At 44.5% G+C, this 72089-nt stretch overlaps 1 protein-coding gene, 3 non-coding genes and 1 pseudogene across 5 annotated transcripts; 3 read left to right on the top strand and 2 right to left on the bottom strand.

The window, feature by feature from the left end:
• Positions 1-33598: 33598 nt before the first annotated feature.
• Positions 33599-33698, top strand: LOC140208828 (U6 spliceosomal RNA; annotated as a pseudogene).
• Positions 33699-39017: 5319 nt separating this feature from the next.
• On the bottom strand, positions 39018-39090 carry trnav-cac (transfer RNA valine (anticodon CAC)). Its single transcript has one exon. It is a non-coding gene; the product is annotated as a tRNA-Val (tRNA).
• A 9830-nt stretch (positions 39091-48920) lies between these two features.
• On the top strand, positions 48921-48993 carry trnav-uac (transfer RNA valine (anticodon UAC)). Its single transcript has one exon. It is a non-coding gene; the product is annotated as a tRNA-Val (tRNA).
• A 3300-nt stretch (positions 48994-52293) lies between these two features.
• On the bottom strand, positions 52294-52375 carry trnas-gcu (transfer RNA serine (anticodon GCU)). Its single transcript has one exon. It is a non-coding gene; the product is annotated as a tRNA-Ser (tRNA).
• Positions 52376-56408: 4033 nt separating this feature from the next.
• LOC140207010 (uncharacterized) lies at positions 56409-65305 on the top strand. Of its 2 annotated transcripts, none has more exons than XM_072275331.1 (2): positions 56409-56462; positions 62817-65305. In XM_072275331.1, exon 2 carries the CDS (start codon positions 63222-63224, stop codon positions 64527-64529), a length of 1308 nt encoding a protein of 435 aa, XP_072131432.1. In that variant the 5' UTR covers positions 56409-56462; positions 62817-63221; the 3' UTR covers positions 64530-65305. The 2 variants fall into 2 exon arrangements, with proteins under 2 accessions (XP_072131432.1, XP_072131433.1); XM_072275332.1 differs by lacking the exon at positions 56409-56462 and adding an exon at positions 60887-60920.
• Positions 65306-72089: the final 6784 nt, after the last annotated feature.

Genomic DNA, 72089 nt, shown 5'->3' on the forward strand with positions numbered 1-72089 from the left:
TGGAGCGAAGAATGAATTCAATTAAATAAAAGCAAATGCTGCAAGCAAACATCACACAGTGTGTAAAAAAGAGCTGAAGATGAAAAGAGGATGGCTTCTACAACAGGATAATGATCCTAACCACACCTCAAAATCCACAATGGACTACCTCAAGGGGCGTAAACTGAAGGTTTTGTCATGGCCCTCACAGTCCCCGGACCTAAACATCATTGAAAATCTGTGGATAGACCACAAAAGAGCAGTGTATGCAAGACGGCCCAAGAATCTCACAGAACTAGAAGCCTTTTGCAAGGAAGAATGGGCGAAAATCCCCCAAACAAGAATTGAAAGACTCTTTGCTGGCTACAGAAAGCGTTTACAAGCTGTGATACTTGCCAAAGGCGGTGTTACTAAGTATTGACAACTTGACTGAGTGGTGTACTGACAACAGCCTCTCATTCAATGTTAATAAGACCAAGGAAATGATTGTAGATATCAGGTGGGGGGGCACAGAGTCCATAAGCCAGCTCTCATCGGAGGACCAGAGGTACAGGAGGCTAACAAATTTAAATTCCTGTGCGTCACTATCTCAGAGGTCCTGTCCTGGATCCATCATACAAATTTTTGCGAAGAAGGCACGACAGCGCTTTACTTCCTCAGGAGTCTGTGTAGATTCGGATATCATCGAAAACCTTGGCAAACTTCTCTGGATGTGTAATGGAAAGTGTGCTGACTGGCTGCACGCTTTCAAAGTCTTTGATAACTCTCATACAGGTAGGTGACCAGAACATATACGAAACTCCATGTTAGGCATTACCATCATCTTGTACAACTTCAAAATGACATCATAGCTCCTGTACTCGTTACATTGCTATACGAAGAGAATAAATTTTCAGTGCCTTCCAAAGGACCGTCTTTGCCGTGATTAAAAGTTTTGTTTAAATTTCCACGGGAGACAAACGCCAGAGTAAAGTTGTATGGACACGTCCCATGGCGCATCAGCTGCAATGCACTGAGCAAACACGAAAGAAAATTATCGTTGTTTGATTAAAATATGTATCTTTGAGCGAAGTATTTTACCCCTAAAGATCATTACAATCTTTCCTATTTTTATTAAAGTTTATTGGAGAAAATATTTTTTTCTGTATTTTTTCATTAGTATGGCACGAGACTTCTACTGCTTAAATTGAACAATTTTTAAAAATTGTAATCTATATAACATGAACAATCAGCTCCAAACATTTTTCAGTTCTTATATTCAGCAGACCACAATGATTCCCTGTTAAAGAAAGGGAGTTTTTTGCCAGGTGTTCTTGAAGGTGGAAGACCCACGTTTCTCTGTGCTGTAAGTAATTTACTGCTAATTCTATTTGATAATATTCATCATAATGAGTGTTTAAGATATTGATTTGACCAGTACGGGATTAACTCATTCACACCGACAATGACAGCAATTGTATTCAACACCATGACGTCATCTGAAATTTAAGGAGAGTTGGCAGAACAACACTTTCTGCCACATAAATATACCCTTCGGCCCGACGGCCTCTGAAATCTCCCATTGAAGGACTAGACAAACAATCGTCATATGCTTGAAGATCGGAAAGGTTTCCTATATTATCATTCACCACAGATAGTAATCACCATTATCTTGCAGATACCAGTGGTTTGATTTTACCCCAGAAATTTGCCTGGCCTTGCCTTGAATGAAGGAAATTATCATCTTGAATCAGTGGAGACTTTGTCGATATCCATGTCTTAAGTTCTGGAGAGTTTACCCTCATACCATCCTTCTGCGTCACAGCTGGGGAAAGGTTCAACATGTCGAACCTAACATACTTACAGCATTTGGTCTTCCGTAACTTCCCCTTTCTCAAATGGCATCTTACAACAATGCACATTTTGGACCCCGTCACCATCGCCTTCTCTGGTTTCTGCCAATATCACATTCCACTTTACACCCTTGTCCACTACCCCTCCCGACTGACCTCCTTCCTGACACCTGTCCCTGCAGGAGATGCAGGTGCCCTACCTGCATCTGCACCTCCCCCCTCAACAACTACCATTCACGGAAACCTCCCCTTTCCGTTCAGACAGTTATGTCCTGTACTCCCGGTGTGGGAGCCTCCACATTGGTGAGACCCAACTCAGATTCAATATCAAAGACTTTATAGATTCGTCAGGGCTGCGAGATACGAAAACTATCCACCAAATATATGATTTCTAGCTGTAAATTGACTCGATAAAATGTTGATTAATTTTAGCCCTTGTAGCACCATTCACAGTTCTGACATAAACGCGGTTTAGTGCTGACCCCTAAGCTGGTTTCATTTGGCTAGCACATCTGGTGGAATCTTCTATTAATACCCAGAAGTAACTTACCGGATTCCTTAATTCTTCACTTGCTCCACTATCCTTGTATTTTATGCAAAGTCGAGTATTAATAATGTAATTCGGAGGCTTTAAAGGGAAGCTCTGTGTTATGGTCTTGTGATGTGTTCACGAAGAAACACAGTCCAATCAATTTCCTTTGCTCCGCGGTACCTAGACAGTTTACTGCTCCCCGGTAGTCAGTTGCCTACAACAGCTCACTATGATCATCCGTGGGCACTTATGTCCCAATTTCCTGAGCAATGTCTTTCAGATGCTGAAGCACAAACGACGCGGTGCATGTTATATTCTTGTGTCAGTTTCCGGCCCCTGTTTCCTTCCGTTGCGACTTCTCTCTAGTTACAAATGTGGAAAGCGATGGGAGTATCGGCGCCGACAGTAATATGGAGTTCTCTCGCTTGTATGCTGGAAGGAGATGTTTGGAAGGAGGCTGCCTATCATTGTCCTAACATTACGGAGCTGCGTCAGTGCGTCCATCACTAACGTCGCCTCCTATTTCAGATCCTTATTGTTTCACTCTGAATGGGAAGCTTAGCCCTGCAGCTTTTCCATCTGCTTTAGACACTTCGTGTGATGTCTAGTGTTAGGTTTCTTTAAAAAAAAACCGTAGTAACATTTAATATCAGACAAATGTATACAATATACATCCTGAAATACTTCTGCTTCACAACCATCTACGAAAACGACATTGAAAAGTTAGAAACTCAAAGCCCGGCCCAACTCCCAACCCTCCCGCGTGTAAGCAGCAGCAAGCAACAACCGCCCCTTCCCCCACCACCACCAAAAAACGTCGGCACCCGCCACCGAGCACTGAAGCGTGAGCAAAACAACATTAAAGACACAGATTTGTTGTACTCAAAAGACTACGTTGTTCACCTGGCATTCGACATCCCGGACTTTCCCTCTCCCTCATAAGGGAGAAAGTGATGTCTCCGTTTCACAGCGAGAGGGGGAACATAATAAACATCTCAATGGTTTCCGATATTAAAAAGTAGGTTAGGTCACTTTTTTCAGAGCTCTGTGCCCAAAGATCTCGGGTCTCTGGGCACACAGCCGTAGATCTTCGGTCTCCCCCGACGGTACAAGGATCTCCTGTCGTGATACTTCGCTGCGCCCATCTCCAGACCCCAGAGATCCTAGACCTCCAAAGGCCAGCGGAACTTATAGGATTCTAATTTAGAAAGTTTCTCATATAGGTGGATATCTTCTCTTCAAGCCGGTTCTTCACATCATGCTTCGGTCTAATCAGTCCCGTTGTACCTTAGCTTGCTGTTGACAATTTATCCAGTCCTCAATTAAACATCCATCTACTCTGGTTTCGTTTAAATTCCATACATCACATCTTCCCGTGGGTAATCATCCAAATCTTTATCATAGCGTTTTTATTTTCTTTCATACTCCCATGACGAGCGTGGTCTCCACTCTGAGTAGAATTCCTCGTTTTGTACTTCTCCATCAGAATATTACAGAAATAAGTTGCTCTCAGGGTGATGTATAGTTATGGGTGACATTAATTTCCCAAATTCTGAGTGGGCGAACCTCGTGACTAATAGATTACAGGAATATGAATTTATTGCGAAGATAAATAATTTTTTGACCCATTATGTCTGTGCACCAACAAGAGGAGAGTTCGATCAAGATTTGATATTCTGTTGCAATCAGGATAGAAATTTGAGTACGAAAGTTGTTGCGCATTTAGAACAAGTGATAACAACAGGGCTAGTCTCGAAGTTTTTTTTTCGGTGAGAGTATATCAGTAAAAGCCAAAACAAGTAAATTTAATTTAAAAAAGTCAATGTTTGAAAAGATGCAGCGAAGACATTAGGAGGTGAACAGGAAGGTACTTCTTGATATTGAGTCAGTTTAGCAATAATGGGGCCATCTAAAGGGGTAATACACGTAGTGCAGGAAACGGTCTTACCCAGGGTCGGAAGAAGCAATAAAAGACTATAGATCAATGTTCGAAGTTCAGAGTAAAATTTATTACAGAGTACGTATAAAACACCATATACAGCCCTGTGATTCTATTCCTGTAGCTATACGTAGCAAATCTATAGAAGACTACGTGGATGAATAAAGATATGCTTAAAATATTGAGGAAAAGACAGCTATATAAGAAATACAGAAAAAAATGTGTCTGGCCGCCTCATCTATCTCATTGACATCTGGTCAAAAGCTTGAAAGCTTTATTCCAGCGTTTTCCTAAGAAACGATTTCGAAATTGAACATTTTTCTTGCATAAGTTCTGTCAGACATGTCTAACGTTGCAGAACTCGTTCATTATTATATTTTTTTTTTCATTTTTTAGCTGAAGCTGATAAGCCTTGTAGTACAGCCAAAGCTAAGCACGCTCATGTCTCGATTTCTAGGAAGTTCCGGATTATTCTGGTGGTGTTAGTAGTGTTGCTTTCTGAAGATTACCAGAGAGGGAGCCAAAGGATCGCCAGACTCATTATGGAACAGAGTCAAAGAGTCACCAGACTAACAGTGGTACGAACCGAGAGCCAAAGAGTTACCAAAGTAATAGTGGAATGGAAAGAGAACAAAAGTGACCAGACTAATAGTGGAACAGAGTCATTAAGCATCATGTTTTTTTTAATTGCTGTGGCAATGATGTCAAGAATGACCAGCCGATTGCAGGATAATAACTTATTGTATGTTTTTTTTTATTACCACCTTCAGTCCTCTTTGCACCTCGACGGTTTTAGGGAAAGCTGGAGTTTCCCTAGATATTTGTATTGCCAATAACGGAAAATAACCTTGTTGATAAAGTTCCCATGATCTCCCACATTCACTTCGGCTCTCTATTGTTCGACATTAAATCTGGATACTATTTCGTGGAACAGTTGATTCCAAGCCTCAAGTGTCATGTAACTGTAGCTTGGTTCCAGTGCCTTGGTCGTAGTGATGGTCGGGAAACCTCGCCATGAGGAAATATGTTCACACACAGAGCTGCTCTTTTCTGGTGTCTCATCCCGGTGTTTACACTTTGCACACTTCAAAAACTACGTTAAAAGACAACATATGCGTTTAACAGACTGAACACGTTGTGATGGATAATACGAATACTAATGCATTCTTTTATCTTTTTTTTTGAACTGTCTGAAAACAACCACAAGAAACATATATACTGGAAATCCCAGTGGAGATTACTTACAGACAAGAAGTGATGCCGTTAACCCGTTGCGTGTCGGTACTCACAGGCTGACAGACTATACCTTGTTGCTGACTTCTGCAAAATGAAAATGAAACGATGAAATACGATTCCCGATATATTTCGTAAAAGAGAATCTTTTCCAAAGTACAAACGTTCAGAGTGTTTATTATCAATGTATCAATATTTTGCCATTTACTACTATTGTTAGTTCCATTGTTTGTAGGAACTAATAGGAGAAAAGTGGGAATGCATTTGTTTAAACTACCGAAGAATGTTGTACTTGACCAAAATGGACTGCTGAACAAGGCGTGCGAAAGAAGCCAAACTGTGCAAGTAACACGTAACTCCGATAACATTGGCTGTAAAATGTTCCTGAAAGCTTCTACTTTGCAAGGAACCGAACAGAGGGAGATTTGTCGAAGGAGAAGGGCGTGAGCCACTGCCTTCTGGATATGCCCAAGCTCTCCATTCAGCACACTGACCCTCATCTATGTGATGCCCATCTGTGTTATCACCGGGATTGAGCTGTATAACAGCAAGGAACACAACGCTGGAGACTGGCAGACTTCACAGGCATATATTTGACTGACATTCAGATACTTCATACCAATAAACAGATTAGTCCGGGTCTCTACAAAGATATCAGTGAGAATATTGTTATTATCAGTGCTTTTCCACAATGATCACTGAGCAGAGATGAAAATAACGGTATTGACCATACTGAGTAATTAATTGATAATCCAGGCCCAATGTTGCTGCTTCTGCAATTCGTCACTGGCCACTATGATGATGTCACTGTACACATGGAGATTCATTCAAATGCATTCCCGAAACTCATATTTTAATTCTTTTACTCTGTAAATAATTCCGCTGGAGTTTAATATAGTCCTTGATGTGTTCACTGCAAATATATAGTAACAGTATATCGACGGTATGAAGCAAGTATATCCGCCCAACGTGTACATTCCCGTTTTAACATGTTAACTCACTCGAACACAGAGAATGCTGTTCCACGTTGTATTGGAACTAAGAATACAGATACATCATTAATGCTGTTTCCGCTGCCGAGCAGAGGCGCCTCCGACCACTAACACACACTCGCTGTCCTCTCCTTACACGATGGCCCGTAAATACTGACCGCAATTATGACTCGTTATAAAGACCAATTCAGAACACACTTGTAACATACTGAATTGTCAATACCTGATCACAGCCCAGCATAGCAGAAAAAATGTTCTTCGTCTGTAAGAAATAACATGCACCAACAACACCTCACCCGTCACAAGAATTGATGGCATTTATTGTACTCTACACACCAGCTGATTACCGCATCCAGGGGGCGAAGTCTCGTTCTTGATCATTACGGTTCGGAGGAGACAAATATTTAATGCGTTACCAATGAGTGAACAAACTAACAGGGGAAGTGACAGGAGGTAAGCATCAAATTGTTTTATAATCTTGAAACGTCATCAGTAAAAATATATGCAGTTTCCGAAACCAATTATGCTCTCTATGATTGCTATGATAGCATTGGGCTACATTACATTCTGAATAAACGGAGAGAAGTCGAGTGCTTTATGGGCACTTCTTTTTAATTGTATTTTTATTGAAGGAATGACACAATACAGAATACGTAATGCATTACATTTTCCTCCACTTTGCTTCTATATCTTATCCCTAAACAAAACTCCCCTCATCCACCCTCCCCGAACATACCATGGCGGCTAATATATTTACAATACAACACATCACAAATACAAGTATAGACATTTCACAGCCATACCCCCACACTGCTTCAAGACGAAGGCCCAGGCACTTCCACAACACGCCAGATGATCCAAAATAAACTCATATTAAAATGCATCAACCACCCTATGAAGTAAACCATATACGCGTAAAAAGGGGGCAAATCCCCAGGTACAATCAAATGCCCTCAGCTGGTAGGTAATTCCTTAAGACTCCCAAAATATGATAAGAAAGGTCCCCATTTCGAACAGAACTTTTTCACAGACCCCTCAGAGTAAATTTAATCTTTTCTAGTTTCTGAAAAAAAAAAACATTACGTCCTCTCACCAAGCAGCAGCAGATGGGGGAGTGTCAGATTTCCAGACCAGCAAGATTCTTCTGCGGGCCAAAAGCGATGTAAATACAATGATGTCCGACTGGTTTGCATTTAAGCCCAAAGCATCATCTGCCGCACCAAATACAGCTATAAGCGGGGAAGGTCTCAGTGTCACCCCCAAAACCTCACTGATAATTTTAGAAACCTGTGCCCAATAGCTAACAAGCCGAGGGCAAGACCAAAATGCATGCACTAAGCCAGCCGGAAAGAAGGAACACCTGTAACAGCCAGCGTCTGTCCCAGGGTATATGTCTGCAAACCTGGCTTTACTTAAATGTACCCCGTGTAAAACTTTAAATTATATGAGCCCCAGTCTAGCACATGATGACGAGGAATGAGCCCTATTCAATGCTTTTGCCCAATATTCCCCAGCAAGATCGGTACCAAGGTCATCCTCCCACCTAGTCTTAGTTTTGTTTAGATCTTGAAAGCCCAAAGACATCAGTTGAGAGTATTGTACCGAGATCAGCCCTTTATCATTAAAGCTAAGAGTAAGTTTTTCTCACACCATAGCAGGTGGTAGATCAGGAAAAGAGGTTTTATTTTCCCCTTGACAAACTGGCGAGTCTGCAGGTATTTAATAAAATGATTATGTGGAAGACCATATTTGCTTCAAAGGTCATCAAGACTATCAAATATATTATCAGTATACAAATCCTTAATGCGCATAAGACCGTTCAAACCCCATTTTTCTAAAAACTGAATCGAGTGTAGAGGAGGGAAACAGATGGTTTCTATGAATGGGACCTAAAACTGAAGCTGATGTGAACTTATAGTGGCAGCGAAATTGATTAAAAATTTTGAAGATGGAGAGCACAACCGGGTTAAATGTGAACTGAGAGAATTTCAATGGCAAGGAAGAATACACTAATGCTGGGAGAGACGACGAGTGGCAAGACCGCGTCTCAAGCAGGCACCAGTTTATATCTGGTCGGTGGAGGCAAAATCATACCTTTTAAATGTTCAATGCCCAATAATAATGAATAAATCTAGGTAGTCCCATGGGCTTTATTTCCGAGAGCTTTCGTATGTATGAACAATGTATTGGTTAAGTGAATAAAAAACTTAAAATATGAAAGAGTAGTACCAGCCAAAATGTAGGATGCAAATTACAAAAGAGAAAAAAAAAAGATTCGGGTTTTGACAGTCATGAGCGCTTTGAATATGCAGATAGAATGGGAAAATAAGATGGAACTGAATATCAAGAAGAAAAGTTGCAGAATGCCACTGAGGTGGCTTTTTTGAACAGGTTTTGACTGAACACAATGAGAAGGGAAATTCTGGATTGGGTGTTGTGTATTTAACCAGATTTGAATAGGGAGCTTACGGTAAAAGAAGGCTTTGCAGGAAGTGATCAAAATGTGGTAGAATTTTCGCGAAAGTTTGAGACATAGTAGAAAACGTCGGAAATACAGTGAAGTGAAGTTAATTACAGAGGCTGAAGAGGGGATTTGGCTAAGCTGTTTGGATAGGGACACTAGATGAACAGCAACGGCTGACGTTTCTGAGGGTAATTCGGAAGGCAAAGATTAGATACATCTCAAAAGTAAAGAAGTATTCTATAGTGAGGATGCTAGTCAACCTTGCCTAACAGGGGAGGTCAAAGACAACATAAAAGCAAAAGTGTAAGCATATGACATGACCACAATTAGTCGGAGGTTGGCCGAATGGGAAACTCTTAAAAACAATTGGAAAGCAATTAAAAAGGCAAATGGAGAGATAAGATGAACATATGAAGGTAAGTTAGACACCAAAATAAAAATTATACCAAATGCTGTTTTATTGCAGGTATATTAAGAGTTAAGGAGAGTTAGATGTGGATGCCGGACTGCAGGGACATAAAACCGGAGAGGTAGCAATGGTGCAATTAAATGGAGGATGAACTTAATCCGTATTTTAGTCCTCATTGTGAAAGACACTAGCAGAATGCCACGAATTCGGGAGTTTCACTATTTGGAAGTAGGTGTTGTTGCTAAGGAAAAGCAACTTGAGAAGTTGAAGGCCTAAAGGTAGATGAGGCACCTGGATCAGATGGTCTACACCACAGTGTTCTGAAAGTGGCAACTGAAGTGGTTGTGAAGACAATCACAAAGGTATCAAGAGTCACTAGATTCTAAAATAGTTGTGAAGGAATGGAAAATTGAAAATGTCTCTTCACACTTAAGAATGGAAAGAGACTGAAGAAATGAAACTATACGCCAATTAGCCTGTTTCAGGTGGTTCGGAAGATGTTGGAGTGCATTCTAAAAAATGAAATATCAGGGCACTTGGAGGCAACTGATATAATTTGTCATAATCAGTATAACTTCTTTAAGGGGAAATCTTGACTGACCTAACTTTTGGAATTCTTTGCGAAAATAACAGAAATGAAAGACAAATAGGATCACTGCATATTGTTTACTTGGATTTTCACATGGTCTTTTGTCGTTTAACAAGATAAAAGTCCATGACATTAATTTAAAGTTAGAGGCATGGATGGAAGATTCACTGACAGGTAGCAAGCAAAGTGTCAGAATAAAGCGGATTTCTTCTGGTTGGCTGGCAGTGACTAGTAATGTTACACAGGGGTCGGTATTGAACACTTCTTTTCACGTCATATGCAAACCTGGTATGGAAGCTGTCCCGTCCAAGACCGAAAGAAACTGCAGACGATCGTGAACACGGCCCAGCACATCACACAAATCAATCTTCCGTCCTTGGACTCACTTCACACCGCACGCAGTCGGAGCAGGGCTGCCAGGATATTCAAGGACACGACCCAACCAGCCAACACACTTTTCGTCTCTCTTCCCTCCGGGAGAAGGCTCAGGAGCTTGAAGACTCGGATGGCCAGATTTGGGAACAGCTTCTTTCCAACTGTGATAAGACTGCTGAACGGATCCTGACGCGGATCTGGGCTTTACCCTCCAAATATCCGGACCAGCCTCTCGGTTTTTTTGCACTATCTTACTTTCCATTTTTCTATTTTCTATTTATGATTTATAATTTAATTTTTTTAATCTTTACTAATTTTTACTATTTTTAATATTTAATTTTTGTAATCCAGGGAGTGGGAAGCGCAGAATGAAATATCGCTGTGATGATTCTACGTTCTAGTATCAATCGTTTGGCGACAATAAAGTATAAATTAAGTATAAAGTATAAATGACTGGATGATGGAAGAGTTGGGCTGGTGCACAAGTTTGCAGAAGATACTAACATAGGTGGTGGGGCAGGGGGTGTTGCGGAAGCACAGAGTTTACAGAAAGACAGATTGATATTGATGATATTGCGGCATATCCAGAGAAGGTTTGCGACAATAATTCCTGGAATGAAAAGCTTTATGTATGAGGAGGGTTTGGTTCCTGTGGGCCTGTGCTTGCTGGAGCTCAGAAGAAAGTGTGAAAATCTCATTGAAATCTACTGAATGTGGAATTTCCTAGATTGAATTGAAGTGGAGAGGATGCTTCCATTTAGATCAAGACTGAGGAGGAATTTCCTGATTGTGCTTCTATGTCTTATGCTGTTATTCCAAACTGTGGCTAAAAGTAATGGTCCGAATTTGGGGAATCTAATGGTATCGTTAATACATCACTTTCTGACTGACAAGATCTACAGCTTGTCACAACTTTCATTTTCCGATGCCTCATCCCAGGACTAACATTTTTAACATACTTTTAAAATTTCCCCTTTTAAGGTTTAACAAACTTTTGACATCTTTAAAATTCATTTTGGTGATTGCTCAGAAAAAAAAAAATGGCCGCTTCTGTTTTATCGAGGATAGCAAGAGAAATTAATGCACAATACAAGTAAGATTAAATACAGTGCAGGACAGATGCGACTAAGCTGCTGGATTTCAGCACTTTAATGCTTATAGCGTATACCTTTACCTGTTTGTGTAATATGAAAATAAGATACGTCAGTTTAAATATTTTGAAATAAATTACAAACAGAGACATTAGTAGAGAAAGAGGAATATTTCCGAGGAGAGCTATACAGATCGGGAGGGATTCACCAAAGCGTGTTTAATCTGCAGATTCTCTGTACCGAACCCACTGACCCGCACCTCTGTGATTTCGTGGAGGGCCACACCTGGAAGAGTACACAAAACAAACTATGTAGATGCAAAGCTGGAAGGGGAAAACCATGATAGGCGAGTTTTACCGTGCAAAAGGCATACTTCCGTTCAATAAGCGCAACAGTCTGCGCTTTTATAAAAACTCCAGTGAAAGCCCTGGCTTATCTTACCTTTTTTGCTAGAACCATCTGTTGATCACTCTGACAAAGCAATACCTCATACAACAGGCCAATGGCATTGACTTTGTTGATTCATTACTGGATAATTTGATATTTATCATATATCCCGAGTGATTGCTGCAATCACCTGACAACAATGAACTACTTCAACGGTATCAGCAAACTGCATCTGGCGATCCTGTACAGAACAATGTCATGTTCACTTGTTATCTGCCTGAGTAGCATTGTCATTAATAGACAAGTGAATACGTAGGAAGCATCACAGCAACATTATTAATCCCTGCGTTACTTCCCCAACAGAATCGCAGCAAGACGCAAAATGTACAATCATCGCCCACCTTAATTTGCACGTTCCCTGTGGGTGCGCAATCGCTCAGAACTTAAATGCTCCTGCTCACATAGTCTTTGTCCGGTTGGAATTTAACGCAGTTGGAAAAAGTTTAGGAAGATTTTCTTTGTTGTACTCTGTTTCGTTATACCCACAATAAATAAATAAGTAAGTACATAAATAAATAAATAAATAAATAATCAAACAAATAAATAAGTAAGAGCAGTAGTTGGTCGTTGCAGCTGTAAAAAAAAACACAAGCACAGAGCCTCATCTGATAGATTATAATTTGCAAGAAGACGTTCATCATCATTTCAATGTTGATCAGACACCAAACTGCATGTAGAAATAAAATGAATTAACAATAGATGTAACATTGTATGGAAGGTCGGATGGAGAATTGAAGATAATGTAAGGTGATGACAGAGACTTTGTCCATTTCCAGATTTATTTCTACGTGTTCCATATAAAACTATGCAATGGCTGAAATTTCGTTCCCGGTGTTTCTTTGATCATACTCGGCTGTGAGATGCACCTAAATGGGATACCTCAGACAAGATACAAGGAGGGAACATTTAACCAAAGCCAACATAGTAAATAAAGCTGTGCGTTTTTTTTCCGAAATATATTGTAATAAAGAATAAATCCAGCTATCACTCGAATAAGAGAGAAATGTCTCAGGGTTCGAATACAAAGCGCTCTGTAGTTGGGGAAAGATGTGAATCACAGTCTGCTGGATCTGTTCAAACACTCCGCTAGCATACAGACCAGGCCGGCATTGTTATTGCTGCTCCTGGTCCACCATTGGCCACACAGATAAATGTATTGCCTCTTCGGAATCATCCATGAGCAAGTCCTCCAGAAATCATACAGAACTGTTTACTTAAGTGCTTGGAACGAACAGGTGGTAGAAATAGGTTTATGAATAACTTTTGAAATGTGCTTCAGCAGGGTAAAAATTGTAGAGTCGCAAACACGAACAGTCCTGATGAAGCGTCTTCATCTGCTTAATCCGCTTAAATTTGCAAAATCTGCGGAATTGTTTCTAAACAAGTTATGGATATATACAACTTTCATGTACGAAACTATTTAACAACACATCCCGACACTATCTGCTCGGCTGGTATGCAGAAAGGGTTAACTGCATTCATCATCAGGAAAAACAGAAATAATGTATTTTCCCCGGAGGTTATCGGCGTCACGAGTGGGTTTCTCTCTCCTACTAATAAACGCCCGACTCACTGAGTTGTCCCACTATCAGCGTGAGCAGCTGCCCCTTCACTGACAGCGTTTCGCGGATCCACAAAACGGGACAGAGAAAGCACACTTTGGGGAAAGCAGATTTGTTGGCTCCGGAATGGATCAGAGTCGGCGAACAGCAGTATGGAATGTAACGGGAATTCGCCAGAATGCCTTCTGGGCTGCTGAATTTCTCTTTGCAAATTATGAGTGGATTACCTCAGAACTTCGAATTGTGTTACGCAATAAAAGTTATTCAGGTGATTTTCTACACCGTCTTCGCTATAGTTGCTCTTCCAGGTGAGTTTCTCCCCGAAGCTTAATCATTCAATAATATTGAACTGCATTACTTTCATTCTAATGTGTACCACGAATTTGTAATTATTTCTGCTGTCACACACACCAGGTATGAAATCTTCAGCGCTTTAAATTCTGCAACCGATATTGTTCACTCTGGCTCTTGGAATTGTGCTGGTGAAATGACCATTGATCTTTTCGGCACACTCTGCAAACTTCTATAAAATGCCAATATCCTTACTGATACTTGTTTTATTTTTCCTGGCGGGCACATTTGACCGTAAGCTTGGTGATTTACGGTTGTTGTCGCTGAAAACTGATTCCTATCTCCGAATGCAGTTTAAGAATGTACTGAACTGTTTGTTTTATCATCATCGGCGTGGGTATTGTACTGTGAACTCAATTATTTTTCAAAAGTGATAACATATCTGCAAACAGAAAGATTGCGAAAAGGCCAGGAGATTCTCACTGCGATGCATTGATTTGGTTATAAAAGAGGATCATCGGTGCGGGTAAATAATATTTCGTCAGGAATGGGAAAAATGCGTAAGAATGGAGGAAGATGCATTAATAAGGGCCAGTGTTTCTGAAGGGGAAAAAATACCAGGAATTATTCCAATGGAATAACTTCTGCATAGTTAACCTTCGGTCTGTGATCACGACATTTGGTGCAGCGAAGTCAGATTGTCCACTCAGCGTGTCCCGGACAGTCCACCTCTTTCTTCAAGCTTTAGGTCAGATGTTTCGAATCAGTTAAGGGTCGTGTGAAACTTGATTAGATTCCGCTGCCCTGAGTCACCCGCTCAGTGAGCGAATTCAACCGAACTACTGACAGGATGACCAAAGTTAGGATGCCCCAGACCTTTGCACAGTACTGCAGTAATTTCATGCATTGCACTCTAATGCTTCTGTAAACAAAATCGCTGTCTTCTTGACATGAGAGAGTGATGATAAACCTGATTCCGATATGAGTGTCTGTTGTGGACTGAGAGAGAGAAGGAGGCAGCGAGAGGGGAAGGGTAGTTGAGAAAAAGAGAAGGGAGAGTGGAGGGAGCGGGAAGCACTAGGGAGGCATTTTGTAATGATCAATAAAACAATGGTTTGGTATCAAATTACCTTGCCTGGTGACTCAGAGTTTGGGGTGTCTTCACCGCGCCAACCCGCCCCGGCACTCCTTCTCTGTCACCCGGCCTACATCTGCACCCTCTCCTTTACCCACATCGCTTGCTACCGCCATATTTGGAAACACGCTATCTGCTCCACGTTGACAAATATAGTCGTGGTCAAAAGTCTTGGGCACCCCAGCTATATTACATATGTTTAAGACTTCTGCACATTACTTTATCACGATCCGGGACGGGAGACTGTCTTTGATTTTAACAGAGTCAGTATTGCGGATATTTATTTAATGCAAATACGCTTCTGCGGAGTAGGCATTTAATGTCCCGGCTATCTCTTTTCCGTCATTTGTACGGAACTGGCCAATAATCAGTGATCGCTATCTGTGTTATTCAATGCTGTTTTTTGGGAAATATTCGCAAATATTCCGCTCGATTTTTCACTGAATGAATTTTTGATTTATTTCTAATAATTGATTTTGTCTACGAATTGATCTTGTCTTCCTGAGATGCAATGATTTTCCAACATGACTAAGCACAGTTTCAAATGAGATGAATTATATGTCCATTGAACAGCGAACGCTTCCCGATGTGTATCTACACATTATTTTCTGTTCTTTACAGTGAATCTGGTGACGATTTTAATCTTGTACCGAGGAAAATGCGGTCTGTCCAGGGTTGTCACACGCTACCTGTTTGCCATGGCAGCGGCGGATCTCCTGGTAGTTGTCCTGGACCTGATAATGAGCAAGATTCCGGATACTTCCGCGCCACTCGAAGTTTACTTCTGGTCTCTGGTTACACCGGTGTGTAATATCCATACCGTCCTGCTTTACGCCGCCACAGACTGTTCAGTCTGGTTCACCGTTACGTTCACATTTGATCGTTTTGTGGCAGTTTGTTGTCAAAACTGAAAGCAAAATATTGTACAGGGAAAACCGCGACTAGGATTCTGGGGTCAGTGACTGTGATCAGCTGTTTAAGGAATATTTACTGGTATTTTCGGCTCTCAGGGTATTATGCCCTGATGATTGCTCCACTTATTTGTTTGGGAAACGGGTATTGTTTCTCCTTATCTATCATGATGTCTTTAGATTTATTGAATTATATCCTCACCCCTGTAATCCCATTCCTGCTGGTTCTCCTGACGAATGGCTTAACCGTCAGGCACGTTTTAGTCTCCAGCAGAGGACGCAGGAGACTCCGGCGTGCTGACAAGGGGCAAAGTGCCAGGGACTTGGAGATGGAGAGCCGCAGGAAATTCCTCGTTTTACTGCTGATCATCTCTGGCGATTTCATTCTGCTGTGGACACTGTACGCTGTGTATTCTGCGTGGAACCTGCTGTTAGGTTACTATAAATCGACTCCTCCTCCCGAATATCTGCCAGATCTGGGCTCGATGCTGCAGCTTCTGAGCTGCTGCACAAACACGGCTCTTTACGCCGTCTCCCAGACCAAGTTCAGGGAGCAACTGAGGGTCGGATTAAAATACCCAGTGGTTCTCATTGCTGCGACATTAAAGCGTCAGTGATGCCTAATTTGGAGTCACGTGTGCAAATTTGTCATTTACCGTTAATTAAATCGATGAAGTGCAGACAAAAAATTCAAGTATGCTACCAGGAAAGATTAGATGTTTAATTTATAAGGAACAATTGAATAGGTTATTCATTTATTGCTTATTACGTCGATGATTGACGGGACATTCGAAAGAGGTTTACAATTATGTGGGGCATAGATAGTGTAAATGCAACCAGACTTTATTCTGCTGGTGTGTGGGGGACTACAACTGGAGGTCATAGGTTAAGGGTGAAAGGTGGAGTAGGGGGCGAGCGTGTGGAACGAGCTGCCAGCGCAACTGATGTATGTGATTTCGAATTCAAACTTTGAGAAGTTTGCATAGGTACATAGACTGGAGGGCTGCATGGATTAGTCTGGCCTTGTACGATAAATTCTTCCCACATTGCAGGCAACTCCTGCACCAATGGAGCCGGAAATATCCCTTGTTCGACTGAATACTCATCCGCTTCACTGTGATCCGTCACTCTGTTTCGTGAATGTTCCTTGTAATCAAGATCGGGAAAATATTGTTAAAAGTACTAGAATATAGCAAATTCAGCTCCAGGGTGGTCGGAAACTACTCCATATTACCCTATAACCATATAGCAATTACAGCACGGAAACAGGCCTTCTCGGCCCTTCTAGTCCGTGCCGAACTCTTACTCTCAGATAGTCCCACCGACCTGCAATCAGCCTTTCACCCTCCATTCCTTTCCTGTCCAGTTTAACTTTAAAAGACAACATCGAACCTGTCTCAACCACGTCAGCTGGAAGCTGGTTCCACACAGCCATCACTCTCTGAGTAAAGAAGTTCCCCCTCATATTACCCTTAAACTTTTGCCCTTTAACTCCGAACTCATGTCCTCTTGTTTGAATCTCCCCTAATCTCAATGGAAAAAGCCTATCCACATTCACTCTATCTAACCCTATCATTATTTTAAATACCTCTATCAAGTTCCCACTCAACCCTGAACGTTCCAAAGAATAAAGAGCCAACTGGTTCAACCTTTCTCTGTAACTTAGGTAATGAAACCTAGGTAAAATCATAGTAAACCGTCTCTGTACCCTCTCTATTTTGTTGACATCTTTCCTATAATTTGGTGACCAAAACTGTGCAAAATATTCCAAATTTGGCCTCCCCGATACCTTGTACAATTTCAACAATACATCCCAACACCTATACTCAATGTTCTGAATTATAAAGGCCAGCATACCAAAAGCTTTCTTCACCACCCTATCCACATGAGATTCCACCCTCAGGGAACTATACACAACTATTCCAAGATCCCTCTGTTCTGCTGCATGCTTCAATGCCCTATTATTTACCATGTATGTTCTATTTTGATTCGTCCTACCAAAGTGTAGCACCTCACATTAAACTCCATCTGCCATCTTTCAGCCCACTCTTCTAACTGGCTTAAATCTCTCTGCAAGCTTTGAAAACCTACCTCATTATCCACAACGTAAACACGAGGAATTCTGCAGATGCTGGAAATTCAAGCAACACACACCAAAGTTGCTGGTGAACGCAGCAGGCCAGGCAGCATCTCTAGGAAGAGGTAAAGTCGACGTTTCGGGCAAACGGATGTAGAAACTGCGGCCCAAGCTGTTAGTACCATCGAAGATATCCTCATTTCCTCCCTTCTTGACCTCATCCCGTTAAAGCACTCCTATCCATGGTCTGTCCAGTTACATTTTGAATGCTCTGAAACACACCCTCGGGCAGCTCGTCCCATACACTTACCCACTTCATTGGTCAAAAGTGGTCCCTCCACTTCCTATTAATGCTCTCTCGTCACTTTAAATCAGTGCCCGTTAATAAATCATTCTCACTGGTACGTCTGCAAACACAACTTTAGTATTAGTCTGGTCAGTGATGGGCCTGGATTACCAATGTCGTCATCATCATGGTCAGCAATGCCATTGTCAGTGTGTGTAGTCATCGTTCTGTAAAACAGCAATTAAAATATTCTTCACGACACGAAACCGCATTAAAGTTTAGTTGTACAATATAAAGCTCTACACAGCATTGTACAGTAAGTGATTCAGTGAAAACACTTTTCAATTCCCAGATCAGAACCATTACCTCTAGTCACTGAATACAAGTGGCACATGTTAATACAACGCCTGTTTCTGTTTCCACTGATATGCGGATGAGTCCAGATTTCAATTAAAACTGATAGGTCACAATAATGAATGTGAGAGGACTTCAGTGTAAATGTACCATATTGCGTTTAGTCTTACGAATGAAAATATGTGTCTGAAGTTGCGAAATGACAGGAGAAGAACTCAAAGAGTTGAACAAGAAGGAGATCTCTCACACCTGTTTTGATCTCTCACCTTCTAGAGCTTGTGCATATTCATGCAGTTGTGTTTCGGGTTACTGGTCTTCCTGAAGAGACCTCTTTATTGTCTTCTTTGTAGGATCTGTCTCATTATTTCAAAATCTTTCAAAAACTGTCTCAATTTTATGTACACAAACATACAACTGAGCGTTTCTCGTAAGTCTCCAAGTGCCAAACTATAAAGGGTTAGCTACATCTCACCTTGACTGTAGTTCATCTGGTTGGTGGTGTGAAATAATTTTCTCTTGTTGTTCTACAGCGCCTCCTTGAAACAACAAAAACATACACATTTATTCGCAGCATTCAGCACATTGTTTTCAAAGGTTAAGTGCACCTAACGAATGTTTACATGTATACAAGTCATTTTAGCTATTATATTCACTATTTTATTCCTGGTATTAGACATCAGAGGAAATATCGGTTGTGTAAAGGTGCAGCTGATGAAGACTAGACACTCTTATGCCCCCGGTGTTTCCATTATCTGAACCGACCTATTTTCGTCATTGCGGGTCTTTATCTGGGAACCGACTGAACAATGTCAGGATCTTTTTTTTTTCTCCCCCGTGTAAGTATGTAACAGGACTTGCAAATAAATAACGCCGAATTTCATTTAGACATACGAAAATAATAAAAAAAAAAGGTGCTGGTTTCTTGAAATAGAAACACAGCTGAATCTGATGATGGAAAAGAAGAGTGAATATTTATTATTATCGGCGGGGTCACAGCTGAGATGAGTTCGAAAGTAACAACAAAAGCCGAATTTAAATGTCATCATGTCCACTGATGTTTCCGTCACTCTTTGGTGCATTGATCGTACAACTCTTTCCTCTGAACGATAAGTTGCATGGAAATTCTGTCCACAACACATAACCATCTCCAGCTGTGCAGGGTACTGAGCCGTTAGTTGTCCAATGCTGGTTGTAGTTGATGATATTTAGCATTATGAATGTTTGCGATATTTTATGACCAGTACAAAATCCACATGTTCAGGGTGACAAGGACAGTAATTGTATTCGCCGGAGAGACAGTATTTGGAATTCTGTTGCAGAGTTGGCAGAACAACACTTTCTAGCCAGTTATTATTACGTCGGCCATGGTTCTCAGACACTTCCTATTGAAGATCCAGAAAAAAAAACATCCTCACACGCTTGAAATCTGGTGCAATTTTCTGCATTCTCATTTACTTCAGAGAGTAATCATCCTAATTCTGCAGGGTTAATTGTTGTTTTTTGCACAATATTTGCCTGACCATCGACTAACTGAACAACATTATCACCCTGAAACGTGTGAGAATTTCTCGGTATCTATGTCTCACCTTCTGGAGAATTTACACTTACCTTCTCCAACGTCATAGGAACATAGAAAACCTGCCGCTCAATACAGGCCCTCCGGTCCACAGATCTGTGCCGAACATGTCATTATCTGAGAAATTACCTACAGCTACCCATTGCCCTCTATTTTTCTAAGCTCCATGTACCTGTCCAGGATTCTCTTAAAAGACGCTATCGAATCCGCCTCCACCACAGTCGCCGGCAGCCCATTCCATGCATTCACCAAGCTCTGCGTAAAAAATAAATACCCCTGACATCTCCTCTCAACCTACTTCCAAGCACATTATAACTGTGCCCACCCGTGCTAGTCATTTCAGCCCTGGGAAAAAGCCTCTGAGTGTACCCACGATCAATGCCTGTCATCATTAATATTACTGGTTTTTCAACTGAACCCACAAGCATTCTTCAAATCCCTCGCCCTCCTTCTTTCTTCAGTCCTGACGAAGGGTTCCGGCCCAAAACGTCGACTCATCGTTTCCACTGATGCTGCCCGACCTGCTGAGTTCCTGCAGCGTGCTGTGACTGTTGCTCCTGTCATCATTATATCAGGTCACCTCTCATCCTCTGTCGCTCGAATTAAAAAAAAAAAGCCAAGTTCACTCAACCTATTCCCATAAGGCATGCTCCCTAATCTAGGCAAATCTTTGTAAATCTCCTCTGCACCCTTCTGTGATTTCCACATTCTCCCTATACCTGGAGAGAAAAAAAATCTTCATGTTGTTACCTAACACGCCTCCACCATTCATTCTCCGTTACTTCCTCCGTCTTCAACGGGAATCTTACCACGATAAAATCCCCTACACGGCCCCCAGCCCCTTCTGCGGTTTCTGCAGGTATCACGTCACTCCCTTGTCCACTATCCCTCCCGACTAATCTCCTTCCTGGCACTTATCACTGCAAGCGTTACAAGTACCCTAACTACATCTACACGTTCTCCCTCATTCCACATTGGTGAGACCCAATATAGATTCCGGTACCGCATTGTGGAACACTATCGCTTCGCATTCACCCTCTAAATATTAGCCTCCTTTTACATTGGCGAATGAACGTGTAAACATTCCTCGGTGTTCCTATCCAGATGGATCTGCGACCGGTCTATAAGAATGGAGCCCACTGAATCCCAGGTAGATTGGCAAAATGAATTTCAAACTGTCTTGAAACAGGATGCATAGATTCACGGTGGAATGTTGCTCTGTGACTCTCCTCCTAAACTATCCTACTTTTTGTCCACAGGTGACAAGGATGAAGAGTATGATGGAGCATTCCACACTTAAATCTTCAGCAGGTCAATACGGATGTTGATGCCATCCAGCAAAGCACCCGCTTCATCACATTTCATTCTGCTGTGCGTACCGTGTTCAGTGCTCACCCAGGCAACTGGACCAATGACCCCAGTTACAGGGCAACTCGCCACCTCAGAGTCCCCGTGTGAGTCAGAAACCTGCTTTGCAAAGAAATATATCTCCTCACGTCACTGTTATTCTCTGCCTCTTCCCATTCGCCACTGGAAAGGCTGCAATCCTATAAAAGATAAGTGAATCATTGCCATCGGAGGAGCAATTGGAGACAGACAATAAATGATGCCTTGGTAACAACACAAATATCGCAGAAATCAACAAAACTAGAGCGAGCGTTGATGTATTGATCAATGGACAGGATGCATTGATTAATGGCCCAGTGAACAATGAAATAGCTGAGTAGGAATTGAAATGAATTTCTGTCGCAACAAATGGTAACTGTTTCCGAGTTACTGATAGAAAGCAATTTACAAGAAAAGGTGCATCACACTGTGGGACCAGCGCAGTCAGCCTCACAAATCGAATTCAAAGTGTGAGAGGAAAAAGCGTGTTATCAGCGCTGAGATATTCTCAAAGAATCCGAGGGCCACGCATCGGTACCAGTCCCACAATGGATACAGAGTGGCGAGTCAGCCCACAGTGCTAATACCAGTTCCGCACATCGCGCATCGATACCAGCTCCACGATAGATGCACACGTGAGACTTTCTCCAGGCTGCCGAAGGCTGTACATTTGTACAAGTTCCACACTGAATGTAGAATGGTCAGACTTTACTTTTCCAATAAGCCGAAGGCTTCTCATCGGTCCGAGTTTCACAATAGGCACAGAGTAGTTTAGTTTGTACTACAAAAGCAGAAGGAAATGAGCTTGAAAGGTGAGCTTGACGACATCCTCTGTTCTGCACATACTTAGGTTTTCGACGAAAATGAATCATAAATAGTCGTGAAGTTGCAGATTATTACTACAGAGAAATAGGCACTTCCGTTCATCTGGTCATCCCTCTGTGATCATCCATATATCTGCACCCTCTGTCCCACTCTCATCCACGTACCTACGCAAACTTCACTGAAATGATACAATTGAATCCGCATCTACCAGTTACGCTTGGAGTTCCTTCCACACTCGCTCGACCCTCTGAGTGAATAAGTTCTAATTCACATGCTTCTTGCATATTTCAAATTTCTGCCCAAGCCTATGAACTCCAGTTGTAGATTCACTCAAAGGATGGAACATAGAACATAGAAATCTACAGCATATTAAAAGGCTCTTCGGTCCACAATGTTGTGCCTAATATGTAACCTACTCTAGAAACTCCTTAGACTTTCCCGAGCGCATAGCCCTCTAATTTTCTAAGCTTCATGTACCTGCCTAAAAGACTCTTAAAGACTCTATTCCATCCGCTTCCACCACCGCCGCCGGCACTGCATTCCATTAAAACTCCACTCTCTGTGTGAAAAAAAAAACAACTTAACCCCTGTATCCCTTGTGCACCTATTTCCAAGCACTTAAAAGCTATGCCCTCTTGTGTTAGCCAATTCGGCCCTGGGGGAGAAAAATCTCTGACTATTCAAGCGATCAATGACTCCCTTCATCTTATACACCTCGATCAGGTCACCTCTCATCCTCCGTCACTACAAAGAGAAAAGGACAAGTGCACTCGAGCTGTTCACCTAAGGGACGACCTCCATTCCAGGCAACACCCTTGTAGATCTCCTCTGCACTCCCTCCCTAGTATCCACGCACCCTCTCTATAGTGTCTATCGTATAGAACCTGGATGGGGAATCACTGTTCATTTCCCGAACTCTTCCTTTCAAATTATCGCTGGACATTCTGAAGCTTGTTGAGATTTCCAAACTGTAAGCAGGTGGCCAGAACAGCCCACGATATTCTATCTACGGCCTCACCAACGTGTTGTACAGCTTCAGCAAAACGTCCCAACTCCTGTACTCAGTGAACTGATTGTGAAGGACACTGTGATCAGAGCTCAATACGAGCCGATCTGCACGTGACACCCGATTTCCTGGAATTATCGATCTGTATCGCCAGGTCTCTTTTTAAATACTGCGCAGTAACTCCACATATTCAATACGTGTGTCGAAACCTATTGTATCTTTCCTCACAAAGCAATCCATCTCACATTTGTCTGTATTAAATGCTATCTGCCATTTTTCAGCCCATTTCCTAGCCAGTCAACATCAAGCTGCAGCTTGGATAGAGTTCCTGGCTGGAACAACGCCTACTACTTCGGAGTCGGCCGCAATCCTTCTGATTCAGTTTTCTACATCAACACCTGAGTCATTAACATGCATGATTAAATAAATAAAAAATCCCTGCACTACACTACACTGAGTGAAAGAATCAACCATCCACTCTCTGCTAATCAAGAAAAGACCACTCATCAATCCGTCCACAAGCAGCGTCTAAATTCGTGTGGGCGCGGAACATTTTATTATCAAAGGTCCCTGGAATATTGCACTCGATCTCTTTTATATGCTCAGAAGAACATACGTACAACGTCTTTTATTGTGATATATATCATTAGCTATTACTGTGACTTTCTTGATTCAAATAACGCGAAATGACAAAAACAGGCGACAGTAAAAAAATGATCCTGTCTCCCCCCTCAATAAATTGTACACTATTTCACCTGCCGAGGTAATGTCCCGCCCTCAGTGACAGAAGGGAATGTGCTCCGCTGAATGGGACAAAATAAATGTGTTTGAAGTTGATTGTTCAGAATGATTGTCTATGTTAGAAACAACACTGATCAGAAAATATCCCATTTTAGCAGCTGACGTCAGATGTCTTGGAAAGTACATTGGTAACGTTCGCATTATCTTTTATTTACAAGTTAATAACCTGTAGCATCCCTTGGGGATATGAATTCATGGCACGGTGCCAGAGTGAGAAGAAAACTTTAATGTCAGTGTTTGTGTAGCTGGTTGTCCCTCATGCGGCTGATGTCATTACCACACTAATTGCCTCAGTGGAATTACTCTGAATTGCATATAACTCTGTAAAACCTGCCACCAGTCCGTATAAGCGTTTGGAAGGTTCCGTGCATCTGAACGCTGCCTCAGACGGAATATGGGATATCCAGCGATTTACTACATCGCGGGCATTTTCTATCCTGCAATTGTAGCGATCGGGATCCCTGGTAAGATACTGGAGCTGGTCACTCTGTGTACGGTGCCGTCGACATCTTGATTTTGTTCCGCTGCACTGTTTCTACTTTCCCTGAGCACAGGTGCTACCTTCGTCTGAAATGTGTTTCCAGAATTGAGGTTTCAAGCACTTGATAGATTTGTTATTTAGAATCGATATTGTTTCTATGTGATGCTTTGCATTTCTTTTGTCAACGACGTTGGTGCCGATATTGCCATAGTTCCGTAGTTTCATCTTGCTCAGCTTTCTGAACCGACAGTGGTCGCATTTCCAGTTCAGAGGCTTTTTCATCTGACCGATCAGTCAAATATCGACACTCAGGTCTGTTCTCCCCTAAAACGGTAAATTATAACTTATGCATTAAGTCTCATGATCTCAGCTATTTCACCTCAAATAATGGAAACTGGTGTTGTTTATGGAGCGATCGAACTTCACCGGTACGTGAGTGGTGGAAATCAGACGCCCGTTTCTAATCTTTCGGAAGGTCGCCAACCCACTGCTAATTCTATCCATTATTGTCCAGCCGGAGTGCACGGACCGAGTCCGCACAAATTGAATTTCTGCTTTTCACTTCCAAAAAAAGCATTCCCTGCGTATCTTTGGAAAAATGGTAGCCATTCAGATATTTGCAGCTAACGGCAATTCTGTGTTGATTTTTATTCTCTCCAAATTTCTTCTAGTTAATTTAACGGCGATTGTGATCCTATCTCGGGGAAAATGCGGACTTTCCAAATGCATCACCCGTTACCTGGTTGGAATGGCAACAGCGGATATGATGGTGGTTATAGTTTTCGCTTTAGTGGAACAGACCAACAACATCTACATTTATTCCAGATCCCTGCTCATCACTCCTGTGTGCGCTGTGACAATTATATTATTTGTTGTGACGAGGGACTGTTCTGTTTGGTTTACGGTCAGTTTTACCTTCGATCGTTTCATCGCAATACGTTGCCGAAAGATCGAAAAACGATACTGCACTGAGAGAACAGCAACAGTGGTCATGCTGGCCGTGGTGTTAGTGAGTTGCGGAAGAAGCGTCCCGTTTTATTTTACAGTTGAACCTTACGCCATCATTGACAACGTGCCGTGGCGTTGTGTCCTCACAAATGAATACGCTACTTCACCCGTGTGGAAAGGAATCGAATTACTAGATAGCATTTTAACACCCTTCCTACCAGTCGGCTTAATTCTTATCTTCAATGGATTAACAGTAAGACATATAATTGCGGCAAATAGAGTCCGCAGAGGGCTTTGGACGAGCAGCGATAAACAGAAAGATACCGAGGTGGAAAACCGCAGAAAATCAATTATTTTATTGTTTGCAATTTCAGCTAATTTCATATTATTCTGGATGCCCTATGCAGCTCATTCCCTGAAATGGCAAAGGGAAAATTACTATTACTTGGACAGATATTTGAGTTCTCCGGTATACATACTGCAGCAATTTGGGTACATGTTGCAATCTCTCAGTGTGTGCACCAATACTTGTATCTATACACTGACCCAGAGGAAATTCAGACGAGAACTGAAGGGGGGAATGAAGTATGTGTTTACGTTAAATGGCCGTCTGTGTAAATAACGCCCACTCCAATTGCAATTCAGAGGAGTTTTAAAATAAAACAGTTCAAAAAATCAGTAGACTTGAGAAATATGTCATAAATTCAAACAATCATGTGCCTGGTTATCCTGAAATGAATTAATTCCAAAATATCGTAGAGACTTGACAATCATCCAGGAAACGGTACCGCAGCATAAAAGCCAGGGCCAACAGGCTCCGGGACAGCGTCACCCACCAGGCCATCAGAGTGATTAACTCACGCTGATTTGAGTGTTTTTCGATCTTGCATTGACAGTTCTATTTATTCTAAATTATTATAAATTACTGGGATTGCACATTGCACATTTAGACGGAGACGTAACATAAAGATTTGTATTCCTCGTTTATGTGAAGGATGTAAGAAATAAAGTCCATTCAATCGCAAGGGGAGAAATGACATCCGGATTTACCGGGGTTCAGATGTTTCAAAATGTTCATAGTCCGGTGAAAGAGAGTAAAGGGAGAGCCTTTTAAACACAGGGAGAGTGTGATGGTATCACAGCTGCGGAAAGGGATGGCACTGTGGTGGGATTGTATGTTAATAGATAGTGAGTTGAACTCAGAAGTGAGAAGGGAAGAAGCACTCGTTTAGGAGTATTCTGTACAGAGCTCCCATCACAAAAACGAAAACAACACACAGAGACAGTGACAGATCGGGAGACAGATTTTGCACAGGTGCTTAGATAAACACGGCTGTTGTCACAGGTAACTGAAACTTCACTGATATTCATCGGCAATTCCTCAGTTTAAAAGGTTTAGGTGTGACAGAATTTCTCAGTTGTGTACAGGAAGGAGACCTGGCACAAGTAGCGAGCAGGAGGACTAGTGAACAGTCCACCTTGTGCTAATACTAGAAAGTGAAATGGGTCAGGTAACTGATCTCTCCGCGTGTCAGCATTTCAGAACGATAGAGCACAGCGATTCGACATACCTTACACCGGGATAGCAGCAGACAATATGGAATGTACTTAATTGATACTATTGGGTAGGAACGTGGGAGCAGATTTAGGGAAGCGATTTGTTCTTTCAAGTGCACAAGAGAAATATGGGGATTGTTAATGGAGAACTTGATTGGAGTTCAGCATTGGCTTGTTTCATTGAGGTGGGGATCGGATGGCGCCGTAAAGTGACCCTGGTTGATAAGAGATATGGAACATCTCTTCAAGAAGAAAGAAACATACTTATGGTTTTGGGAGAAAGGATCAGGCAGGACTGTGGAAAGTCACAATGTAGCAGGGAGGGATTTAACAATGACATTAGAAGAATTAAAAGGGGACATCAGAAGTCTTGGGAGAACCGCATTAAGGTAGGTGAAAAACAGGAAGATGACGAGAGAGAATGGGAGAGATCAGCGACAAAAGAGGAAACATGTGTCTGGACTGCAAGGACGCAGTGAAACTATTTTATGATACTTTGCTTCGGTAGTGACCAGTGAGTGAGACCTTGAATGTGGACACAGCGAAAAAAGGCAGGTGAGCTGAGGCATGCAGAAGCTTAGAATTGCGACCTGGAAACTGGGAATACATGAATATAAACCATTTCCCGGTCCTAGAATGTATGCAATCCAGGTTATTAGAGAAAGTGAGAAAAGATATTGCTCAAGAAATATAATAAGGATAGTCTTGAGAAGTACAGGCCAGTGAGACTTCGGTGAGTAGTGGGTAAGGTATTGGAGAGGCTTCTTAAGTCGGAATTTACAGAGAAACCTACTCTGGTTGGGGATAGTCAGAATGGTTTGTGTCCCTCATGAGCCAGAATAAATTCCATGAAAAAGTGAAAAATAAGGCTGATGAAGCAGAAGAGTCAATGTGGAGTATATTAATTCTGTAAGGTGTTAGACTGGGTTCCCTATGGTGCACGCATTCAGAAAGTCAGGTGGCCTGGTATCTAGTGAAACCCGGCTGCATAGATTCAGAACTGGCAAACCAAGGGAAGCCGATGAGGTAGTGGATGGAGTGTATTCTGCCTGGAGGACAGTGGCTGGTGATGTTCCGCAAGGAGGGTATAATCTTTACTACACTTTACAAACTATATCAAGACACTGCTATTATAGTGTTTTGGGTGGCAGGATTTAATTTGACCATCCTGCAGGACGTGGATAATTTACGGAGTTAGGGCTGATTTGAAAAGCAAACTATTAAAATCGGACTGAACAACAGGAATTCTGCAGATGCTGGAAATTCAGGCAACACACATCAAAGTTGAAGGTTCACCAGCAACTTTGAAATTCGGACTGAAATTGCACGCTATCTAAACTGAAATCACGTTTACCTGTTACAGGGCAGATGCCACGAATACATCAAAACATTTTTTTTTTCCCAATGGAACTTTGCAACTCAAGATCAGCATTTCAAAATATTCAGCAGCACCCCTTGTTGCATTCCAAACGAACCAGCTTCCAAGAAAGCGAATTTAAAATTCCCAATTCAAGTACACACGAATTTGTCTTATGTCAATTCACCTTTGAACAGTGGGTTTATCGTACCCGGAATAGATACACTCATACCTCGGTCCATTTAACCTTGATTTCACGTGGCCAGTGTGGAATCCGTGTCTCCCTGTGAAATCAATACCACAGCAAACAAGCACAAGAAAGCAATCGAAATACGCAGGTAAGGCAAAGCAATAATCTAAGCTCCAACGTTTCTTCCTTCAAAACTCTCGCTGGTAACTGGCGTATATAGAATAAACAGTTAATTCCTGGAGTGAAAATCCTTATCAAATATTCTAAAGAACAAAGGGAAACCAGATGTGTGTGATTGTGGCCCCCATACACTGAGACTTTATACAATTTCGGAAACAAAAGCGGTCTCTGATATTCACATGTTCCTGCAAATTTATTTCAACCAATGAAACAGACATTTGCAGACAGTGAGATCCTCTTGTGAATAAAAAGAGCAATTCAAACATCCTTTCAGTACGGTGCTAACAATCACATGGCTGCCTTCCGTTCACTCACGCACACATTATCTCTGTTTCTCTTTGAACTGAACTCACAAATGTCCAGTCATTGTGCAATATTTTACATATTCAATGGATTCACACTTTCAGCAGAAGTTTTAAGTGTTGAACAGTCTACAAATAATCTATAATTAGAATCATACAGCATTTAAGAAATCCTTTCGAGTCTAAAGCAAAGGGACGCTGAAAGCTATGCATCATCCGCAAATTATAATTCAAATATCTGAAAGATGACGTCACGACGTCACCAAATCTCCAACGACTGAAACGTTTTCTCACCTCCAATCACGGATCAAAGGTACGATTGAGATGGAATGAACGATTTGTTGTGTATTATCAGGTTTAATAATCCCTATCACCACCGTTAAAGTAACAGATTTGTACACTGTACTGGCGCCTTTGCCACCCCCCCCCCCCCCCACATCCCAATCAAGAACTATGTCCTTTACTGCTTTAATGATGGAGTGAAGGTATATTCTTTCAGTGTGTTACCTCCCTTATCATCGGAGGGTGAAGCTTCGGATGATGGCGCCTCATGGAGACTCGTTTGCTTGCATCTTCTCATTCAGCTCTATTTCTATCTTTAATATCTCTTCTCCTTCCCTTTTTGAGTTCTTTTGAAGGCTACGGCCTGGAGTTACACGATATAGAAACATATAAAACTATGAAAGGGCTGGATTAGATTAGATTAGATTATGAGGACACTCAGTTCTCCTTTGTTGTCATTTAGAAATGCATGCATTATAATTGACACAATGTTCCTCCAGAAAGCTATCATAGAAACACAGGACAAACCAAGACTAAAACTGACAAAACCACATAATTATACCATATAGTTACAACAGTGCAAACAATACTGTAATTTGATAAAGAGCAAACCATGGGCACCGTAAAAAAAATAAAAAATCTCAAGTCCCGATAGCCCCATCATCTCACGCAGTCGGTAGAAGGGAGAAACTCTCCCTGCCATGAACCTCCAAGCGCCGCAAACTTGCCGATGGACTGGAAGCACCCGACCGCAGCCGACTCTGAGTCCAGCCGAAAAATTCGAGGCTCCGACCTTCCTTCCGACACCGAGCACCGAGCACCATCCTCTGCCCGGCGCTTCGACCATGCCCCGGCCAAGCCAACAAGCCAAGCCAAGGACTCGGGGCCTTCCCCTCCGGAGATTCTGGATCGCACAGTGGCAGCGGCAGCGAAGCAGGCATTTCAGAAGTTTCACAAGATGTTCCTCTGTGCTCTCACGTCTGTCTCCATCAAATCAGGATTGTGCACGGCACCCTTATTGACAGATAACGGATAAGGTCGAGGCTAGAACTTGGGGCATAGCCTCAAGTGACGGCAATGTAGATTTTGGACCGATATAAGGAGGAAACGTTTTCCCAGACAGTGTTGAATCTGCAGGATTCTCTGCCCAATGAAACAGTGCAGGCTACCCCAGGAAATACATTTAAGACTAGGTCGGAGAGATTTTTGCAAGTAAGGGAATTAGGGGTTACGGGGAAAAGACAGGTCGGTGGAGATGAGTCCATGGTCGGATTTGCCATGACCTTACTAAACGGCGGACCCGGCTCGATGGGCCAAATGCCCTACCCCTGTTCCTATTTCTTAAGTTCTTCTGTTTTTTATGCTTGCTGCTCGTATGGTTACATTTGGTTAGCACATCCAGCGGTGTCTTCTGCTAATACCCAAAAGTAACTTAACGGCTTCATTAATTCTTCACTTGGTCCTCTATCCTTGTATTGTCGGAAAAGTCGAATGTTACGAATGTAAACCTGAGACTTTATAAAACTGCGATGTGTTGTGCTCTTTTGATATGTTCGCATAGGAACACAGTCCAATCAATTTCCTTTCTCCTGCCGTACCTTGACATTACACGGCTCTTTAGTGATCAGTTGCCTCTAACAGCTCACTATGATTATCTGCGGGCAGCAATGTCCCATTATCATGATCAATATTTCTCAGATGCTGAAGTACAAAGGACGTAGTGCATGTTATATTCTTCATTCAGATTCCAGCCCCTATTTCCTTCGATTGTGAGCTTCTTTTTAGTCGCAAATGGGGAAGGGAGTCGGAGTAGTGACAATAGTACTGGTTTCTTTGGTTGTATGCTGGCAGGAGATGTTTGGAAACAGGTTAACTTTCATCGTCATAACCATACGGAGCTGTGTCGTTACGTCCACCACCAACCTCCTGTTTCATATGCAGCCCCTGTTTATTATTTCTCTGTGAATGGGGATGTTGGCTCAGCAAATTTCCTATCGGCTGCAGACACTTCATTTCATCTTCAGTGTTACGTTCCTTTTCTGAAAATAATTTCGACATTACATTCAAAATGTGTTAAAATCGGCATACATTTTACTCTTACTTCCACTTCGCTGCAAACGGAAGTGCTTCTTTTCACTCACTCTATTTCACAAGCATTCTAAAACTGATTCAAATGCATTATTTACACGCTCCTCGCAACCACCTTCCTCGCAAATATGTTGCCTTCTAATTAAGTTCGACAGCTTCTCTTCAAGACGGGTCACCAGATCATGGAAAACATGATTGCTTCATCTAATCAGTCCCCCTGTACTCCATTTTGCTGCCGCAATTCTACTAAATTCTCAATTAAGCTTCCTTTTGCTCCAGCTTCGTTTAAATTCCTTGCCTCACATCGTCCCATGGGTAATCATCGAGAGCCTCATCACAGGCACTTAATATCCTCCGTACATCCGTGACCAGCGATGTCCCCACACTGAGGACAGTTCCACGTTACCGTGTAACAATCAGGGTAGAATTCTCAGTACGGAAGATGTTGAGCCTGTCGGAGCAGGTTATCATTTCATTGTTAATCCAGGGGATTATATCAATAAAAAATACAGTAGATGTCATAAAGGAAAATGTGTGCAGATGCGGCTGAGACTTCAGAAATTAAACTGAAGGGAAATGCTGGATGTTGAGTCAGTTTTAGAACAACGGGGTCGATTTAAAATGTTTATTCACGCTGTGCAGGGAGTTTTCCAACCCAGGATCGTCAGAAGCACAATAAAAACAATAAATTAATGTTGAAAGTTCAAAGTAAAATTTATTATCGAAGTATGCAAAAGTTACAACCTGAGATCCTTTACTTTCTGCAGGCATCTTTAGCAAATCTATAGACGAGTATATGGATCAATAAATGTATAGGTAAAATATTGAAGAAAAAGACAGCTATGAAAAAGAATAGAGAAAAGATAGTAATGATGTTAACCGTACGGCATATGAAATGTGAGAGCAACAGTCAAGAGTTATATTCGGACTCCCAAACTGCAGGTTGAGAAGTAAATTGCCGATAATGCTAAGACTGAGGGGAATAGAGGTTCTTCCTTGTCGGATAAATATTAGGAACTGCACTCAGACAGGGAGGAGATCGCTTCAACCAATCTTTATTCGTGATATCACGGGAAGCTCTTCCCTAAGAGCGGAGTGTCAGAGTTCCGGAAACAGCTTCAAGTACAGCTTCATTGATACAGTTGAGTACATATCAGTAAGCTCTACAAGCAGGGGTTATCGGTTAGTTATCAGCTGTTCACGCACTCATGCGCACAGCACAATCAATTGTAGGATGCAGGCCTTGGGGTTCAAATCAACATTAAGGGACAACACTCACAGTCAAGTCCTGATACTTGACATTAGTGCAGCCACACAATACATTCTGTTGCCGTTTGATCACGATAAGGAAGCCGCTCTAGCAAAAATATGCTGATGTGTGATAAAGAATTACAAAAACAGGGACAGACTGGTGCGTTGCCCGCACCCCCCCCCCCACCGGCCCCCAAGTCTCGCCTTCACAGGTTTCAGGCATTTATTTGGTTTAGTCCATTTTAACCCTTTGACATTTGAAAATTCCTCCACAAGTCCCTCCTTGTTGATCTGTCTTCCAGATCAATATCCTAGTACGTTGTTTTCTTCTTCGTCCTGAAAAGAGGGTTCGTATCCTTCAGGGAAGGGACAGTCGCTTCTCGGATACACTTTCACCCCCAGCCAATGCTCTTCACTGGCTATGGACCCCAACATCTGGGGAACTACTGGGGTGCCTAAAGGATTTACAATATGTTTGATCCACTGATAACAACACGGCCTTAATGCTCCACATATACAGCACCCGAGAAGACATAACACTACAATTATTATAACTCCATGGATGATTCACAACCTCCAGCTGGAGAACCAGCCAGTAAGCCAGTCCCACCAGCTCGCCGGCCCCTGCGTGAAGCCATCTATGCAATCACATATTTCACCTATAGCATAGGAAATAATATACCACTCGTTCCTGACATGGGTGATAGATTTATCTCCTGCTATGGCACAGACCCCTCCTTGTTGGGCAAGTTCATAGTCAACGGCATAGCGAGTCTGTTGAGCATACAGCGGCAGCTCTGCCAGTTCTCGGTTGAGAGCATTAAACCCATCTGTTGTACTGTTGCCTAAGATAGTCAGCCCACACATGAGATAGTTTCGATTCTTTGCAGCTATGGTACGATACAGAGAAGATTAGCATGGCCCCTGCGCAAGGATGACACGCAAATTCTCAAAAGTGAACTCAGGCATAGGCATATGGTCGTCTGTGGCCGGACCTGGGGCCTTAGTATTTTGCTGACAGATGGCACATCTTTTCACAACCTCAGCAATGACTGGTGTTATTCCTGGCGCATACCATTGCTGTTCTATTGCATGTAGCACCCTCATCTGCCCATGTGGGCCGCACATCGATACCAGTTCCAAGATAGATACAGACATGAGACTTTCTCCGGCAACCGAGGGCCACACATTGGTACAAGTTCCACTCTGGAAGCAGAGTGCTGAGGGTTTCGGTTATCTAATAAGCCGAGGGCCGCTCTTCGGTACCAGTTTCACAATAGGCACGCAATAGTTTGTACTACAAAAGCAGAAGGAAATGAGATTGAAAGGTCAGCTTGAACACGCCCTCTATTCTGCACATACTTAGATTGGTGACGAAGTGGAAAATGAGAAAACACTGAATGGGGAAATGGGACAGAGATAGTCATGAAGTCACAGATTATTACTATAGAAAATAGGTTCTTCATTCAATCTAGGCCATCCCTCTGTGATCTTCCGCCTCGCTCCATTTTTCTGCACCCTCCGTCCCTCTCTCATACACGTCCCTACACAACCTCCACTAAAATGATACAATTGAATCCGCATCTACCAGTTACGCTTAGAGTTCCTTCCACGCTCGCTCGACCCTCTGAGTGAATAAATTCTACTACATATACTTCTTGCATATTTCAAATTTCTCCCCAAGCCTATGAACTTTAGTTGTAGATGTTCTCCAAGGATATGACATAGAACATAGAAATCTACATCATATTACAGACCTTCCGGTCCACAATGTTGTGCCGATATGTAAACTACTCTAAAAACTCCTTAGACTTTCCCTAGCGCATAGCCCTCTGGTTTTCTAACCTCAATGTACCTGTCTAAAGGGCTCTTAAAAGACCCTATTGTACTCGCTTCCACCACCGCCGCCGGCAGTGCATTCCAGGCACTCACCATTCTCCGTGTGAAAAACGTACCTCTGGTATCCTCTCTGTACCTATTTCCAAGCACCTTAAAACTATATCCCCCTTGTGTTAACCTGGGGACAAAAAAAAAAAAACTCTGACTATCCACATGATCAATGCCTCTCTTCATCTTGTACATCTCTGTCAAGTCACCTCTCATTCTCCGTCAGTACGAGGAGGAAAGTCCAATCACACTCAACCTGTTCTCCTAAGGTACGCCCTCCAATCCAGGCAACATCCTTGTAAATCTCCTATGCTCTCTCTCTCTCTCTCTCTCTCTCTCTCTCTTCAGTATGCACACAGCCTCTCTATAGTATTGACCCTGGATGGGGAAGATCTGCGCGCATTCACACTGTTCATTTCCCGATTTCTTCCTTTCAAATTATCGCTGCACTCTTTGAAGTTTATTGATATTTCAAAACTGTAAGTAGATGGCCAGAACAGCCCACGATATTCTATGTACAGTCTCACCAACGTGTTGTACAGCTTCAACAAAACGTCCTGATTCGTGTACTCAGTGATCTGATTGTGAAGGCCTCTGTGATTCGAGCTCAATACGACCCGATTTGCCCGTGACGCCGCTTTCCTGGAGTTATCAATCTGTATCGCCTTGTCTCTTTTTAAATACTGCACACTAACGTCCACATATTCAATATGTGCGTCGAAACCCGTTGCACCGTTCCTCACAACGCAGACTGTCGCACACTGTCTGTATTAAATGCCATCTGCCAGTTTTCAAGCCAGTTGACATCAAGCTGCAAGCTTGGATGGAGTTCCTGGCCGGAACAGCGCCCCCAACCTTAGGGTCGTCCGTAATTCTTCTGATTCAGTTTTCTACATCGAGATCTGAGTCAGTAACATACATGATAAATAGCAATGGGACTAACACCAATCCCTGCAGTAGACCCGTCACAGTCAAAAAATGAACAGCCCACTCTCTGCTAATCCGGACATGAACGCTCATCAATCCGGCCCTAAACCGCAGCTAAATTCCTCTGGGCGGGTAACTTTTTATTACCAAAGGTCCCTGGAACATTGCTCCCGATCTCTCTTACAAGCTCAGAAGAACATACGCACAACGTGTTTTATTGTGACACGTGTCATCAGCTGTTACTGTGACTTTCGTCATTCAAATGACTCGAAATGACTAGAAGAAGCGACAGAAAAGAATGATCCTATCTCCCCGTTCAATAAGGTATACTCCATTTCACCTGCCGAGCTGGTGTCCCGCCCTCAATGTCAGAAGCGAATGTGCTCCGCTGAATGGGATAAAATAAATCTGTTTCTCTCTCTCCAAATTTCTTGTAGTTAATTTAACGGCGATCGTGATCCTATCTCAGGGAAAGTGCGGACTGTCCAAATGCATCACCCGTTACCTGGTTGGAATGGCAACAACGGAACTGATAGTGGTTATAGTTTTCGCTTTAGTGGACCGGACCAACAATATCTACATTTATTCCAGATCCCTGCTGATCACTCCTGTATGCGCTCTGACAAATGTATTATTTGGTGTGACGAGAGACTGTTCTGTGTGGTTTACGGTCAGTTTCATATTCGACCGTTTCATCGCAATATGTTGTGAAAAACTGCGGGACCGATACTGCACTGAGAGAACAGCAACGGTCATCATGGTGACCGTGGTTATAGTGAGCTGCGGGAAAAGTGTCCCGTTTTACTTTGCTCTTGAACCTTACGTCATCATTGACAACATCCCGTGGCGTTGCTCCTTCACACATGAATACACTGCTTCACCCGTGTGGAAAGGACTCGAATTACTAGATAGCATTTTAACACCATTGCTACCAATCGGCTTAATTCTTGTCTTCAATAGGTTAACAGTAAGACATATAATTGCGGCAAAAGAGTCCGCAGAGGGCTTCGGAAGAGCAGCGATAAACAGAAAGATACCGATGTGGAAAACCGCAGAAAATCGATGGTTTTATTGTTTGCAATTTCAGCTAATTTCATATTGTTTTGGATGCCCTATATAGCTCATTCCCTGAAATGGCAAGTAGAAAATTACTATTACCAGGATAGATATTTCAGTTCCCCGGTATATATACTGCAGCAAACTGGATTAATGTTTCAAATTCTTAGTGTGTGCACCAATACTGGTATCTTCACACTGATACAAAGGAAATTCAGACAACAGCTGAAGGATGGAATGAAATATGTGTTTACGTTAAATGGCCTTCTGTGTAGATAACGCCAACTCCAATTCCAATTCAGCGAAGTTTTTGAATAAAGCAGTTTAAAATTCAGTAGGTTTGGCAGGTACGTCATAAATTCAAACAATCATGTGCCTGGTCATCCTGAAATGAATAAATTCCAAACTATTGCAGAGATCTGACAATAATCCGGGAAACTTTACCGCAGCATAAAAGCCAGGACCAACAGGCTCCGGGACAGCTTCATGCACCAGACCATTAAACTGACTAACTCAAGCTGGTTTGAATATTTTTCTATGTTCCATTGCCTGTTCCATTTATTATAAATTATTATAAATTACTAGGATGGCACATTGCACATTTAGACAGAAACGTAACCTAAAGATTTTTTTTATTCCTCATGTATGTGAAGGATGTAAGAAATAAAGTCAATTTAATTACAAGGGAAGGAATGATTTCCGTACTTCTACAGGTTCAGGTGTTTCAAAATGTTCATAGTCGGGTAAAAGAGAGTAAAGGGAAAAGAGAGTAATGGACTGTGAGTGGAACTCAGAAGTAGGGAGGGAACAAGCACTCGTTTGAGAGTATTCTGTACAGAGCTCCCATCACCAAATCTAAAACAACACACAGAGACAGTGACAGATCGGGAGATAGATTTTGCACATGTGCTTATATTAACACGGCTGTTGTCACGGGCAACTTAAACTTCACTGATATTCATCGGCAATTCCTCTGTTTAAAAGGTTTAGATGTGACAGAATTTCTCAGTTGTGTACGGGAAGGAGACCTGGCACAAGTAGCGGGCAGGTGGACTAGTGAACAGTCGATCCTGTGCTAGGATCACCAGAAAGTGAAATGGATCAGGTAACTGATCTCTCCGCGTGTCAGCAGTTCAGATGGATAGAGCACAGCGATTCGACATACCTTACACTGGGATAGCAGCAGACAATATGGAATGCACTTAATTGATACTATTGGGTAGGAACGTTGGAGCCGATTTTGGGAAGCGATTTGTACCTTCAAATGCACAAGAGAAATATGGAGATCGTTAATGCAGCATTGATTGGGATTCAGTATTAGCTTCTTTCATTGAGGTGGGGATCGGATGGCTCCGTAAAGTAACTCTGGTTGATAAGAGATATGGAACACCTCTTCAAGAAAAAGAAATAAATATACTTAAGGTTTTGGAAGAAAGGATCAGACAGTGCTATGGAAAGTCACAATGCAGCCAGGAGGGATTTAACAATCGACTTAGAAAAATTAAAAGGAGGTATGAGAAGGCATGAGAGAGCCGCATTAACATAGGTGAAAAACAGGAGGATAACGAGAGAGAGTGGGAGAGATCAGAGATAAAAGAGGAAACTTGCTTGTAGTCCAAGGAGGCAGTGACACTTTGATACTTTGCTTCGGGATTCACCAGTCAGTGAGACCTTGATGAATGTGGATACAGCGAAAAAATGCGGGTGAGCTGAGGCATGTAGACACTTAGAATTACGACCTAGAAACTGGGAATACATGAATATAAACCATTTCCCGGTGCTGGAAGCTATGTAATCCAGGTAATTATAGAAAGCGAGCGAAGATGTTGCAGCGCTTTTGGACATGACATTTGCATCATCACTGTCCACAGAAGTAGTACGGGAGGATGGGAGAATGGCAAATATTACTTCTTTGTGCAGAAAATGTAATAGGGATAGTCTTGGATAGGACCCTGGTCAGACCCTACTTAGAGTACTGTGCTTAGTTCTGGTCACCTGACTACAGGAAGGATGTGGAGCGATTTAACATCTTAAAGTAGTTTTGAAATTTTGCAGGACACGGTATTTGCTCCTGATGTTTGTCTGGATGGGAACATTTGAGATGTCCGCTCCGGTGACACCAGAACACATCCTCCGCTCTGCGACAATAGCTTCGAACCGCTAATTCTCCCGTTGTGCCGTCTACGTCATCCACGAACCTACTTATGTTTAAATCCGTTTATGTTTTCCTGGAAATTATATATCATTTTTATTATTTTTTCTTTCTTTACTTTACCATTGTCAGGTTTGAAATACAATGTGCTACTGCTGGAAAAGCGGATGCTCATGTACTTACACCCTGGATGCCCACGACAGTAAACCTGAACACGAACTGAAAAGTTCAGTTTCAAGTTCATCCCAAACACTGGAGCCCAAACGATGTTTCTGCCCAGGATTGAACTGGGGACCTTTCGCGTGTGAAGCGAACGTGATAACCACTACACCACAGAAACTCTGCAAAGCGCTCAATACTCTGCGCTATTGAGCAATGACCCGAGGCACCTCCTCCCCACCCTGCTCTGCAATACAGCAATAAGAACAAGTCATTACCCACCGTTCCTCTTCGCTTTCAATGACAATTATTGCATTTATGTGACATATACGGTTACATGCATTAACAATTTCCTGTGGGGTGCTGGTCAGGGCGCGACATGTAACAGGTAACTGAACTATGTTGCTTATATACAGCAAGGAATTCAAACAGCAAACACGAGGAAATCTGTAGATGTTGGAATTTCGAGCAACACACATAAAAGTTGCTGGTGAACGCAGCAGGCCAGGCAGCATCTCTAGGAAGAGGTACAGTCGACGTTTCAGGCCGAGACCCTTCGTCAGGACTAACTGAAGGAAGAGTTAGTAAGAGATTTGAAAGTGGGAGGGGGAGGGGGAGATCCAAAATGATAGGAGAAGACAGGAGGGGGAGGGATGGAGCCAAGAGCTGGTCACGTGATTGGTAAAGGGATATGAGAGGATCATGGGACAGGAGGCCCAGGGAGAAAGGAAAGGGGGAGGGTGAAGCCATTGGGCGAAGGGTATAGTGAGAGGGATAGAGGGAGAAAAAGGAGAGGGAGAAAAAGAATACACACACACACACACACGTGTGTGTGTATTTTTCTCTCTCTCCTTTTTCTCCCTCGCCCTCCTGTCTTCTCCTATCATTTTGGATCTCCCCCTTCCCCTCCCACGAGGTTGTGCTCCAGCTCACGAACTGAATTCAACGGCGCCTTTAAGATTTCTCACCCTGTCTCTCTCGTCCTTTCTCATCACCTCAGATTACAAGTTAATTGAAAGTGACTGAACAACGTGCCGATACACTTATAGACAACAGGACGCGTTACAAGCCGGAGTTACTTGTGAGATGATACCAGCTGTAGAGTAATGAATCACGGCCAATCGTCACACTGAATCCACACTAACACCAGACACACCATCACACTGATATCTCACTGATGATCATGTTCCAATCTAATCCGTCGGATCGCAACCAGACAAAGACATGAAAGGCCAGTTATACGACCGATTGTGAAGGAAATTTATATTGGGAACAACAACCTTCAGGCAAATAGACCAAATCAAAGGTCGCAGTGGAGGGATCGCATTGCAGCTAGAGGGATCTGACCATTGGAAACGGAATCTCAGCATGTCAGTAGAATCGGGGGAGGTGTCCTCTCTTTCACAGAGGCTTAGTGAACACAGGACATGTGAGAATTATTTTATAATTCTGTCCTGAAATAGTGGAGCTTCATGTTGGGAGAGAGGGATAGAGATATCATCATCTCGATACCATTTCTGGCCATTGAGGCCACGATTAATATCTCTTTTGTTCGCGTGGGCCTGAAACAACTCGCCGTAGTAAGTAAACATTGAGCTTAATCGACAGCACAGCGAACCAAGGCGAGGTGCAATTACAGCGTTTCTGAGGCATGGCTTCAGGAAAGGTCGGGTTCGTTGTTTCACTGCTTGGTTAATTGAATTGAGAAGACAGGAATGTGTTGGGCTTGTGATGTCCTGATTCAACAAAGAAATCGCTTGTTCAGGCACGTTCAACAAAGGGAAGTGAGGCTACGCGTGTTGAGCGAGAGAAGCAAACAGGGAGAATGTTTGCAGCCCCGCGGGCACATGCCTTTTAGTGAATAAGGTCAAAGGTGCATCGCTTCGAAGTTAAATGCAAGTAATAAACAGGGTGCTCAGCTTGAAAAACGCGCAGTCACCTGGGTGTTGCAAGCATTAAAATCACAAGTGCTCTAGGTGAGGCTGGAACTCCCAGCCTCGGCATTTCTCCGCCGTGTACTGCCATATAAGTACCGCGCGCTAACCGATTGCGCCACTAGAGCCCAGCGCTGCAAACACTTGGTTGTAAATATCTGGAAAGGAAAACTGGAAGAAATTCCAATATCATGGAGCAAACAGCACAGAAATATACGTGAAAAGGCCGTTCGGCCCACAGTGTATTGCCGTGGCATCTAAACAGCAAATCAAAGATACTCAAACTCTAATCCCTCCTTCCTACCATGTCCATATCCCTCGATCTTCCTGACATCCATGTGGATATCGAGTAATCAAATGTGCGCATCAACTACCGCCTATAAATTTGCTGATGATGCAAACATTGTAGGTAGAATCTCAGATGGAGAAGAGAGGGCCTACGGGACTGAGATATGCCAACTAGCGGAGTGGTGTCGCAGCAACAACCTGGCACTGAACATCAACAAGACGAAAGAGCTGAGTGTGGACTTCAGGAAGGGTAAGACGAAGGAACACATTCCAATGCTCATAGAGGGATCAGAAGTGGAGACAGTGAGCAGTTTCAGGTTCCTGGGTGTCAAGATCTCTGAGGACTTATCCTGGTCGCCACATATCGATGCAGTTCTAAAGAAGGCAAGAAAACGTCTGTACTTCATCGGGAGTTTGAAGAGATTCGGTATGTCAACCAATGCACTGAAAAGCTTCTATAGATGTACATTGGGAAGCATTCTGACAGGCTGCATCGCTGTCTGGTATGGGGAGTGGGGCTACTGCACAGAACCGAAAGAAGCTGCAGAGGTTTGTAAAATTTGTTCCTCTCCATCGTGGATACTAGCCTACGAAGTACCCAGGACATCTTCAAGGAGAAGTACCTCAGAAAGCGTCCACTATTAAGGACCTCCAGTGCCCAGGACATGCCTTTTTCCCGCTGTTACCATCAGACAGGAGGCACAGAAGCCTGAAGGTACACACTCAGCGATTCAGTAACAGGTTCTTCCTCTCTGTCATCCGATTCTTAAATGGACATTGAACCCATGAACACCACCTCAATTTTCAAATATATATTATTTCTGCTTTTTTACACAATTTTTAATCTATTCGATATACGTGTACTATCATTGATTTACTTGTTTATTATTATTTATTTTCTTCTTCGATATTATGTATTACTTTGAAATGCTGCTGCTGAGTTACAAAATTTCACGACACATGCCGGCGATAATAAACCCGATTTTTTTTTTTCTGAATTCTGATTCTGATCTCTTTAAAGCCTCTAATGTTTTTGTTTCTACCACCGTACCGGGCAGTGCACTCCAGGCATCCACCACTCTGATCAAAAAAGCTTGACCTTGACATCTCCCCAGAATCTACCTCCTCCCATCCTCAATGCATGCCATCTGGTATTATTTACTTCAACCCTGGGAAACCGACACACCCTGTCTACTCTAACTCTTCACCTCATAATCTTCTAAACCTCTACTAGATCTCCCCTCAGCTCCCGGTGCTCCAGAGAAAACAAACCATGTTAATCCAACCTTCCATAAACACACATACCCTTTAAACCCGGCAGCATCCAGGTAAACCTCCTCTTCAACCTCTTCAAAGCCTGAACTTCCTTCCTACAGTAGGGTGACGAGAATTGTATGCAATACTCCAGAAATAGCCTAATCAGAGTTTTATAAATTTACAACATAACCCCTTCACTTTTGAACTTAAGGCTTCGACTAATAAGAGCAAGTTTCATCTTATAAAAGCAAGGTTGATCGATGAACCTCCTTATCGATCTTCGCTTTCAGCTCAAGCGGGTATAACTTCAGGTTAAAAGGTACATCTATTATCAAATTATACAAATCGTCTTCTAATTCGGGTGGAAATGAAACCTAGAGGGAAACAAAAGGCGGCAGGATCATCAATGCACATATCCCCCACCGCAGACGGAGATTAAAGTCCTGATATCAGTGGATTCAGCATTAATCGGGAACTCGGGATCAACCGCGTAGACAAGTATTCCGTAGATTGAGCAGCCAAACTCAGTGTGTTTATTGTTATAATGTTTCTCGTTGTGAACAATGAAAGTACAGTAACCTCGGCCGACAAATGTCCAATTAAATCGTCGCGTCATTGCATTACGTCAGAATGGAACAAAGAACGTCAACACATTACGGGACAAACTCTGAAACCTACACTTCCACTGAACCTGTGTCCATCGTGTTAGATGCAGCTGATATAGAAACATGGAAACATAGAAAATAGGTGCAGGAGTCGGCCATTCGGCCCTTCGAGCCTGCACCGCCATTCAGTACGATCATGGCCGATCGTTCAACTCAGACCCCTGTACCCGCCTTCATTCCATATCCCCTGATCCCTTTAGCCACAAGGGCCTTTTCTAAGTCCCTCTTAAATATAGCCAATGAACTGTTTCCTGTGGCAGAGAATTCCACAGATTCACTACTCTCTGTGTGAAGAAGTTTTTCCTCATGTCGGTCCTAAAAGGCTTCCACTTTATCCTCAAACTGTGACCCCTCATTCTGGACTTCCCCAACATCGGCAACAATCTTCCTACATCTAGCCTATCCAATCCCTTTAGAATTTTATACGTTTCAATAAGATCCCCTCTCAATCTTCTAAATTCATAGCGTATAAGCCTAGCCGAGCCAGTCTTTCATCATATGAAACTCCCGCCATCCCAGGAATCAATCTGGTGAACCTTCTTTGTTGTTGTTGTTGTTGTTCGTCCTTCGTAGTCGGAGATGACCATGGCTTTAAAGTCAAATGGGAGATTGGTGGCTGTGGGTCCGGAGGTGACTGATGAGGCCAATCCAGGCCCTGAAGGCTCGCCCACATGTGGGACACAAGTGGGTGGGTGCTGTTGTGGCAGTGGATGCTGCTCGGGCCTTGCTCACAGCACGCTTTCGTTGCGCCTCGATGGTGCGCCTGACTTCAGCTGCACGGGCTCCTGTGGTGATCTTGCTGCGCCAAGCTGGACGGTGGAGGGCAAGCGGCTCCCACGTGTTGATGTCGACACCCAGGCCTTTGAGGGACGCTTTGAGGCAGTCTTTGTAACGTTTCTTCTGCCCCCCGACTGAGCGCTTGCCCTGACACAGTTCTCATAAAGCAGCTGCTTAGGCAATCGGCTGTCTGGCATTCTGACCACATGTCCAGCCCACCTGGCTTGGGCTTTCAGCAGGAGGGTGTAGACGCTGCAGAGCCCAGCTCGTTCCAGGATTTCCGTGTCGGGGACTTTGTCCTGCCACCTGATGTGGAGGAGTCTGCGGAGACAGCTCAGGTGAAAGTGGGTGAACTGTTTGGCGTGTCTGCTGTAGACAGTCCAGGTCTCACTGGCGTAAAGGAGGGTGGTAAGGACCACTGCACAGTAGACCTTCAGCTTGGTGGTAAGGCTGAGCCCTCTCCGCTCCCAGACGTTCTCACGGAGTCTCCCAAAGGCGGCGCTGGCTTTGGCAATCCTGTTGTTGATCTCAGCGTCTATGTTCACTGCGCGAGAGAGTATGCTGCCCAGGTAGGTGAAGTTGTCGACTGCCTGGAGGTTCTGGCCCTTCACCGTGATGCGCGGCTCCTGGTATGGCTTTCCTGGGGCAGGCTGGTACATAACTTCGGTCTTTTTGGTGCTGATAGTGAGACCGAAGTTGTCGCAGGCTTGTGAGAAGCAGTCCATTTCACGCTGCATCTCCTGCTCTGTGCTGGCGTTGAGTGCGCAGTCATCAGCAAACAAGAAGTCTCTGATGACAGTCTCTTGAACCTTTGTAACTGCCTGCAGGCGCCTAAGGTTGAACAACCTGCCGTCAGTCCTGTACCTGACGTGGATTCCTTCTTCGTAGTTACGGAAGGCATCTGTCAGCATGGCAGAGAATACCATACTGAACAGAGTCGGGGCAAGAACGCAGCCTTGTTTGACGCTATTTGTCACTGGGAAGGCCTCCAACTCGTCGCCGTCATCCAGAACTTTCACCATCATACCGTCGTGGAACTGCCGGACGATTGTGATGAACTTGCTGGGGCAGTCAAACTTCTCCATGATCTTCCACAAGCCTTCTCTGCTGACCGTATCGAAAGCCTTGGTTAGATCGACAAAGGTCACGAAGAGGTCGCTGTGTTGCTCCTGGCATTTTTCCTGGAGTTGGCACGCAGCAAAAATCATGTCCGCCGTCCCAAGTTCAGCACGGAAGCCGCACTGGCTTTCTGGGAGCAGACCTTGATCAAGATGTTGGAGAAGGCAGTTGAGCAGGACGCGGGCCAGAATCTTCCCCGCAATGGACAAGAGGGAGATGCCTCGGTAGTTGTCGCAAGACTGGCGGTTGCCTTTCCTCTTGTAGATGTGGACTATGCCGGCATCTTTCAGCTGTTGCGGGACCTGTCCCTTTTTCCACATGGACTGGAAGAGAACAGTCAGCTTTTGCATCATGACAGGGCCTCCTGCTGTGTATACCTCAGCAGGGATTATATCGGGTCCTGGCACTTTGCCACAGGAGAGTTGCTTCACTGCCTTTCTGACTTCATCTACTGTGGGGAAAGTGTCGAGGTTCTTGTTGATCTCTCCCTGGGGCAGGCGAGCAATGGCCTCGTCGTTGATGTCGGCAGGGCGGTTAAGGACGTTGTTAAAGTGCTCAGCCCACCGATCCAGAATCTGCTTCTTCTCTGTCAGCAGCTGCGTCTCATCTGCGTTGAGGAGAGGCGAGGAGCCGGAGGATCGGGGTCCGTATACAGCCTTAAGCGCATCGTAGAAGCGCTTTACTCGTGGCTGTCTGCATAGCCCTGGATTTCATCGGCCTTCTTGCTGAACCAGCTGTCCTGCATCTCGCGAAGTTTTTTCTGCACCTTTCTTCTTGCGTTGGTAAAGGCATCTTTCTTGGCTAGCGACGTGGGGTCTTTCTGATGCGCTCTGTAATGTTGATGTTTCTCCGTTAGTAGTGCCTGTATTTCTTCATCATTCTCATCAAACCAGTCTTGGTGAATACAGGTTCTTCTGGAGCGGTCGCAGCAGCGCTGAACGACGAGAAGCAGGCGTGGGATTTACCATCAATTCTAACCTCGCCCGTAAACTCACCAAGCACCCAGAGAGCATCAACGACCGCCTAATGACACTTCAGCTCCCACTTGCAAACAAGAAGAGTGCTACGCTGATTAGTGCCTACGCTCCCACCATGACCAACCCAGATGACATTAAAGACAAGTTCTATGAAGAACTCGACGCCCTCATCTCAGCAATCCCACAGTCAGAGAAGCTCATCGTTCTCGGGGACTTCAATGCCAGAGTAGGGACAGACTCCCAAACCTGGGAAGGGATCATCGGAAGACACGGCACTGGCAAGTGTAACAACAACGGCCTTCTGCTCCTCAAGACATGTGCCACACACGACCTTGTCATCACCAACACCCTGTTCCGCCTACCTACCCGTAAGACGACGTCATGGATGCACCCACGCTCGAAGCACTGGCATCTGATTGACTGCATCATCACCAGGAAGAGGGACAGGATGGGTGTCAGAGTGACGAGAGCCATGTGTGGTGCCGACTGCTGGACCGACCACCGCCTCATTGTGTCCAAGTTCAGGCTTCACATTCTGCCCATGAGAAGACCCCAAGGGCAGAAGATTGCAAAGAGGCTGAATGTCTCCAAGCTGAAAAGTAGCAGGGTTGCAGAAGAACTCGTCGATGACCTTGAAGGCAGACTGCCAGACACACCACAGGATGACGGGACCAGCGTTGAGGAACAGTGGACGGCCTTCAGTGACGCTGTCTACACCACCACCCTCGAACACCTCGGATCAGCAACCCGAAGAAAGCAAACTAAGTCTCCATTAATTCCCACGTGGCAGACCAAATGCAAAGATTACTCCCATTGGCAGTCTTAAGACACAAAATGATTCCCAGAGACACAGGATCTACTTTTTACGATCGCAAGTGACCCTCAGAGCGTTATATTCGGGTTACCTTACTTCATAATTTCCATTTGCGCTCACCCCGCCATGCCCCCCCGCCCCATCTATCCCTCTTGCTGGCAACTCCCCCTACCTGTCACTTTTCCACCTGGTTTTCACTGCTTTCCATGCGTGTGTTTTTTTCTTCTGTTGGGAACTTCAATACATGGACCGTGTGCAATCAATTTCAGATCATCATGTAATCTGCTCACGGGTAGTGTAGCCGAGTGGTTTCTGTCTCCAGTCTTTAAAGTGAAGGGGCTTCGAATCACAACACAACCACGGCTCGAATGTCCCCCTGTGCTTTTTCGAGAAGCTGTCGTTGGGCGGATGGTCGCAACCGACATTCACCAACCTACAGTTGTAACAGAAATCTCTCATACCTCTGATGATCCCGTACATCGATTCTCCTTCCACCCCAGCGCAGTAAAACAGTGGCTAAGATTGTGTCACTAAATTGAACGTAGATTGTTTTTTACAAGTGGAGTCCTCATGTTGTAATTAATTTTGGAAAGAACTGACCATCCACTCTCCAAACAGACTGGCCGGAGCTCTCATCATTGAAGCCAATCTGTTCTTTACATAGGTTAACCCAGCGTAAAAGAACAGGTCGAGGAGAGAATCTCTCTGTCCACCAAAGTCCGCCCCTCATTGAAACATGCGATAGAAACACCATTACAGTTTCTCCACGTTGCTAAAATTACCTCTGCATTGAACGGAGTCACGTCCACGTTTCACTCACGTAATAAATATGTGCACTGATCTGCCAGCGTAAATTAAAACAATATACTGTCCATAATCCCGATAAAACCCCGCATGGATTTGTTCCTGCTGTACATGACATTAAATCAAAGGTGGAGTCACGGCCAATATGCAAGCTATCAGTTACCCAGTGAAACCGCGCGACATGCGATGTACCCAGCATAGGCGCCGCGCCGCAAATGCTTGGAGGACAGTATCAAACTCCACCTTCCAGCACCCTGACATGGGGTTAAACTGGAGGAATTATCCATGTCATTGCGGCTGTCGTTACAATACAAGGTGAGCGCACGGAATGAAAACTGAAAGGTCCGGAAATGGGCAATTCCTTAGTTACTTTTCACACTAAACTATTGAAACCTGCAGTTGAGACGATTCCATTCTGGAACAGAATTATAAATCAGTTCTTCCATGTCCAGTATAATCCGATTTCTGACTTGCTTTACCAAGCTGCTGTTAAAGAATGGAGCCCTCCACCAAATCTACTGACACGCCGATTATCAGATCCTTCAGGCTCTCTGTGACCTACGACCTCTGATGTGACCGACTCAGCGCTGCTGTAAAATGCTCACATTCCCGCTCTCCTGTCACACGGGGCTCGCTTCCTGATGGTTATTGTGATTAATATAATTTTCCATCCAAAAGAGGTTGTTTAATTATCCGCAGATGAGTGGGTCTGGTTCAGATACAACGGAGCAGATTGGAAAACGAAGATTAAGATGGAATTAATGAAACATTAGTGTGATCGTGTGTTTAATAATTGCTCGCTTGTGCACTAGGCGGGGCTAAAGACATTGGTTTCTGACTCTACAGATGCTATTTCCTCTTGTTTTCACTATTTCCGTTGTCTATGAATTATTTCCTTCCATTAACGTTCTGGCGAGAGTGACGAGAACGGAAGATTGGCGAAGACTGGCGAAGAACTAATCTATAGCGAGAAATGTCAAAATTACAGCTGAATTATCCTTGAGAGGCGGGGAGCCACCATGTGGTGACTGAAGGACATTGCAGCGGCCGATACGTTTTTTGTTGCAACACACATAAAAGTTGCTGGTGAACGCAGCAGGCCAGGCAGCATCTCTAGGAAGAGGTACGGTCGGGTGTTGTTGGATGTTGCGCCCTGACCAAAACATCACAGCAAATTCGTCGTGAATTTAATAAATATGCCCTATAAAGTTGGCCCTTGTTCCTGAAGTGGGAACGAAGAGTGGGCAAAATTTCGTTTTTCATTGCTTGCGGGCAGAAAAAAATTGTCCTTAAGAGCAGGATGAATAAATAGAGAGTCGGAGGTGCAGGGTGTCTGGTCCGTGCTCAATAGCGTAGAACATTGAGCTCCTGGCAGCGTTTCTGTGGTGTAGTGGTTATCACGTGCGCTTTACACGCGAAAGGTCTCCAGTTCAATCCTGGACAGAAACACCCTTTAGGCTCCAGGATTTAGGAGGCACGTGATCTCAAAGATCCCGGGAACTTTTACGTTCGTATTTACATTTATTATCATGGGTATACCCCTGCGGGAAATTGAAAAGGAATGCTCAAAAATCTCGTGCATAATCTACAGAGCAACGGAATTGGGAACCGTTTTGTTTCGAGACAAGATGATGATGCGAGATCGTATATCGGTATAGAGTTATAGTCACTATATTTTAATATGTCGGTCTTGCTGAGTATTGATGCAACATGTAACTACTTACAGAATATCCCACGCGTGCATGCAGATGAGTAATTAACCAGTGATGTTTTTCTTTTCTTCGTCTTTAACGTCACGAATAAGTTTATATTTCGGTATACACTTTGCCCTGTGACTCAACACATAGCTCCCGATGTTCCCTCGGCACCCTGTTACCTCTATTACATTATTAAAACATAAGGGTCAGTTATCCTCATCAAACCGGCCACTGTTACGTACATTATTCAATGCCTTGATGGCGGACTTACCACTGATGTTCCAATCTGCCCACAGTCGATATGAAATATGTATCACTGAAGTTGCAGAAATGTCAGTCAAAATGTATCCGGAGGTATCAGCAGAATGGAAGGGAGAAAACATAAAACTGTACATCGGAAGTAAAGAGACAGATGGGTGGGGAAATCGCGGTTTAATCGGTGCCGCCCACAGTATTCATGCGCTGTATGGAAATTCCTTCAGTTTGTGTTTTACTTGTAGATTCCTCGCCTGCGTGGCCGCGATTGATGCATTTCACTTACTCGGTCCGGACGTTGTGCCGCTCTTCTGCTGTCTCCGGAATCGGATGACGAGAACATACTCCGCTCGATCTGTCTTTGATATCAGTTCGGTACACTCGAGTATTAATCGACACCGCGCTGTGTTTAAACGTTTCTGACGCGTGTTCTGCAGGAAGGTTTGAAAATCACCTGCTTCGGGATCTGTGCGCTCAACTCCCAGTTCAGAATTTCCGCATGCACCTCCATCCGCCCTTCATCGTTGCGAAGAGACGGAGGCTGAATGGGGAAACTGATAAACATCGCAACTTATAGTGACACTCACACATTTTCCCCTGTAGGCGCATTTGTACTGATCGTTCAAGGAACAGCAGACTTTGGAACAGTTCAGGAGAACTGGAAAATTGGAAATGTCTCTCCACTCTTTAAAGGGAGAGAAACAAAAGACAAGAAATTTTATTCCCATTCCCATTCCCATTCCCATTCTGAACACATCTTAATTCCACGTCCCATTCCCATTCTGATATGTCTATCGACGCCCTCCTCTACTGCCAAGATGAAGCCACACTCAGGTTGGAGGAACAACACCTTATATTCTGTCCGGGAAGCCTCCAACCCAATGGCATGAACATTGACTTCTCTAACTTCCGCTAATACTCTATCTCCCCCTCTAACCCCATCCGTTATTTATTTTTATACACACATTCTTTCTCTCACTCTCCTTTTTATCCCTCTGTCCCCCCTCACTGTACTCCTTGCCCATCCTCTGTTTCCCCCACCCCCCTTTTCTTTCTGCCTAGGCCACCTGTCCCATTATCCTCTCATATCTCTTTTGCCAATCACCTGTCCAGCTCCTGGCTCCATCCCTCCCCCTCCTGTCTTCTCCTATCATTTTGGATCTCCCTCTCTCCCTCCCACTTTCAAATGTCTTACTAGCTCTTCCTTCAGTTAGTCCTGACGAAGGGTCTCGGCCTGAAACGTCGACTGCACCTCTTCCTAGAGATGCTGCCTGGCCTGCTGCGTTCACCAGCAACTTTTATCTGTGTTACAGGAAATGTTAGGCCCGTTAGTCTTCTTCCGTGTTTAGGACGATGTTGTCCATTATTAAGGATGAAGTTTCGGGGCACCTCGAGGCACATATTAAAATAGGGCAAAGTCAGCATGGTGTTCCTCAGGGGAAATTTAGCCTGACAAATCTGTTGGAATTCCTCGAGGAAATAACAGACAGGATAAATGGAGAAGGGTCAGTGGATGTTGCTGGCCTAGAAAATCAGAAGGAATGTCACAGGGTGCAACTCTTGAGGTTTCTTAACAAGAGGAGAGCCGATGGTCTTACGGGAGTTATACTAGCATGGATCGAAGATTGGCTGAATGGCCGGAGGCAGCGAGTGGAATTAAATGGAGCGTTTTTCTTGTCGGCTGCCGGTGACCAGTTGGTGCTTGGACCACTTATTTTCACGTTATATGTCAATAATCTGAATAAGGGGATTGATAGTTTTCTGGCCAGTTTGCAAACGGTATAAATATAGGTTGATGGTTATGTTGTGTGAGTGTTGATCAGCAGGAACTTGGCAGAAGGAACTGAACTGATTAGGAGAGAGATGTAAAATTATATTGGGAAGTGTATGGTCATTCACTTAGGCAGAAGCTATAAAGGCGTGGTCTATTTTCTAAACGGCGAGCATGTTCAGAAAACAGATGTGTAGAAGGAAGCGGGAGACCTGGTACAGGATTCCCGAAAGATCAACTTGCAGGTTGGCTCAGTATTAACGAAGGGAAACGCAGTGACAGTTTACATTTCGAGAGAACTGTTAAAGGAAAACAAGGATGTAATGCTGAGTCTTTGTAAGACATTGGTCAGACCGCAGTTGGAATCTATTGAGCAGCGTGTGTTCCTTAACCAAAAGCGGGTGTGCTGGCATTGGAAAGCGCCCAGGAGACATTCGCCAGAATGATCCTGGGAATTACAAGGCGAAATATGCAGAGCGTTTAATGACTTTGGGACTACACTTGCTGTAGTTTCGGAGAATGACGCGGGTATCCCATTGAAACATCGAATAATGAAAGGCCTGGAGATAGTGGACATGGAGAGGATGCTTCTTGTCGTGGAGAAGTCTAAGAATAGAGGGAACTAACCCAGAATATAAGGAAGTCATTTTCGAACTGGGGTAAGGAGAGATTTCTGTAGCCTGATGGTTGTGAATTTGTGGAATTTATTGCTACAGATAGCTGTGGAGGCCACGTCATTCGATATATTAACAGTTTCATGATCAGTAAGGGGGTTACATGTGACGAGGAGAAGGCAGGAGAATAGGGTTGAAAGGGATAGTATATCAGCCATGCTGGAACGGCAGAGCAGACCCGATGGGCGGAATGGCCTAATTCCTCTCCAAATGACCAAATTTGGAGACAAATTCCAATTGTGAACATTATTTTTCATGACTCACAAAGCAAACTATCTGGCAAATATTGGAGACTTGGAAGCTTTAAAGTACAGTAATAGTTGAACAGATGGCCCCTCACATAAAGAGGTCACGACGAGGATGGGATTCGAACCCACGCGTGCTGAGCACAATGGATTAGCAGTCCATCGCCTTAACCTCTCGGCCACCTCGTCTGTTCTTCTGTCTCTTGTGTTACAAAATTCTGAATTTCTTCACAGCACTTAGAAACTCCGCTTATGTTCGAAATATTTGTTTTCAGATACCATTTATATTTACTTTGCCTGTGATGCTTACCAGAATTTCTGGATATTGGGAAGAAAGACTTAGTGGGATAGGTGCTAACCATAGGGAAAAACAGAACTAGCTATTATTGGCATTTCAGACGCCACCGCCGTGCTATGCCAAATTGATCGATTCCGTGCGCTGTAGCTCTAAGAAATAGTGTGTTTTGGGTAGTGCAGTGAGATAAAATTATATCGAATTTAGTAAACGTCTAGTAACTTGTTTATCAAATTGTTTGATTTCAAGAAACACATATTATCGTAAATTATCATCTGGCTCCAAAACAACGGCGTTTCGTGTATTGGCAATTATGAGAACCCGATAGCTATTAAATTACAGAAACGCTGAAGAGCACTTAGCTCCGTCTGCGGCAGCAGATCTGAATATCCCAACCTTAACCGACACAATGCGTGGCTGCTCGGTTCTGGTATATGCATATGATATATAAAAAGAAATCACGCCCGATGATGTTTTGAATGAACTGGACCATTTTGCTGATTCCACTCCCAGAATTTAGGGCCGCCTGAAAAGTCAGAGGCGCGTGCCTTTAAGGATGGCTTTTTATGTAAGAGAAACAGAGATACAGAATATTAAATCCTTGTAAATGAAAGTCGCAAAATGTAGTGATATTAACAACATTGGCCGAACGTTCATCTGGACGTGTGTAGCAGTATTGGGCCGGTACCGAATTTAAACGAGAGCCGATGGTGTTACGGCCTGGGGGAAGTATCTGAAGGTGAGACCCTCTTAGTGGAAGCTCCAAAATACCACGAGGGAGGGGAGTTGACCGCTGAAGACACCTCGGTGAGAGAAAGGTCGCGGCGACTGGCCCCTGCAGCCGTGAAGGACGTGTGTGTGGATTATAGGACTCTGACAAGGCGCACTGTCATTGACCTGAATACGGGTCTGACGGCCGAAGACGCGATGGTCTGTCTGAATGGTGCGATGTGGTTTAATGTGCTGGATTTGAGGAGTGGATGTTGCCAGATCCCGATGAGTGAGGCCAATGAGGAGAAGACGGCAGTTATAGGTCCCCTAGGATTCTTCCAGTCCGAAAAGATGCCACAGGGCATATCCGGAGCCCTTGCAACCTTCCCGCGGGGGACGGGGGATGTGGACTTGTTTGGAGTTTTGGTGTATTTGGATGATCTCCTAGCATTGAGATTCACCTTGGAAGACTATGAATTGAGGCGAGTGAGGAATCCCGGGCGACTAGGGATAAACTAAGTAAAACTTTCTTTGGACGAGTGCCAGCTCTGGAGAAGGACGCAGATCCTGAGTGTTTGGCTGAGAGAGGAGATTTGTACCGCTGAACTGAACGCTCAGAAATGCAGGATGGAGACTGAGTGCTGCAATTTTGGGACAACCATTGAAGGATTGGAGTCCACGCTCATCAAAGTGGAGACGGGGAAACGGTATTCCGAGCCGAAACTGCGGTCATTACTGATGAATTAATCCAAAGAGACGCTGCAATGACCAACCTTCGAAAGGATCAGCAGAAGCTCAAGAAATCGACCCAGCACAGATTGGAAGAAACTGGTGGTGTAATTGCGTCCCAGATAGAGATGGACACGGAGCGTGGGTCAGAACTGCTGCGACTGCGGGTGGAGGTCGAGGAGTCAAAGAGTCAGAGGACATCTCGATTGCCGGAGGTTGAAGAGGCCGCAGAGGCAGCCCAGGCTAAGTGCTTCCGTTTGGAGAGCATCAAACAGCATTTACCAATCGAGGAAATGGGGAGGAATATGGATTCGAAGGATGGTGTGCTGGTTGTGTGGTACATACTAGGTGAGAGTAAGCGTTCGACACGGACTAGAATGGTCGAGATGGACTGGTTCCGTGCTGTAATTGTTATATGGTTAAATGGTTATAGAAGGAGGTGGGACCATGAGGGAGGTGGTAGGCAGCAGGGGGAGGGGGCAGAGTAAAACTGGGATAGGGGAAAGGCGGGGGCGAGAATTTCCGGAAGTTGGGGAATTCAATATTCATACCAAGGGGCTGGAGACCACCCAGACGGTATATGAGGTGTTGCTCCTCCAACCTGAGTTTAACCTCATCATGGCAGTAGAGGAGGCCATGTATGGACATATCTGAATGGGAATGTGAAGCAGAGTTGAAGTGGGTGGCAACCAGGGGATCCTGTCTATTGTGCTCGACGAAGCAGTCCCCCAATCTGCCTCGGGTTTCACCGATGTAGAGGAGGCCGCACCGGAAGCACTGGATGTAATAGATGACCTCTCATGGTATTTTTTAATTCAAATCAGCCCTGTGTTAAATGTTTAACTATCACAGTGACTGAAGGCAGCTGCAGGTTCATGAGGAACTGTTACTGTCAGATTCTGCAGTTCTTGCGGCTGCTCATCGCACCCAGGACTGAACCCTGGTCACTGAGTATTGGAGGAGTCTGTTCTGCTGATGTTAGCCTTAAACTAGACTGATGTTTAATATTGTGGATCTGTGAAAGATAAATCCGTTCTGTATCAAATTCCGTGTCTCAGGTACTTACTGTATCTACCACACTCACAATGTACACTAGAGAGGTCACTCGGCCCATCTGGTCCCTGCCCAGGTTTCTGTTCCATATCAGTATATGAAAATCTATCCCTGCCGTTCCCCTCTCACTCTCCTTGTGATGACAGGTTGCAACTAGTCACCACTCCGTGGGATAGGAGATTTTCTTTGAATTTCATGGAATCATAGAAATCTACAGCACACTACAGACCCGTTGGCCCACAATGTTTTGTCGACCATGTAACTTACTCTAGAAACTGTCTAGAATTACCCTACTGCATAACCCTCTATTTTCCTAACCTCCATGTATCTATTTAAGAATCTCTTAAAAGACCCTATTGTATCCTCCTCTACCACCATCGCTGGCTGTGCTTTCCACACACACACCACTCTTTGTGTAAAAACTTAGCTCTGACATCTCCTCTGTACCTACTTCCAAGCAGCTTAAACCTATGCCCCCTCGTGTTAGCCATTTCAGCCCTGGGAAAAGCCTCTGGCTATCCACACGACCAATGCCTCTCATCATCCTATACACCTGCATGAATTTCCTGCATGATTGTCTCCAGGCTGAATAAGACGATGAACTCACTGTGGTTTTGATGTTCTTTGGAGCTCTGAACTAAGGTGGTTAAACTCCTCCTTCCCCGCTCTTTTCAACGTTTTCTATCATTTTCACTCATTTCAAAGGACTGTGCCATAGACAGCTGGGTTGTTGCAATGCACTTCTAAAGTCTGACAGCAGACTAGCGAGTGAATCTTCGATGGAGCAGAGGCAGAAACCAAAGAGTTGCCAGCCTGAGTCAGGGCTTTGGGGCTCCAGAAAGAGATGGGGTCTAGAGTTTATGAGGAGGAGGAGGAAGAAGAGGAATCAGACCAGCAGGATGTGGCTACAGAAACATTTGGAAGCTGATTGATTTTTAAAAAGGTGGTTAATGTCTGCAAAATACTGGAGAAAATCAACAGATGAGGCCGCAAATGTGGAGAGGAATAAATAGATAACGATTAGGCCGAGCCCCTTCGGCATGGCTAGACTGTGTACTCCTCTGCTTAGTTGCTGCCCGAACTGCAGAGTTCATCCAGAATAGTGTGTGTGTGTGTGTGTGTGTGTGTGTGTCTACATTTCCAGCAACAGCAGAATCTCTTGTGTTTTATATCTGCATTTTGTAAGAGGATTGTACCTTGGCTCCTGACACGCGAAATGCCTGTTGATATTGAGTATATTATTTATGGAAGCTGCTTTCTGCGTGAAAACAGCTGCTGAGTTTTCTACACACAAAACACAGTGAGGCATGGACATGGAACCGGTGCCTGCAGAAACCTAAAGTCACCGTGATCACCCAGAAAGCGGTGCCTTAAAAATAACGCCCGCGCTGCAGCACCGATTAAATGCGCAGGCGTCAGGGTTGTTGACGTTCCCGAATATCACGCATGCGCGCAGTACACAAAAGGCCGCGGAACGATCAGCTACAGGTAAGAGCATATTCCGGGCGGGGGGTTTCGACTCTGACTGAGGGGCAATTGCTCCTGCCATCGTGGCCCGCAATCCCGGGGCAGTCCTGTTCTCTTCCCTCTCTCTCTCTCTCTCAGCCCCACCATCCGTACACGGGCCCCGGGGAGCTTCCGGCTGATGAGGGAGTGGGAAACGATGCATCTTTCAGACAGAGCTGAGCTCCAGCTGTCTAAATACAAGGATTAGGAACTCGGGGAAAGGGAACAAAATCTTTTAGATCAGTAGCTGAGAAAATCTCCTTTGTTCTACCTTCAACCACAAACAAAAGAAACTCTGCAAATGCTGGAAATCCAAGCAACACACATAAAATAGGTAAAATAGAACTATTTTCCATAGATGCTGCCTGGCTTGCTGAGTTCCTCCAGCATTTTGTGTGTGTTGCTTGTTCTACCTCCTCTTGTTCTGGACGTTTCTACCCGTGGGAACATATTTTGACCCATTCTGTCCGGTTACATAATGATATCAAACACCTTTGACCTAGGCAACATGTAGCTTTCACATAACAAACGTGCCAGACTCCAATGAGACAGACTGCTGCCCTTCCCTTCATATTCATTGGCATTGCCATCAATGAGTTCACCACCATCAGTCACCTGGGGGAGGGTTCAGTAGAGATATTTATGTACAATACAGAAAATGGTATTACCTGTGTGTATTGTGGCAATGCAAAAGTTGCTGGAGAATTTGCAAGTGGGAAGAAGTGAGTGATATTGGGAAATCTGACTTTTTAAAGTATCATTTTACGAGCAAATCAGATATGGACAGTGTGCAAAATTTCTGTTGAGAAGATCCTTCATTACCCGCTACAGGCCTGCTACATAGGTTGTGTGAGAGTGCAGATGAACATGATCAAACCTAGGGGAGATCAAAGTTCTTATTGATTGTGATTTGCTAGCTGTTAAAGTCAATACCTCTCTATATAAAATTCAGTGTGCACGTTTTTGTTACTGTTAAACATTGCACAGCGCAAGATATTTGCACACACTTGTCATTACAAATTTGAGGGGGCATTGGTGGAAAGGTGGGGAGACCTCCAGTGTCCCTGACACCATCACCTACAAGATGTGTATCCAGCTACACTTTAAGGAGTTGGAACTCAAAATGGATGAATTCCAGATCATCTGGGAGTCAGAAGGGATGATAGATATAACATGAAGAGAGGTGAGTTACACCCAAGGTGCAGGACACAGGAAACTGGGTGAGAGTCAGGAAGGGGAATGAGGTTAAATAGCCATCGCAGAGTACTCTTGTGGCCATCCCTCACAACAGCAGATGGACCACTTTAGAAACTTGTTGGGCGGTGGGGGGGGGGTGGAATTACCTTGCAGAGGAAAGTCAAAGTGGTGATAGGGGATTAGTTAGTTTGGGAAATAAAACTAGCAGAGGTCTAATATCCTAGTGGTAAGGCTTGCTATTGCTAGTGTGGGGGTGGGAGTGTTGGTTAAAGTAAAGTTGCAGGGGGGTGGGGGGCGGGAGCCAGAATGACAGAACAGATAGTGGAGAGGGTGAATTGAATTGAATTGACTTTATTACATACATCCTTCATATACATGAGGAGTAGAAATCTTTACGTTACATCTCCGTTTCAATGTGCAATGTGTAATTTATAGTAATTTATAACAAATAGTTTGTACATAGGACAGTCTATATAACATAGAAATACAGTTCTATCAGCATGAATTAATCAGTCTGATGGCCTGCTGGAAGAAGCTGTCCCGGAGCCTGTTGATCCTGGCATTTACACTGTGGTACCGTTTCCCAGATGGTAGCAGCTAGAACAGTTGGTGGCTGTTTCTGTAAATGTCCTGATAGTGGAAAGTTCACATCTGCAGATTCGCTGTGCTGTCCGCACCACTCTCTGCAGAGTCCTGCCATTAAGGGAAGTACAGTTCCAAACCAGGCAGTGATGCAGCCAATTAGATTGCTCTCAATATTGCCCCTATAGAGTGTTCTTAGGATTTGGTGGCCCATAACAAACTTCTTCAACTGTCTGAGGTGAAAGAGGCGCTGTTGTGCCTTTTCCACCACACAGCCGGTATGTACAGACCACATTAAATCCTCGTTGATGTTTATGCCGAGGAACTCAAAGCTGTTCACCCTCTCAACCCCAGATCCATTGGTGTCAACGGGGGTTAACCTGTCTCCATTCCTCCTGTTGTCCACAATCAGCTCCTTTGTTTTTCTGATATTGAGGGAGAGGTTGTTTCCTTGACACCAGACAGATTTGTTCAGACCTAAGACGAAGTCAGCAATCAGAAGGTTGAGCATGGTGCGATGAATGTGCTGAGCTGTGTATATCACAATGCAAGAAGCATTGTAGGAAAGCCAGATGAGCCCAGGGCATGGAATTATGATATTGTAGGCATCACTGGGAGCTGGTTGCACCCAACAGTCTGAGGGATTCAGAGGAACAAATTTGTAGAGAGTTCACAGACTATACCAAGAAACAAAAGTTGATATTGTAAGTGATTATAACTTCCCATATGTAGCCCCCTGGTAAACCTCAGCTCGCTCAACTCGCTTTCATCTAGGGGAAGCAGCCTTCGGCCCCGCCAAACTGGGTAATCAAGTTTGTGTGGATGCTGTGGCCAGTTAGAAGATTAGGTTTTGTACCTTCAAATTAATCACGGACATGGACACGTGACCGGGCTCTTCTTGTAGTGTATGGTGCGCTGTCTTCTCCAGCATCTCCGCCTCCACATTCAAGGATCAGTGACATTCCCGCAAAATAACAGACAATACAGCATATGCCATTAAATGATTACAATTTATAGATATTACTGGAACTATAATTAATAGAGATAAAATATAAAAGGAAATAAAAGGCGCCAAACTTATCAAAGTTCACTTCGTGCACAACAGTTGGATCTCAAGTAACAGGGTCTTCTTTCCACCATTCAATCCCCTCCGACCACCTCGACCCGCCGCCTGGGACCAACCACAGTGGTCGACCAGACGCTCCACACGAGTATGTCTTCGTCTCCTCTCCTCGCTGAAGGCCCTGGGCCTTGGACTCTGGCTCGTGGTCCATCCTATCGGCCAGCCCACAGCATCGTGTCCACTGTCTCTGTCCCCATCGTGCCTTCTGCGCCAAAGCCCGCGTATCACACTAGCTTACAGACACACAAGAAAAAATAATGTCTATCCCAATTGGTTAGCAACTGAATACTACTCTCTTTGTAACCCAAACAAGCAGCTAGAGAGAAAACTTTCTCAGCAGTTAACATAACAAAGAAGCCATTTTGGTTACCGTACACAGTAACATAAAAGAAGAAACCCCTTACACATATATTGACTGGGACTCCCATACTGTAAAAGGACTAGTTGTCAAATGTGCCTTAATTAGTATGTAAAATTTCCGATGTTGAAGTGTGCAGTAAGCTATTAGAAAATGGTCCAGGGCTGGTGACTGAAATTAGTGTACGGGAACACGTTATGTCTAGTGATCATAATGCCATGAGATTCCAAGTAAATACGGAAAAAACAGAGGTATGGACCAGGGGTTGAGATTCTAAATTGGAGAAAGTCAATTTTTATGGTATTTGCAAGGATTTGACAAGTGTGGATAGGGACAGGCTGTTTTCTGGCAAAGGAGTACGTGGTAAGTTGGAGTTCTTCAGAAGTGAAATTTTGAGGGTGTAGAGTTTGTATGTGCCTGTCAAAATAAAAGTTGAATTGTAACTAGTGCAGGGAACCTTGGTTTTCAAGAGATATTGAAGCCCCAGATATTTTGTTCCTGTAAATGCCTCAGGCTGTTGGGTGCTACCAAAACACATTAATGACTACAATATCATATTTCCACGCCCTGAGCTCATCTTTCTTTAGTTGTCTTCTGTTGGTTTCTAAAAGCTTCTCAATCTTTTTTGCTCATTATCTGCGCTCTCTTTGTTTTTTATGTTGACTTTGGCTTCTCACTTCAGCCATGGTTGTGTCCTCCTGCCTTTCTAATGCTTCCACTTCTTTGGGATGTATCAATCACTCAGCTCCCGAATTGCTCCCCAAAACTCCAGCCATTGCTGCTCTGTTGTCATTCCTACCAATTTCTCCTTCCAATCAAGTTTGGCCAGCTTCCGTGTCACAGAAACATGGAGAAAGTCAGTGCAGAAACATGCCCACTCTGGAAGATCCGAATGGTAATTTATATGAGGAGACAAAATGGATGGGGGAGATTTTACATGGTATTTTTGCATCTGTATTTGCTCAGGGGATGGACACAGAGTCTATAGAAGTGAGGCAAAGTGGCATCAACTTCGTGGACCCTGTACAGATTACAGAGGTGGAGGTGTTTGCTGTCTTAAGGCCAATAAGCGTGGATAAATCACCAGGGCCTGACAAGTTGTTCCCTGGGACCCTGCGGAAGACAAGTGCAGAAATTGTTGGGGCCCAAGCAGAGATACTTAAATCGTCCTTAGTGACAGGTGAGACACTGGGGGATTGGAGGACAGCCAATGTTGTTCTGCTATTCAAGAAAGGCTCTAAAAATAAATAGGAAATTCTACATTGGTTAGCTTGACATCAGTTGTGAGGAAGTTATTAGAAAGTATGTGCAGGAAATCAATATATATTTGGATACATGTGGACTGATTAAGGATAGGCAGCATGGCTTTGTGCATGGTAGGTCATGTCTAACCAATCTTATAGAGTCTCTCGAGGAAGTTATCGGGAAAGTGGATGAAGGCAATGCAGTGGATGTTGTCTACATGGATTTTAGCAAGGCACTTGACAAAGTCACATATGGGAGGTTGGTCAAGAAGGTTCAGTCACTCAGCATTCAAGATGAGATGGTAAATTGGATGAGACATTGGCTTTGGGAGAAGCCAAAGTTGTGGTAGCAGATGGTTGCCTCTCTGACTGGAGGCCTGTGACTAGTGGTGTGCCACAGGGATCAGTGCTGGATCTGTTGTTGTTTGTCATCTATATCAGTAATCTGGATGATAGTGTGGTTAACTGGATCAGCAAATTTGTGGATGATACCAAGATTGGGGTGTAGTGGGCAGTGAGGAAGACTATCATGGCTTGCAGTGTGATCTGGACCAGCTGGGAAATAGTTTGAGAAATGGAAAATGCAATTTAATGCAGACTAGTGTGAACCGTTGCATGTTGGTAGGAACAAGGTCTTACACAGTGACTGGTCGGGCACTGAGGAGTGCTGTAGAAGGAAGGGATCTGGGACTACAGGTCCATAATTCACTGAAAGTGATGCCCCAGTTAGATAGGGATGGAGAGAAAGATTTTGGCACATTGGCCTTCATAAGCCAAAGTACTGAGTACAGGAGATGGATGTTATGTTGACATAGTACAAGACATTGGTGAGGCCTAATCTGGAGTATTGTGTACAGTTTTGGTCACCGACCTACAGGAAAGATATAAAAGAGGTTGAAAGAGTCCAGAGAAAATTCATAAGGGTGTTGCCAGGTCTGGAGGACTTGGTTATAAGGAAAGATTGAACAGGTTAGGTGTTTATTCCTTGGAATGTAAAAGATTGAGGGGAGATTTGATGGAGGTGTACCACAATTATGAGGGGTAAAGATAGGGTAAATGCAAGCTGGCCTTCTCCACTGAGATGGGGTGGGACAACAACAAGAGGCCATGGGTTAAGGGTGAAAGGTGAAATATTGACGGGAACATGACTGGAAACTTCTTCACACAGAAGGTCATCCGGGTGTGGAATGAGCAGACAGCACAAGTGGTGAACGTGACCTCAATTTCAACATTTAAGAGGTTTGTGTAGGTACCTGGATGGTAGGGATATGGGAGTAGGAAGCTTAAATAGTTCAGCACAAACTAGATGGGCCAAAGGGTCTTGTTCTGTGTTGTACTTTTCTATGACTGTAACAAGAACCATAAATAAGATTAATATTCACTCTAATTCCTTTTAACAGACCGACCGTTGATCTCAGCAGCAAATTTTTATATGGCGTTAAAACTGTGGCACTTTAATCTAACAGTGCATAAAAGAAAGTCCCAGCTGCAGGTCAATAAAGGCTATTTGTGTGAGAGTGCTTCAGTCACTGTGGAACGAGACACCCATGTAGCTCAGTGGGAAGAGGGAATAATACCAATGGAGGCACAGATTGGAGATGGCAGAACTGCCCCATTCTTATAGAGACAGGAAAAGCATCAGAGAGATTGATTCCAGTTAACATTTAATCCTAGATACCAGCACTGTGCCAGTTCGAAGATGAGTTCTCTCTCCAACTTGGGTTGAAGCTCACTGTAACAGTGTGATGTCAGATCACACCTTGCTGACTAAAGTGATCTCATCTGAAATGTTGTCCTTCAGCCATTGATGGATTTTGTAAATGTTTTCACAGGTTAAAAACTACAAGGAATTTATCTACAGGAATCTCGAACACAACACCCCAGTTTTTCTGACTCTGTCCAGATATTTAAGAATTGGAGCAAGGGATTCACTCGATCTTCCTTCCTGCTCAGACTGGGCAGGGATTCAGTCAATCATCTGACCGACTGGCATGGCCGTCAATCTACACAGGGGAGAGGCCATTCACTTGCTCAGACTGTGGGAATGGATTCACTGGGTCACCTCAACTGAAGGTACATCAGCAAGTTTACACTGGGCAAGACCATTCACCTGTTCTGTGGGTGAGAAGGGATTCAGTTGGTCTTCCCACCTGTAAGCACACCAGTCAGTTCACATTGGGCAGAGGCTGATCATCTGCTGAATTTGTGGGGAAGGATTCACTCGGTCAGCTGACCTAATGGCTGACCAGCGAGTTCACACCAGGGAGCGGCCATTCACCTGCTCAGACTGTGGGAAGGGATTCCATCAGTCAACCACCCTACTGGTACACAAGTCAGTTCACACTGGGGAGAGGCCGTTCACCTGCTCAGACTGTGGGAAGGGATTCACTCAATCGTCCAACCTAATAGTGCACCAGCGAGTTCACATCAGGGAGAAGCCATTCACCTGCTCAGACTGCAGGAAGGGATTCACTAGGTCATCTGACCTACTGGTGCACCAACGAGTTCACACTGGGGAGAGGCCGTTCACCTGCTCAGATTGTGGGATGGGATTCACTCGGTCATCTAAACTGAAGGAACATCAGAGAGTTCACACCGGGGAATGGCCATTCACCTGCTCAGACTGTGGGAAGGGATTCACTTGTTTATCTAAACTGAAGGTACATCAGCGAGTTCACACTGGAGAGAGGCCGTTCACCTGCTCAGACTGTGGGAAGGGATTCTCTCGGTCATCCAAGCTACTGGCACACCAGTCAGTTCACACTGGAGAGAGACCATTCACCTGCTCAGACTGTGGGAAGGGATTCATTTGCTCATCTAATCTGAAGGCACATCAGCGAGTTCACACTGGAGAGAGGCTGTTCACCTGCTCAGACTGTGGAAAGGGCTTTACTCGGTCACCCGACCTACTGGTACACCAGCGAGTTCACACTGCAGAGAGGCCATTCACCTGCTCAGACTGTGGGAAGGGATTCACTCGGTCACCCGACCTACTGGCACATCAGAGAGTTCACACTGGAGAGAGGCCGTTCAGCTGCTCAGACTGTGGGAAAGGGTTCAGTCGGTCACCCGACCTACTGGTACACCAGCGAGTTCACACTGGGGAGAGGCCGTTCTCCTGCTCAGACTGTGGGAGGGGGTTCACTCAGTCCTCCACTTTACAGAGACACCAGTCTGTTCACACAGGGGAGAGGCCGTTCAGCTGCTCAGTCTGTGGGAAGAGATTCGCTCGGTCATCCAACCTAGAGAGTCATCAGCGAGTTCGCACTGGGGAGAAGCCGTTCACCTGCTCAGAATGTGGGAAGGGATTCACTCATTCATTCACCCTACACAGACATCAGCGAGTTCACACTGGGGAGAAGCTGTTCACCTGCTCAGAATGTGGGAAGGGCTTCACTCGGTCATCCAATCTACAGAGTCATCAGCGAGTTCACACTGGAGAGAAGCCGTTCACCTGCTCAGACTGTGGGAAGAGATTCACTTGGTCATCCCAACTACTGGCACACCAGTCAGTTCATACGGGAGAGGCTGTTCCCCTGCTATGAATGTGGGAAAGCATTTCTGCAATCATCCTGCCTACAGAGACACCAGCGAGTTCACACTGGGTAGAGGCCATACACCTGCTCAGAGATTGGGAAGAGATTCTCTCAGCCATCTCCATCAAATCTGCATCATTGAGTTCACACTGGGGAGAGGCCGTTCACCTGCTGTGAATGTGAGAAGGGATTCACTCAGTAATCTAACCTTGTAACACGCTACCGGGTTCACACTGGGGAGAAAGTTTCAATAAGCTTCATGCTGGATATTTGTCCATCATTGTTTCTCAATGCAATTTTGAGAGTGACTGTCGGTGCTGAACTTGGGGGGGGTGTGACGTCACCTGTGGGGGAGCGCTCGTATTTAAAAGCACCTCAATGGACATTTCTTATGATTTCAGTGGGACAACAACATTAATCACGGGTTTCATCACTGAATCCAGTGTTGTGAGATGTAAAGTCCCCTGTTATGTGTCCGGCTGTGCCGTGTTGTTGGTGGAGTGGGCAGCGTGGTGTTTGTCTCGATTCGGGTCACAACACCAGAATTGCCAGCGGGGTCCACACACAGTGTATTAGTGACCAGAAAACCTCTCGTCCCTGCAGTCTTTGTCTCCTGGTAAACTCAACACCCTGACAATGTGGATCATAGACACCCCTTCCTCTCAGAGTCAGGGAATCATTCAGACAGTGATCAAAGAGAGGAATTATATTTATTGCTCATTAAAGTTCACCCAGATTCGATGTTATTGTTCCCTTTTGTGGGAGGGGTGGGTTTTGGGGGTTGACGATCGGGATGCCGTTCTTTTTTACGGGGGTGGGGTGGGAGTCCGATTTTTTTCGCTCTGAAAGCCTTTTTCTTTCTTTGTTTCGTGACTCTCTGGAAGAGAAAAAAAAACTCAGAGTTGTTTATGGATACCTGCTTTGATAATAAATTAACCTTTGAACTATCCGTCCCGAGAGGGACTTCCCGTGTCCAAACATTTTCATTCCCCTTCCCATTCCGACGTGTCAACCCATCGTCTCCTCTTGTGCCAAGATGAGGCCACCCTCAGGGTCCAGGATCAGCACCTTATATTCCGTCTGGGTTCGTTTTCTCTTTCTTCTCTCTCTCTCTCTCTCTCTCTCTCTCTCTCTCTCTCTCTATCTCTATCTCTATCTCCCCCCCCCCCGACTTTTCAGCTCAGTGCTTCAACTAATAAAGACAACCATGCCATTTGCCTTCTTAACCACCCGATCAATCTCTGCAGTCTCTTTCAGGGAGCATTGAACTTGGAGTCTAAGATCCCTCTGATCATCAACACTGTTCAGGGTTTTGCATTTCACAGTGTACTGTCTCATACATTCGACCTACCAAGCTGCCAAGATGATCATCACTAATCAAAACTCACTGAGATTTCTCAGGTCCTCTTGAATTTATTGCCAAGTGCACAAGTACGGGAAGGTACAGATACAGAGAAACACTGACTTGTGGCAGCATCACAGGCAAGTACATTCAGATAACACACGGAACACAAATTATACGATTCTCTGTCAGTCACAATCTATAAATACGTTTTATGTCATTAAAAGTATATAAAATACATTGTGTCGTGATCAATATTAAAATGTGCATTTTGTGTCAATAACAGACTTGGAAATGTTGAATTTTGGTCCCTGTCTCCATTCCTCCTGTAATCCACAACCAGCTCCTTTGGTTTTGTGACAATGAGGGAGAGGTTGTTTTCTGGACACCACTGTGTCGGGGTGATGACTTCTTCTCTGTAGGCTGCCTCGTTATTATTTGCGATTAGGCCAATCAATGTAGTGTCGTAAGCAAATTTAATTAGCAGATTGGAGCTGTGGGTGGCGACACAAGTCATGGGAATACAGAGAGTAAAGGAGGGGGCCAAGGAGACAACCCTGCACGTATGAGTGCTGAGGGTCAGAGAGACAGAGGTGAGGGAGCCCACTCTTTCCACCTGCCGGCGATCTGACAGGAAGTCCAGGATCCAGCTACACAAGGCAGGGTGAAGGCCGAGGTCTCTGAGCTCCTTGTTGATACCTCACGCCTTCGTATGGCTACTGCTCTGCCCATGACTGCAAGGAACTGCAGAGAACTTTGGAGAGCAGAGAACATCAGAGAAGCAAACCTCCCCTCCATGGACTCTTCCTACACTTCCCCTGCCTTGGAAAAGCCAGTCATATACTCAAAGATCCTCACAACCCGGACATTCTTGCTGCAAACCTGCTCCCCCATCGGGGAAGAGATACAAAAGCCTTAAAGCGCATACAACCAGGCTCAAGGACGGCTTCCTGTCTGCGGCTATAAGCCAAATGAATGGTCTCCAGTCCGATAAAATGGACTTGATCTCACAATGTAATTCGAGATGACCCTGCACTATATGTCTATCTGCACTGCACTTTCTCTGCAGCCATAATGGTTTGTTACAGTTATTGTTTTGTCGTATATCAGATCAATGTACTGCCGTAATGTATAGATCTGTGTGGATGGTACGTCAGGCAAGATTTTCACTGTAGCTCAGTACATGATAATGATAAACAAATTCACCATTTTAATTGTGTGTAAATATTAGACAGACCGAGCTTCTGCTTTGGAATCACAGAAGGAAACTTAACTGAACTATTGTTATTTCTGAGGAATGCAGATAAATAGAAAAGGCTTCAATCTCGCATTACGATCTGCGGTAACAACTATGAATTGCAATAATGTACATATTAAATTGTTAAATTATATAAATGTTGCAAAACTAGAAATAAAAGATGTAATAAACTCTTTTAATTGTGTGGAAATTCTGGAGCAGAACTTAACTAAACTGTACACATTTATGAGAAGCTCAGAAAAATAGAAATGTCTAAATTCTCAAATGCATGGCTTTGTTTTAAATGTTTAACCATCACGGTGACTGAAGGCAGCTGCAGGTTCATGAGGGACTGTTACTGTCAGATTCTGCAGTTATTGCGGCTGCTCATCGCACCCAGGACTGAACCCTGGTCACTGAGCATTGGAGGAGTCTGTTCTGCTGATGTTAGCCTTAAACTGGACTGATGTTTAATATTGTGGATCTGTGAAAGATAAATCAGTTCTGTATCAAATCCCGTGTCTCAAGTACTTACTGTCTCTACCACACTCACAATGCACACTAGAGAGGCCACTCGGCCCATCTGGTCCCTGCCCATGTTTCTGTTCCATATCAGTATATCAAAATCTATCCCTGCCGTTCCCCTCTCACTCTCCTTGTGATAACAGGTTGTAACTAGTCACCACTCCTTGGGATAGGAGATTTTCCTTGAATTTCATAGAATCATAGAAATCTACAGCTCATTACAGACCCTTTGGCCCACAGCGTTGTGCCGACCACGTAACTTACTTTAGAAACTGCCTAGAGTTACCCTACCACATTGCCCTCTATTTTCCCGAGCTCCATGTACCTATCTACAAGTCTCTTAAAAGACCCGATTGTATCCACCTCTACCACCGTCGATGGCAATGCATTCCACACACACACCAAACACTTTGTTTATAAAACTTAGCTCTTCCACCTTCTCTGCAACTACTTCTAGGCAGCTTAAACCTGTGCCCCCTCGTGTTAGCCGTTTCAGCCCTGGAAAAAAAGCCTCTGGCTATCCACACGACTAATGCCTCTCATCATCCTATACACCTGCATGAATTTCCTGCATGCTTCTCTCCAGGCTGAATAACGCGATGAGCTCACTGTGGTTTTGACGTTCTTCAGGGCTCTGGACTAAGGTGGTTAAGCTCCTTCTTCCCTGCTCTTTTCAAAGTTTTCTGTCATTTTCACTAATTTCAAAGGTCTGTGCCTCAGACAGCTGGGTTGTTGCAATGCACCTCTAAAGTCTGACAGCAGACTAGCAAGTGAATCTTCGATGGTGCAGAGTCAGAAACCAAAGAGTTACCACCCTGAATCAGGGCTTTGGGGCGCCAGAAAGGAAATGGGGCCTAGAATTTACAAGGAGGAGAAGGGAGAGGAATCAGACCACCAGGATGTGGCCACAAATGAAAGATCAGAAACATTTTGAAATTGTTCGATTGAAAAAAAAGGTGGTTAACCTGTGCAAAATACTGTAGGAAATCAACAGATCGGGCCGCAAATGTGGAGAGGAATAAATAGACAACGTTTAGGCCGAGCCCCTTCAGTATGCCTAGACTGTGTACTCCTCTGCTTAGTTGCTGCCTGAACTGCAGAGTTCCTCCAGCATTTTATGTGCATGTGTCTACAGTTCCAGCAGCAGCAAAATCTCTTGTGTTTCATATCTGCATTTGTAAGAAGATTCTACTTCGGCATGAAACACGCGGAAAGTTTGCTGATATTAAGTGCATTGTTTATGAAAGCTGCTTTCTCCATTAAAAGAGCTGCTGAATTCCGCCCCCCCCCCAAAAAAACTGAGGTATGAACATGGAACCGGTGTTTGCAGAAATGTTTAATGGCACCATGATTACCCAGAAAGCTCTGCGTAGGAATTGTCGCCGTCGCTGAAGCGCCGATCGAATGCGCATGCGTCAGGGTTGCGGTTGTCCCGAATATCACGCATGCGCGCAGTACATAAAGGCCTCGGAAAATCAGCTCCAGGTAAGAGATATTCCCCGGTTGCCGGATTCGCAACAATTGCTGTGAGCTCCGGACACCGTGGCCCGCAATCCCGGGACATTCGTGCTCTCTTCCCTCTCTCTCAGCCACACGATCCGTACACGGGCCCCGGGCAGCTTCCGGCTGATGAGGGAATGGGAACCGATGGATCTCTCAGACAGAGCTGAGCTCCAGCTGTCTAAATGCAAGGATTAGGAACTCGGAGAAAGGGAACAAAATCTTTTACATCAGCTGTTGAGAAATTCACCTTTGTTCTGCCTCCCATCACAAATAAGATAAAATCTACAGATATTGAAAATCCAAGCAACACACACAAAATGCTGGAGGAATTCAGCATTTGTACTGTTTTCCATAATGCTGTCTGGCCTGCTGAGTTCCTCCATCATTTTGTGTGTGTTGGCTGTTCTACCTCCTCTTGTTCTGGACCTTTCTACCCGTGGGGACATGTTTTGACCCATTCTCTCTGAGGACACAATGATATCAAGCACCTTTGTCCTTGGCAACAAGTGCCAGACTCCAATGAGACAGACTACTGCCCTTCCCTTCATATTCACTGGCCGCCAGTCACCTGGGGGAGGGTTCAGGGGAAATATTTATGTACAATACAGAAACTGGTGTTACCTGTGTGTATTGTGACGATGCAAACGTTGCTGGAGAACTTGCAAGTGGGAGGAAGTGGAGTGATATTTGGAAATCTGACTTTTTAAAGTGTCGTTTAGCAAGCAAATCAGATATGGACGGTGTGCAAAAGCTGGTGTGAGAAAATCCTTCATAACCCTCTACAGGCCTGCAACACAGATTGTGTGAAAGTGCAGATTAACTTGATGAAACCCAGAGGATATCAAAGTTCTTATTAATAGTGATTTGCTAGCTGTTAAAATAAATCCCTCTCTATTTAAAGTTCAGTGTGCACATGTTGTTGTCACTGGGTAAAAATTGCACAGCACAAGATTTTTTGGCACACTGGTCATTACAAATTAGAGAGGACATTGGTGGGAAGGTGGGGAGACCTCCAGTGTCCCTGATGCCCTCACCTGCAAGATGTGCATCCAGCTGCAGCTTCGACATACCCACCCCACAGAATCCACAGCCTCCCGTAACTTCCTGTCGTCTATCACGCAGGTCTTAGACGACGGCAAGCAGGAGAGTCTGGATCGGCCACTGACCCTGGACGAGCTGACAGGCTCCATCCGTTCCTTTGGGTCGGGTAAGACTCCCAGAAGTGACAGCTCACCGGCTGAGTTGTACTCGGCTCTGTGGAACTGGATGGGCCCAGACCTGCTGGAAGTGTACAACGCTATGCTTCTGGCCGGCAGTATGTCTGAGTCCATGAGGAAGGGCATCATCACCCTCATCTACAAGCAGAACGGGGAAAGGGAGGACATTAGGAATTGGAGACCCATCTCTCTCCTGAATGTGGGCTACAAGATCCTGTCCAAGGCTATCGCCAACAGGGTCGAGTCTGCTCTAGGACAGGTGATTCACCCGGACCAAACCTGTGCTGTACCGGGCAGGAAAATCTCAGACAACCTCGCACTGCTGAGGGACACCATCGCCTACGTGCAGGACAGGGGGGTGGACACCTGCCTGGTCAACTTGGACCAGGAGAAAGCCTTCAACAGGATATCACACACATACATGGCGGACGTGCTTTCCAAAATGGGATTTGGGGAGGGAATCCGGAATTGGATTAGACTGCTCTACACAGACATCCGTAGTGCAGTCCAGGTCAACAGGTGGGAAACAAACAGCTTCCCCATCAGGTCGGGAGTCAGGCAGGGCTGTCCCCTCTCCCCTGTCTTGTTTGTCTGCTGCATAGAACCCTTTGCGGAAGCCGTCAGGAGGGATGAGGGCATAAGAGGGGTGACGCTGCCAGGCAGTGGAGGGACCCAAGTGAGAACCTCCCTGTGCATGGACGACGTCACCGTCTTCTGCTCTGATCCGAGGTCAGTTCACAGGTTGATTGGCACCTGCGAACAGTTCGAGCTAGCGTCGGGGGCCAGGGTCAACCGCACAAAGAGCGAAGCCATGCTCTTTGGCAACTGGCCCGACCGATCCAGCGTCCCCTTCACCATCAGGTCTGACCACGTGAAGGTGTTGGGGATCTGGTTCGGAGGGGCTGAGGCATGCAACAAGAACTGGCAGGAGCGGACTGCCAAGGTGAAACAGAAACTGGGACAGTGGGGAGGGCGCTCCCTGTCAATAACGGGCAAGAACCGGGTCATCAGGTGTGAGGTGCTCTCAGGGCTGCTGCACTTGGCGCAGGTGTGGCCCGTCCCCCGCTCCAACAGCTCGGAAATCACCCGAGCTGTCTTCAGGTTCGTCTGGGGATCCAAGATGGAGCGGGTGAGATGGACTGTCATGCACAAGTCCCTGGACAATGGGGGCAAGAACGTCCCCAATGTCGCCCTCACCCTAATGGCCAGCTTCGTATGTGGCTGCATCAGGTTGTGTGTAGAACCCAGGTATGTGGGCACCAAGTACCACTATGTGCCCAGGCTCTACCTGTCGCCCTGGCTACGAAGGATGGGTCTGGCCCCACTCCCGCGCAACGCCCCAGTCAGCTGGTCGTTGCTGGCATACCTGTCCTACGTAGCAGAGTTCTTCCAGGAGAACGCCTTTGACCACGGGGCCATCAGGCAGTGGTCGGCACGTAATGTCCTGCAGGCACTGCAGGAGAAGGACGTGATGGACACAGTGGTGTGGTTCCCTAAGCAGACCGTCCAGTTCATCTGGCAAAATGCCTCATCGCCAGATCTCACCAACAGGCACCAAGACCTCGCCTGGCTGGCGGTGAGAGGGACCCTCCCAGTCAGAGCCCTCCTATATGCCCGGAACGTCGTCTCCGCACCCCACTGCCCACGGGAGGACTGCAGTGAGGAGGAGTCTGTGACAGTTCGCAGAGAGGGTGTGGAGGAGGATGGACGGGCTAGTGTCACGTTTCATCCCCAGCAGCTGCGTA

This window comes from Mobula birostris, chromosome 13 (assembly GCF_030028105.1).
Source record: "Mobula birostris isolate sMobBir1 chromosome 13, sMobBir1.hap1, whole genome shotgun sequence".
Lineage (NCBI taxonomy): Eukaryota > Metazoa > Chordata > Chondrichthyes > Myliobatiformes > Myliobatidae > Mobula > Mobula birostris.

Excerpts from the sequence above, each read along its gene's own strand:
- LOC140207010 (XM_072275331.1), top strand. The coding sequence starts at position 63,222 with ATGGCTGACCAGCGAGTTCACACCAGGGAGCGGCCATTCACCTGCTCA.